Genomic DNA, 72,089 nt, shown 5'->3' with positions numbered 1-72,089 from the left:
AACCTTACTGGCTGGATTTTTCTCCAAGGTCTGGGTTCAGAACCACAGCTGTAGAAGGTTACAGGGAGAATCCATGATTTTGTCCCCCTCTACAAACATCATTCAAGGGAGCTGTATTGGTGAAATCTGGAGGGAGGAGGATGGGAAGGGGAGACTTTGCAGTGATGGTGGGGTTCGGGAGAGGGTTCAAAATTGGGGGGGGGGGGATGACTGACCCCTGCAGGGCCACCGAGAGCCGAAGCCGGGCCTGGGACAAGGCTGCCCCAGGGCCCCCCCCCACCCGAGATCGCCGGGCCCCGCCCACCCGAGGTCGCTGCCCATCTGAGATCGCCGGGCCCCCCCCCCCGCCCACCTACCCGAGGTCGCCGGGCCCCCCTCCACCCGCTATCGGGCCGGGCCCTCGGAACTAACCTTAAGCCTCCTTTCACTTCGCAGCAAGCAGGGCAGACCTCTCCTCCTTCCTTCCGTGCCCCGCCCTCGCGGACGTTACGTCAGGTGAGGGTGGGACATGGAAGGAAGGAGTGGCCTGACCTGCTGCTGCTTGCTATGAAGTGAAAGGAGGCTTAAGGTTAGTTCTGGGAGTGACGGAGGGCGGCGACAGAGGGCGGGACAGGCGGCGGCGCCGGGCCCATCTGGAGGCCCAGGCCCCGGGACTTTTGTCCCCCCATCCCCCCCTCTCGGCGGCCCTGGACCCCTGAATATGGGTCCTGGTGGATATTCAGCCAAGACCCTACATATTTATCTTATGGAGGTCCCAGCTGAATATCCACCAGGACCCCCAAAATCTAGGTGGCAAACTCTTGGCAGGTCAGCCTTGAATATTGAATGCTGATGCCCAGACATGACCTGGCATTGCATATTGGAGCCTAATTCTGCCCGCAACAGTCAGTGTTTAAAAAATTGCTGACCACAACCAGCCTAGCATTGACGGTTGGTTTCTTTTATGTCTCACTCATGACTCGATTCTAAGCTTCAAGGGACAGGGAACATGTGAAGCAGTGGGTTCACCTTGTAGTTTAATAATAATTATGATAATAGCCGCTCTGGGGCGGTGTGAAATGTTCTATTTGGTTTTATATTGCTCGCAGTTCAGGGGTTTAATTAATGTCCACGTGGCATCATTCAGAGCCGAACTAATCAGATCCAGCTCCGTATGAAGAAACCTATGACCCTGGTAAGTCCCAGAATCCCATGTGAAGAATGATGGAGAAATTCATAAAGAAAAGCAGCTTAAAATGTTTCTTTTATACAGGGCGACTGTAGGAACTGTCTCTCTGATTTTGAAAGAATGGGTTCACTCAGAACATTCACTTTGTATTTTTATCTTGTATTTTATGTTTTACAAGGAAAACAATACTTTGCAAGTTGTTGTTTTGTACTGTGTGCTATAGGGTACAAGGCACAGACAGTGTTTTTGGGGAGGGGAGGGAGTGGACAAGCAGGGGACTTGGCTGAGGCTCTGATGCCACCAGCAGCCCCCTTGGTGAAGCTGGGTAAGGACACTGAATTCAGTTGGGCCGCCTCATAGTGCAACGTGATGCATGTAGGAAAGAGGAACCCAAACTCTAGCTAAGTGATGCAAGGTTCCACATTAGGGGTCACCGCCCAGGAAAAGGATCTAGGTGTCATCGTTGAAACCTTACGCTCTGTGTGCATCGTTGGCTAAGAAAGCAAATAGAATGTTAGGAATTATTAGGAAAGGAATGGGAAAACAAAAATGAGGATGTTATAATGCCTTTGTATCGGTCCATGGTGCAAGCACACCTTGAATACTGTGTGCAATTCTGGTCACCGCATCTCAAAAAAAGATATAGTGGAATTAGAAAAGGTACAGAGCAGGGCGACAAAAATGATAACGTGGACAGGATGAATTCCCTATGAGGAAAGGCTAAAGCTGCTAGGGCTCTTCAGCTTGGAGAAAAGACGACTGAGGGGAGATATGATAGAGGTTTATAAAATAATGAATGGGGTGGACCAGGTAGATGTGAATCACTTGTTTACTCTTTCCAAAAATACTAGGACTAGGGGGCATGCAATGAAGCTACAAAGTAGTAAATTTAAAGCAAATCGGAGAAAATATTTCTTCACTCGATGTGTATTAAACTCTGGAATTCGTTGCCAGATAATGTGGTAAAAGCAGTTAGTTTAGCAGGGTTTAAAAAAGGGTTGGGTAATTTCCTAAATGAAAATTCCATAAAACATTTTTAGGATGGACTTGGGCAAAATCCACTGCTTATTTCTAGGATAAGCAACATAAAATCAGTTTTACTCTTTTGGGATCTAGCCAGGTACTTGTGACCCAGATTGTCCACTGTTGGAAACATGATACTGAACTTGATAGACCTTCGGTCTTTCCCAGTATGGCAACACTTACAGTTTCTGCCCTAGATCGTAATATACATAAGATGGGTCCCAGTATGGGAAGATTAAGTGACCCATCCAATATCACACAGAGTCAGTGACAAAGCTGCAGATTAGAGCTGAGGCATAGGAAGATAAAGTGATTCCCCCAGGGTCACACAGAGAGTCAGTTGTTACAGAGCCAGGGATTACAACTGAGGCACAAAGGAGATAAAATGACTTCCTCAGGGTCAGACACAGAGATATATTCATAAGCCATTCTCCATTAAATTGAATTTCAGGGCTTGATTTTGGATTTGGCAGAACATAGTGGAAGTTAAGGATAGGTGATGTTGTCAAGGAAATGAACAGCAACCCTTCCCTTCCCCAGGCTGCCAGAATAAAGAATGATCTTTAACATTTGCAGCTGAAAATACTGCTGCACTTCTATCCATTGATAAGACTAGGGCTCCCTCTGGTGGAGAGGTTATGCTATTAAAATATTGCTTGGCTTTAATTTTTATTGTATAATTTGTGTCTTAGATGTATCACCCATCAGTTCAGTCCCCATTCCCAATTTATTAAAGATAATAATTTATAACCCAGACCTCTTTTTTGTTTTTCTTTCCTTTCTTATCCTTATTTTAATCTTATTTTAGGTACTTTTATTTGCATTGTATTAAATAACATTGAAATGTGATTGCAAGTCTAATGTAGGATCATGTAGTTTGCTTGTGGGGAGGGGGAGTGACTGGTGGAAGGTGCAAAATATAAGGAAGTCATATTGGAAGTGGGGGGGGGGGGGGGGTGGAGGAGTAAGACCAGTTCAGCCTTTGCACCTACAATATTCAATGTGTGTATGTGTGTGTGGGTACTACCCCTTATGCCTGCCCCAAACTATGCTTATGTCTTTAATTACCTTATTAAGAATGAAAATAGACTTGGGCTACTCTGGGGAGGCTTTAGGGTCTCCCTTATGGATATTTCCTGCATTGTGAGGATTTTCCAAGAATTTCCCCACCAGTCCCTTATCTGTAAAACGTTTCTGCAGAATTGAAACCTGTCAAGTGCTCTCATGAAATGGAGAAAATCCCCAGTGGCTATGACACTTGGAAGTGCACAGGATAAACTGAAAGTCCCCTCATGGTGTAAAATCATGCGGAATGGAGTTACCCTTTTACAGTTCACCTTCGTGGTTAAAGCCAAAACATCAATACATTTTGGAAGGTCGGATTTTTTTTTCACAAGGTGCAGCTTAATCCTGGGATCTGTGGGAATTATTATGAAGGTTGGAAAGAAGACACTGGAGGGAATTTGGATGTTTGCTTGTTGCGTAACCTACTACTACTACTTATCATTTCTAAAGCGCTACTAGACGTACGCAGCGCTGTACACTTGAACATGAAGAGACAGTCCCTGCTCGACAGAGCTTACAATCTAATTAGGCCAGACAAACAGGACAAACAAGAGATAAGGGAATATTAAAGTGAGGATGATAAAATAAGGGTTCTGAACAAGTGAGTAAGGGGTTAGGAGTTAAAAGCAGCATCAAAAGGTGGGCTTTTAGCTTAGATTTGAAGACGGCCAGAGATGGAGCTTGACGTACCGGTTCAGGAAGTCTATTCCAGGCATATGGTGCAGCAAGATAAAAGGAACGGAGTCTGGAGTTAGCAGTGGAGGAGAAGGGTGCAGATAAGAGAGATTTACCCAGTGAACGGAGTTCCCGGGGAGGAATGTAGGGAGAGATGAGAGTGGAGAGGTACTGAGGAGCTGCAGAGTGAATGCACTTGTAAGTCAATAAGAGGAGTTTGAACTGTATGTGGAAACGGATAGGAAGCCAGTGAAGTGACTTGAGGAGAGGGCTAATAGTGGTGCTAAGCTGAATAGGCAAGACCTGAAATGGCCTATTTGCAGAAATATTAGATGTCATCAGCGGGACAGGTTATGGGCATGCCTGGGGAGGATATGGAGGGCAGTGGTGGGAAAAGGGTTCAGTAAATGAGGTGGGGGAGGGGATGTTGCTGAATTGCATATGTGCACGTTCCCAAAGTGGAGGAATACAAACAGAGTAGGCTAGATTTTGGTCTTTGTTTCACATCATTTATTATCTTACAGTTGCTGACGTATTACATCTTAAGGGATTTATTGATGAACGATTTGGTTTTTTTTTTTTTGGTTTCCCCAAACTTGTGTCATTTCTTCCCCTGTCAACAGTTCCACATCTTGGGGGATAGAGGGCGCTGGTGTGTAAGAAATATCCCTCTCAGCCCTGTAACCATAACTCCACTGCTTCCTCTCTGGGGGATGACCCTGAGCTCTGCTTAATAATGATAGACGAATTTAACCACAAAACCTCTTTGATTATGGGATGGACAATTTTAAAAACCATTTTCATGAATGAAACTGCTTTAAGCATAGGGGAAAAAAAACCTTTTATAAACTGTCCTTCCAATATGCAGGAAAGCTGATGCTCTTACAGCCTGTAATGGGAACAAGGACTGGCGAAGGGTTAGCTTTTACCTGTGCATTTTATAAAATATTCATACATGCATGCAAATTAACTCAGTAAATCTGCGCCTGCCAAAATGAGGATGTCCATGTAACAGCGGAAATTCCCTGGGTGAATTTTATTTTCCCAACAGAGGTTTGTCCATAGAATTACATTTTGAAAATTCGTTGGTACCCATCAAATTGAGGTTCCAAAGAGCCTGGCAGGCACCATCTGCAAATCTGTAGTTTCTTGGCTACCAAAATCTCAGTATTTGCTTTCCGTGTGAGAAGCTCGAGCCAAAGTTTAAATGGATACTTGAGAAAACCTAGCTAACAGTTGAAGGGTCTGGACAGATTCCTGAAGGAAAAGTCCATTGATCGTTATTAAATTTTGGGATTTTGCCAGGTTCTTGGGGCCTGGATTGGCCGCTGTCAGAGACGGAGTGCTGGGCTTGATGGACCTTTGGTCTTTTCCCAGCGTGGCAGTGCTTATGTACTTATGTACTTAACAGCCCTAGCCATGGAGTCACCCTGATATATTGTCAAAACACACAGTGATGCCTCACTTTTGCATGTCCAGATTATAGAGCCTTGACGTAAAGTGTACCAAGAGCATGGGCATAGTTTGCCGATTATTTTGTGGGGGCAAAGATTAAGGAAGCCTATTGGCAGTGGAAGCAAGGGGAACATTAGCACCCACAGCATTGGGGGGGTGCTGTCCCCTACACCCACCCCAAACTATGCCTACGGACATGAAACTTAGTTCAGCCTAGAGGTACTACAACATCCTAAAACATTCCTGGGCCTAATCTCACATGGACTCATGGATATTGCTCCGGAGATGCTCTGGTCTGAAATCAGCCACCAGAATCCCTTTCTCCTTCCCTGAGTTTTGCTTCTCCCACTCCTTTCGACGATGGGTAAAGATATTCTAAATGGATACCTCAGGCAGTGGGAGATGTTGTTGTAAGCTCTTTGGGGAAGGGACTTTTTTGCACCTACATAAGTACATAAGTACATAAGTAGTGCCATACTGGGAAAGACCAAAGGTCCATCTAGCCCAGCATCCTGTCACCGACAGTGGCCAATCCAGGTCAAGGGCACCTGGCACGCTCCCCAAACGTAAAAACATTCCAGACAAGTTATACCTAAAAATGAGGAATTTTTCCAGTCCATTTAATAGCGGTCTATGGACTTGTCCTTTAGGAATCTATCTAACCCCTTTTTAAACTCCGTCAAGCTAACCGCCTGTACCACGTTCTCCGGCAATGAATTCCAGAGTCTAATTACACGTTGGGTGAAGAAAAATTTTCTCCGATTCGTTTTAAATTTACCACACTGTAGCTTCAACTCATGCCCTCTAGTCCTAGTATTTTTGGATAGCGTGAACAGTCGCTTCACATCCACCCGATCCATTCCACTCATTATTTTATACACTTCTATCATATCTCCCCTCAGCCGTCTCTTCTCCAAGCTGAAAAGCCCTAGCCTTCTCAGCCTCTCTTCAAAGGAAAGTCGTCCCATCCCCACTATCATTTTCGTCGCCCTTCGCTGTACCTTTTCCAATTCTACTATATCTTTTTTGAGATACGGAGACCAGTACTGAACACAATACTCCAGGTGCGGTAGTGCTTTAAACTACCTTGAACAACAGCTGGAAAGATGTGCCCCCCCCCCCAAAAAAAACCCCATGAATTCTAAAATTATGAAGTGTGGGTCCGAACCTGTGAAATTCTTGGTCCTCGCACGTTATTAAATTATTCAGGGCTGATACTATTTTTGTTTCTAAAAACTGTTACAACATGTTCTCCGTGTTTAAACTCCGCAAGCAGCGCAAGGTGAGAGTTTTGTGATCCCTGCCAGTAAAGGCCTTATCTTTGGCCAGCACCTCCTAGGCGTGACCCTCGCTACCAGGCAGGGAAGGGTTAATGATCATACTAAATGCACCCTTGACTGCAATGAACATGTTATGCTCTCTCTTTGCACTGAACCTCCTTTTGATCTTGCAGTAGCATCGGCTGCACGGCAATTGCGGTTGGAAGGTTGAGCTAGGCCTGCACAGCTGTCACATGAAAGCCTCGGTGACGCGTTTCCCCCTGCCCGCGAGGAGACCAGCTCTGCATTTCTTGTTCTATTTCTAGTTCTTGTTTCCAAAGGAAGTGGAGAGTCAAGACCAGGGAGGGGGGGATGAGGCTTCAAAGGAGACCTAGATTTTTTTTGGTCTCCCTGCGCCGGCTCAGCGTGGAAACACTTGCAGGTCATTTCCTGCTTTGCACCTGTGCAGCGTTATTTCCACTGTACCCCTCCCTTCTTCCTGTTCTAGATTTTATTTTTAAACCCACCGCAGAAAGTGAAAAATGTGACGCTGGAGTTCCTCCACCTGGGAACTGGGAGTTTGGGGGGGGGGGGGGGGGGGGTTGTGGCTATAGTGTATATTAATAGGTTTTATACTCTGTTTGGCTTAGTGTGGGGGAAGGGTAAAATATCTATGCAACAAATGATGAGACTGGAGAAGCCTTCAGATGGGAGTTCTATTCCCCGGCTCTGTCACTGATTAGCAATTGCACGCTATCTCAATTTGTGGAATAAAGACAAAGGGCAGCTCTGTATCAATTATTACTAGTTATTGGTTGTCAAAGCCAATTAGCAGCTAATTAAACAATTACATTACTCAGGTAACAGTCACTGTTCTAGAACTCGCATGTACAATTTTGCCTGCTAAGCAAATCTTTATAGTATTAGTAGATTTATCTCCTTCAGCCTCAGTTCTAATTCCCGGCTCTGTCACTGACTGTGTGTGATCCTGGGAGAGTCACTTGATCTCCCTGTGTCTCAGCTCTAATCCCCGGCTCCATCACTGGCTCTGTGTGTGACCCCAGAGGAGTCACTTTATCTCCCTGTTCCTCAGTTCTAATCCCCGGCTCTGTCATTTATCTCCCTGTTCTTCAGTTCTAATCCCCGGCTCTGTCACTGTGTGTGATCCTGGGAGAGTCACTTGATCTCCCTGTGTCTCAGCTCTAATCCCCGGCTCCATCACTGGCTCTGTGTGTGACCCCAGAGGAGTCACTTTATCTCACTGTTCCTCAGTTCTAATCCCCGGCTCGGTCACTGACTGTGTGTGATACTGGGAGGGGGTCACTTTATTTCCCTGTTCCTCAGTTCTAATCCCCGGCTCCATCATTGACTCTGTGTCTGACCCCAGAGGAGTCACTTCATCTCCCTGTTCCTCAGTTCTAATCCCCGGCTCTGTCACTGACTGTGTGTCTGTATCTGATACTGGGAAGAGGTAACTTTATTTCCTTGTTCCTCAGTTCTAATCCCCGACTCTGTCATTTATCTCTCTGTGCCTCAGCTCTAAACCCTAGCTCTGTCACTGACTCTATCTCTCTGTGATCCTGGGGCGGGGGGGGGGGGGGTCATTTTCTTTTCTCTCATGCTTCAGTTCTAATCCTCAAATTTACCACTGACTCTGCGTGTGACCCTGGGAGAATCATCTTATGTCTGTGTCTCAGTTCTAATCTCCAGCTCTGTCACACTCTATCTCTGAATCATTCCCCCTCCCCCCCCCCCCCCCCCCCCCCCCCTTATGCTTCAGATCTGTTCCATGGCTCTTTCACTAATTTTCTCTGTGTTACTTTTTGGGAGTCCATTAAGTAGATCACATATCCTAGACTGAGCAAGTTCTAGGGTGCCTGCGGACATACAGCTCGAAACTTTCTAAGGCAGAACAGATTGAAGGCCCACGGAGATGGTTCAGCTCCATCATAAGACTGGACCCACTGAAGTTCCTTTATCGAGAAGACCCTGCCCAATCACCCTTTATCTCCGTTGAAAATATTAAGTAAACAGGAGGGGAAGGGAAAGGAGGAAGACTCTCATTTTTCTTGTGTGTGCAACGTTTAACCACATGTTAGGTAATAATATTGAAGAACCGTTTAGTCAGAGGGGACAGTTTTCAAACAAAACATGTATGTGTAAAGTCTTCAGTTGTGCTAGATTTCTAAGAGATAATGTAAAATTTCCCTTTTAATTAATGCAAGAAAAGTGTCTGCACAGATTTGCACTGGCCTAACGAGTGGGTACATATAAGGTTTTGGAAATACAGAAGCATGCTTGTAAAATCTCCATTTCTGTGCATAAACCTTGATTTTATGCATAGAAATGTTTTTCAACATGACTTTCGTAGGCATGTTTAACGTTATTCGGGTACAGGAATGTCAGGCACCTTCCCCTAATGCAGGGATTCTCAACCCAGCCCTTTGGGACACACCTAGCCAGCCAGGTTTTCAGGATACCAGCAATGACTATACCTGAGATCAATTTGCGTGCTTTACCTCCATTGTATGCAAATCTATCTCATGCATATTCATTGTGGGTACCTGAAAACCTGGCTGGCCAATTGAGTCCTGAGGACTGGGTTGTGAACCCAAGGCCTAAACTGATGGGCTCATTCCAGCCATACTAGAACTGGCTATCAGTTGGTGTTTGAAGTGTTAAATTATACAACTCCTTGGGATTCTATAAAATCAAAGAATATCAGTGATATTTATGATGGATAATTGGGCTTCTGTGTACCAGTGAGTACAGGATCTGTTGGGTGATAGAGGTCAGCTAGGCAATGACCAGTAAATATGAGTATGTTACACTCTTACTTAAACTGCCCGCTGGCAGAATCACCTACAAGTTACTAATATTATCTTTTGGCAAACCACCTATCTATCTCAACTTTCTAATCCATTATCCTCCCTCTTATCTCCTTTGGTCCCTTGGCCAAAATCGGCTCATTGTAGCTACATATAAAGAAACGATTCATGAACATACCAGAACGTCTATTTGACAGGCCAAGGCCTGCAGCTATGGAAATCATTAGCAACCTATGTACGATTGCAATCATCTCTGACCCCAGTTCAAAACTGATCTAAAAACATTCCTATGTAATTTATTTATTTAAACGTTTCTATTCTGCCTACAACTAAGTGGAACGCACAAGGAAAATACATTAATAAAATCACAGATAGACAGAAAACATCTGTTAGCAAGTCCATGGCAAAAGTATCAACCCCATGCCTTCACAAATAATGCATGTGGCTAATTCTCCCCCCCCCCCCCCCAATGTGCCGGACTTTCCCCTGGAAGATATTAGAATTTATCTACTGTGCATACCCCCCCCCCCCCCACTCACTTTCCTATCTATAATGGAGTTCTTCCTCCTTCCCCCACTCATTTCTCAGTCTTGTTGTTTTGTTTTTCTGATCCCACTTTAAGAAGATTGTAAGCCACCGAGATGATTCCCCTGTAAGGCGGGATGGTAAATATTAATAAAACGTGAAACTTGAATGGAAATCCCATTAATGGCTTTTGGGACAGCACTTGGCTCTTACAGGCAGACTTTGGATCATGAGCTCATTCAGGACTATCGATTGATTTTTTTTTTTTAATGTTGTTTGTGGTTTGAAATTGTAATGAGTGTGTTTTGTTATGCATGTTATTTTGTACTCCACCATGGATAAAGGAGGCTTGTAAAGTGGAATAAATGAAATGAAACAATAGCAAGGGTTACCTGCTACGGATCCGCCGGACTCTCCAGGATTGTGTGTCTCAGAGTGAGGCAGTAGGAATGTATTTACCCGCTGAAAACTTTTGTCTGTACCAAAGTGCCTCTAACTTCCATCCCTGGGTGGTGAGAGGAAGACCTGCCAGGCAGATCTTCTACCTCTTGACCAAGGGAAGGCACTGATGTTTTTGGATGCTTGGTGACCTGGTTACAGTCAGCTCTGGCATTCTTCCGGATGCTTCTTTTGTCTGCAATTAGCCCAGTCATTCTCGGCTTTCATCCTTGTAGTTCCAGTCAGTTCTGGTTTTCAGGATATCCATGGTAAATGATACAAAAAAACCAGATTAATTGGCATACTGTGGTTAACCTGAAAACCAGACCTGTAAACCAGAAAGAGTAGTGTATTAGAAAAACGGCAGGAAGAGCAGGTGCTTAATTTATTTATTTTTTTCACAAAAGGCAATCCAGTCCTATTTTTATACGATTGCAAGTGTCTATGTTTAATACAAGCCCATGCCTGCAGGAAAAGACATAAGAACATAAGTGTTGCCGAACTGGGACAGACTGAAGGTCCATCAAGCCCAGCATCTTGTTTCCAACAGTGGCTAATCCAGGTCACAAGTACCTGGCAGAAACCCAAAGAGTTGCAACATTCTAGAATTCTAAAGAACAACAAGATTCCATGCAGAATTTCAAAGTGTAGCAACATTCCATGTAGAACCCCCAAAGAGTAGCAACATTCTAGAATTCTAAAGAACAACAAGATTCCATGCAGAATTTGAAAGAGTAGCAACATTCCATACAGAACCCCAAAGAGTAGCAAGATTCCATTCAGAATCCCAAGTACACAAGTGTTGCCATACTGGGATAGACCGAAGGTCCATCAAGCCCAGCATCCTGTTTCCAGCAGTGGCCAATCCAGGTCATAGGTACCCAGCAAGATCCCAAAACAGTACCATACATTTTATGCTGCTTATCCTAGAAATAAGCAGTGGGTTTTCCTCAAGTCCATCATAATAATGGCGTAGGGACTTTTCTTTTAGGAAGTTATCCAAACCTTTTTTTAAACCCCACTAAGCTAACTGCTTTTATCACATTATCTGGCAGTGAATTCCAGAGTTGGGTAGAGAGCAGGACCAGGATTGCAGAGCTGTTAGGGCAGGAAGGCTTGTGTCAGTGTTGAATTTTGGCTGCTTTGTGTGTTTTTCTCAGGTTTGCTTGGTGCCATCCTTCACTCTAAGGGCTTTGGGAATCCCCACTCACATTCCTACTGTGGTGGGTGGGGCATCACATTGCCAATCACAAGGGGCAAGGAGGTTCAGCTGGACTCCCAGGAGATGACTTCCTGCACCTCGTGATTGAAACTGTGATATTGAGTCCCTCTCCTCAAGTGAAGGACTCCCAACATTTCTTTCAGAGAATGTTACTTGATGTATAGTTGTGATTAAGTCTTTCTCTTTGCATCCCTTTACAATTATCCATTTTTTTAATGGTAATCCTGTATTTTATCCAGAGGCCTTTCTCAGGAATAGAACGTAAGAGTAGCCATACTGGGTCAGACCAATGGTCCATCTAACCCAGTATCCTGTTTTCCACCCAGTGGCCAAGCCAGGTCACAAGTACCTGGCAGAAACTTCTATTGCCAGTGTTTGGAAAGAGTGACTGAAAGCATAGCAGAAGTTAACATGTAGAAACAGAGCCTTCCTGTTTCTCATATGTAGGCGCAGATATGAACTGTGTCTGGAAGACCATGATAATGTTGTCCTTCCGTTAAGTGACATCATACCATATGTATTTTATATTAAATAGTTTTAAATATGTATGTTATTTTCATGCGGCATATATAATGGCATCTAAGTTTTTATGTTAAGATGTCAAGACTTTTTAATTTATTTGTTTTTCTAATTAATGCATATGTTTGCTTTATATTTATTTGCTATTCTTCGCTCAATTCTATGTGCATTTTTGCATGTTTTTTTGCTTTTTTAACACATCTATCACATCACTATCCCATATATAGTACGTTTTTATGCTTGTATATTTGTGTGCATTTTTGAAAAGACCTCTATATATATAAATTTTATAATTCATAAATTTATTTAATTTACAAATCTATTGTTTTATATATATATATATTTTTTTTGCGTGTATTATATTTTGTTGTTTCCATTTCTTTATATAAATGTATGTTTTTATAGACTCCTGATGCAGGCCTGATGGCCGAAACACGATGTTGTGTCAAGTCTTCAAATTTATCAATAAAATTGTTTATCATTTAACATCCTCCAGTTTCTGGCATCCTTGGTCGCTCTCCCACTTTTTCTGTAACATTGTCTTTACCGTGGGGTGTTTGAGTTCTCCGCTTTTCTGGCGGATCTTCTCCCGTCCTTCCGTTACCAGCATCAAAAGAATCCTAGAAAGGTCAACCTGGAAGGAACATCGATAAGCCTTCTCCCCATTTCCCTGTACCATCATTCAGTACTAGATCATCCCAGAGATATGTTTATCTAATTTGCATAAGTGCATAAGTATTGCCACCACTGGGACAGACCAAAGGTCCATCAAGCCCAGCATCCTGTTTCCAACAGTGGTCAATCCAGGTGACAAATACCTGGCAAGGTCCAGAAAAAGTTCAATACAATTTAATAATGTTCTATGGAATTTTCCTTTTGGAAGCCGTCCAGACCTTTTTTTTAAACCCTGCTAAGCTAACCGCCTTCACCAGATAGAAACCTACAGTGATGCATATTCTCCCTAGGAAGGTTGTTCCGTCACTTGGTTACCATTCCAGTGAGAGGTTTTCCCTACTCAGGTTAAGGCCATCACTCCTTGTCTCTGTCCCCAGTCAAGATGTTGAGAGAATTAAAAACAACACTGGGGGGATTTTTTTGTTCAATTTCTTTATTAAAGCTTTGAATATAACAAAACAAAGTAATTTTTTATTAATAATACAAATCTGTTGTTCTAGTGGCACACTTAGATATAAAATTCTTCAAAGTACAGCAGTCTTAAAACAACCAAAACAGAACGCAATGAAACTATTTACATTTGTCCTAAAAACCTCTCATTGAAAATCGAGCCTAGGTACACTGCTATTTATAAAATATACTTATTTTACATTTTCCATAGAGTTTTATGAAAGAGGAAGAAAAGGACGTAGCATAGAACAGTTCAGCAAGATGTGGCCGAGGGGAGGGGCCTGTTATCCAAAATCAGGATTAAAGGTGGTCCCTCCCATAGGAGGTACATTCAGTCGATAAGCCACAGATTTAACAGAAAATGGTGAAGGGAAAAAAAACCCCATTTCATGCTGCTTATGGGTTTTTTTTAATGCCAAAACCAACTACAGTACAGACAAACAAAAGATGACAAATATTTGAACAATGGTAGAATTTGGAGGGAGGGGAAGACTAAAGGAGCTTTTGATTTTACAGGGACACACATAACGAGAGCACAGATGATTTAATGGAAGTATAACTAGTTTTAAGAAAATAAAATAATAAAAAAATCAGAACATTCGTGCAGATTCTAAAGCAGTTCTTTGCTGGATGCAATCCTTTGCAGTGCAGTCCTGAAAAGAAGAAAAAGATTTGTTAGCTGACTGCCGGGGGCAGATGGTTATCCTCTAGTGGTAAAATGGTAAGCAGAATGCCTATACTGTGATTGGCTGCCCGAAGGTTTCACCCCATGCTATCTCCCAGCAGAAGACTGCAGGAGTACAATAATTTTGTCCTAGCAGTAATGCAGTCTGGGAAAGACAGACCGAACTATTTGCTTTGTTTGCAAATTTTTTTTAAAAATTTGTCCTTTATTGTCACGTCAGAATTTACAAAAAAAACCGTAAGATTGCATAATTCAGTGTGCAAACAGTTGAATCCTCTGTGAATTCATAAGTGTACATTTACCCCCAAATTCTGTTTATGGTTACACATGAGTTACACATGCGAAATGTAATTGAGTAACTAACGAAGCAGCACTGATAATTGGGTGATAGCAACCAATTATCAGCACTAATTGACCCGAATTAAGATTTACGTGCACATTGAGATGTACGACAATCTGCACCTAAATCCTAATACGTGTAACACTTTGGGGGGCACAGCTAGGGGCATTCCCAAATTTTATACCTGTAGAATTGCACCTAACTGTCGGCGTCTACAACTAGGCCTGTGCAGGCGTTGACAGTTAGACGCAGTTAAGTGCTAAATGTGATTCTATAAAGGACGCATACCCCTTATAGAATCGCACTGTGTGTGTAGGGGAGGGGTTAAGGCGTATTTACAGATGCCATATATAAATTCCCGCCTTGGTTCATTATAGTGCTCTTCAAAATTTACCAGGTAATATTCGACACACGGCGGTCAGTGTTTTAATAAATGCTGACTGCCGCAGGCTGATTGTGCCCTGATATTCAGTGCCGTCCTCTAGCCAGATACCAACACTGAATATTTGGGCGCTCAGTGGCTCCCAGAAGGTATCGGTGTACTTGGACTATTCTGTGCCGTTACCCGAATAGCTCTCCGGGAAGTTAAGCCTGATATTTATGCGATGTTACTTCCCCTGGTACTTATCCGGGCACTGGTGCTAAATATTACTGGTGCCTGGATAAATTCAGGGACCCACACAGACTCCGCCCCGGACCACCCCAATGCTAAGGGGAGAATTCTATGAAAGGCACCCAAAGTTAGACACTGGTAAGGTCCACACTAGAGAGCTGCACGGGAACGGGGTTTGCGGGAATCCCGCGGAACCCGCAGGATTCCCGCGGGGACGGAAGCAGTTCTGCGGGGTTCCCTTGGAAGTGTAAGCTACACCTGCACCAGCCTCTCATCTACCGAGTGGATTCCACACTAAACTGGTATTCTGTGCGGAGCTTCCTACCTAGAAGACGTATTATATAATACTGCCCTCAGTGGGTTTCCTGTTTAACATCAGGCAGAGCCGTTCTAAATAGTATTTCTCTCACCTTAGCTTCTGCACAGCCGCATCGTCATTAACACATTAATTAAAATGGTCTTTGCGAAAATGATTCTCAGCCCCAAGACTGTAACGGAAAGGAAGTTGAGTTTCTCATCTGTGTTTAGGAAGAAGAGGGTGCTGATATTAGTAGATTGATTCGTTGATTTATAAAATGTTATAGTCTGCATTATCATATCATTCTAAGAGGATCGCAAATATATATATATATTTTTTTTTGTTACATTTGTACCCCGCACTTTCCCACTCATGGCAGGCTCAATGCGGCTTACATGGGGCAATGGAGGGTTAAGTGACTTGCCCAGAGTCACAAGGAGCTGCCTGTGCCTGAAGTGGGAATCGAACTCAGTTCCCCAGGACCAAAGTCCACCACCCTAACCACTAGGCCACTCCTCCGCTGTTGCTACTATTTAAGATTCTACATGGAATGTTGCTATTCCACTAGCAACATTCCATGTAGAAGTCGGCCCTTGCAGATCACCAATGTGACTGCGCAGGCTTCTGCTTCTGTGAGTCTGACGTCCTGCACATACGTGCAGGACGTCAGACTCACAGAAACAGAAGCCTGCGCAGCCTTCTACATGGAATGTTGCTAGTGGAATAGCAACATTCCATATAGAATCTCCAATAGTAGCAACATTCCATGTAGAATCTCCAATAGTAGCAACATTCCACGTAGAATCTCCAGTAGTAGCAACATTCCATGTAGAATCTCCAATAGTAGCAACATTCCATGTAGAACCTCCAATAGTATCTATTTTATTTTTGTTACATTTGTACCCTGCGCTTTCCCACTCATGGCAGGCTCAATGCGGCTTACATGGGGCAATGGAGGGTTAAGTGACTTGCCCAGAGTCACAAGGAGCTGCCTGTGCCTGAAGTGGGAATCGAACTCAGTCCACCACCCTAACCACTAGGCCACTCCTCCACTATTCTGCATTATCACATTATTCTAAGAGGATCGCAAGTATTAGAACCATAGCATTCCCCTGTCTCGTCTTTGCAGTACAATGAAACACTAGCTTAAAAATCCCACTGCTGGGAAGAAAGACAATATGGCCTTGAATGACACTGGGACTTCCACAATTTTGCTGTTAAAAATGTTTACATTGCTTCAGTGGCGTACCAAGGTGGGGGCGGTCTGCCCCGGGTGCACGCCGCTGGGGGCGGTCTGCTCCAGGTGCACGCCGCTGGGGGGTGCCGCGGCGCGCGCCTGTCGGCTGCGACTTTGAATTGCTACGCTGAATTCTCTCGTTCGCTGCAGCTCCCTCCCTCTGCCCCGGAACAGGTTACTTCCTGTTCCGGGGCAGAGGGAGGGAGCTGCAGCGAACGAGAGAATTTAGCGTAGCGATTCGAACTTGCAGCCGACAGGCGCGCGCCGCGGCACCCCCCTAGCGCCGTGCACCCGGGGGGGTGTCATTTCGCCGGGGGGGGGGGCGCATCGGCGATCCGCCCCGGGTGTCGTCAACGCTAGGAACGCCACTGCATTGCTTGCAACCTCCTTTTCCAAAAATTAAAATCGCACTCTGATCCCTTGATTTGCTTTCACTGTTGACACCTCTTTTCCCCCTTTGAAATAAAAGGGAGAGAATGTGTATCTTAAGTATGGAGATTGAGGGAAATTTTCTATGGAGACCGAGTATGAGGAAGGAAGCAGGAGATTAGTATTTGGAAACAGGTCGACACTTAGCTTCGGCATGAGAAAGCCAACTGTATAATCTAGGCATGCACATTTTACATATGTGTTGCAGGCATAAATGTTTAGAATGCCAGCAGGGTGTCTAAGTGATATTCATGTTATTACATAGAAACCCTTTTACTGAACTGCGGTAAAACGTGGCTTTAGTGCATCCTTACGCAGGACACTGCTTGTCTCTGGGATTGGTAGCATGGAATGTTGTTACTCTTTGGAGGTTCCGGAATCTTGTTTTTCTTTGGGGTTCCGGAATCTTGTTACTCTTTGAGGTTCTGGAATGTTGCTACTAATTGGGATTCTGCCAGGTACTTGTTACCTGGATTGACCACTGTTGGAAGCAGGATACTGGGATACATGGACCATTGGTCTGACCTAATAGGGGGCTTCTTATGTTCTTAAGTAATTAGATACAACATTTCTGGCTGTAAAATAGCGTCTTACACATAGAAATTGGTGGATTTATAAAACTGCCAGGGATTCCTATCTCTAAACGTCATTTAATTTAATTTAGAGGCGAATTTTCAAATTACTTAGACTTACAAAGTTACATGGAGGTGTATTTTCAAAGCGCTTAGAGTTACAAAGTTCCATAGTAACCTATTACCGTGTTTCCCCGAAAATAAGACACTGTCATATTAATTTTTGCCCCCAAAAATGCGCTAGGTCTTATTTTCAGGGGCTGTCTTATTTTTCGGGAAAACATCGGGGTTGGATCGGGGTTGGCCCGCCCACCCTCCATCGCTCCTGGAACTAACCTTAAATGCCTCCTTTCACCTTCGCAGCAACGTCCGCAAGGGCAGGGCACGGAAGGAAGGAAGGAGAGGTCTGCCCTGCTGCTGCTTGCTGCGAAGGTGAAAGGAGGCGTTTAAGGTTAGTTCCGGGAGCGACGGAGGGTGGTTGGAGGGGGGGCCAGGCGACCAAGGGTGGGGAGGGGGCGGCCCGGGGGCGGCCCTGCTTTCAAACAAAAATTTGCTAGGTCTTACTTTCGGGGGAGGCCTTATATCTACCAATTCAGGAAAACCTCTACTAGGTCTTATTTTCGGGGGATGTCTTACTTTCAGGGAAACAGGGTAGTAAGTCTAAGTGCTTTGAAAATGAGCCCCATAATTTAATACAAAGTCTTATAACTTGCTTTTTCAGCTGAAGGCAGTAGAACACGGAGCACAAATATATATATATATATATATAAAAATTGCAAGATAAAATGCAATATCATTCAACCTTATGAGCATACACCCTATAGAGGTATAAGTTTCTCTGATTTGAGAGGAGGGGTTCTCAGGGGCAGGGTTTATCTCAAAATATGCATATAACTGAGTAAACTAGATCAATCAAGTTGTGCCTGAATTTCAGGAGGTAGAACTATATGTGCGTAAATTCCCTTTAGAAAATGCTTTTAACTTACGCACATATCTGGAAAGTAGTTAGGTTATGTAACCTATTACAGTATAAAAATGACTGGACCGAGGCGGTATTTACCTGTTTCAAAATATTCGTTGATACTCATGGAAGAGCAGGTGTCCTGAGCACCATCTGAGATTAAACATAAAAACAGAATATTGTTAGTCATAACTGGCCCATTAATAATACACTTAGCTCTTTCTCTTTCCTCGTCTCTCGCTTCTTCATCTTTTATATAAGTCCTTCACGCGCAGGTTTACACAAGGCTTTAACCCATTTTCCCCAGGATTCAATATATCGCGTTGAGATTTCCGTGCAAAAATTGAAGCGTATTTTATAACAATGCACATAACGTAATTAGTTAAGAAGCTAACCAGCACTGCTAATTGGATGTTAACAAGCAGTTATCAGCACTAATTGGCATTAATTAGAATTTACGCGCACTACTTGCTAAAGGGCCCTTTTACAGAGTGACGGTAAGAGTTCTCTTAGCGCAGGGCCTTTTTTCCGACAGCTTGGTAAAAGGACCCCTGGATATTCTGTAACATGGTGCGTGTAAAATCTAAGTTGCACAGTTGGAAAGTGGGAGTGGATATGGGCGTGGAATGGGCGGGGCATGTTGTTATAGAATACACCCAATCCGCACCTAATTTAGGCGTTGGGATTGACACCAGATTTTAGTTGGTGTAATTGACTGCAACTGAATTTAGTCAGATGGACCGGCGCTCAATGTATTCTATAACCACATGGAAATTTAGGATTATTCTATAAAGTACGCCTAAATTAAAGCATACTTTATAGAACACGCCTAAGCGAATTTCATTTAAGTGTCAAATGTTTAGGAATGATGTATAGAATCTAGGGCCAGATGCACTAAGGTCCTCGGAAGAGTCCTTCTCTTACCGATTTCATAGCGAATCGGTAGGTAATGGCCATGCATCAAGGGAAATGGAATGCAAATGAGCTGCTCATTGTAGCTCACTTGCATTCTCTTCCCTCGGAAGCCAGTCGGCTGGTCGAGCATGCGCAGAGCAGCCAAGCGTTATGCTGGCTGCTCTGCGCATGCCAAATACGTCCAAAAAGGACGTCTCTGATGACGTCTGCCTTTTCCGCTTTGCCTGTGGCAGTCCCTGCGATTCCCTGTGCCGCCCGGGAGAGGAAGACGCCACGCCGCTCACCCCCTCCATGGCCTGCTGCAGGAAGGCTCCGATGCGGCTCAGGTTCCTCCCTTCCGTGATCCTAGCAGGAGAACGCAGTTGAGGACGTCCATCGTCCACGTCTTCGACACCCATCCATCTTCCGCCCCTAGGTCTCTCTCAGCCAATCACAGCGCGTTTAGCTCAGCTAAATGCGCTGTGATTGGCTGAGAGACCTCCAGGTCTCTCTCAGCTGAGCTAAACGGGATCACGCAGTGAAGGATGTCCAAAAAGAACGTCTTTTTTGGAGTGGGGTGGGGTTTTTTTTTTGTTACAGGTGAAGGACATCCAAAAAGGATGTCTTTTTAGAGGGGTTTTTTTTTTTGAGTGAAGGACGTCCAGAAAGGACGTTCCTGACGACATTTTTTTTCTTCCGATTCTTTCCTTTGCCCCAGCGAGAGGTGTAGACCTCCCATTAGGTTTTCCACGGTAAGGGATCGGAAAATGGTAGTGCATCTCATTATAATAGCCTTTGGATCATTTGCATTCCATTTTCGTTAGCTGCTACCGTGACAGGAAAATGCTTTTTTGTGCATGTCCCCGGTTTACTACTTGTGCGCTAAACTGGCTAGAACCAGTTTAAAACCCACGTTGCTGGCTCATTAGGTTTAGTGTATCTGGCCCCTAGTCCGTTGTGTCTAGGTAAAATGCTTTAGTGCATCCAGCTCAAACTCGTGCTTTATTTTTTTGAGAAAACAAGGTGTAATCTTTCCAAAATGCAGTGGGAGAATTTTTGTTTTTAATTCAGAAACTGTTTTGTAGTGAATAAGTTTCAGATCTATTTTTCTCACCTTTAGGCATGCCCGAACTGTACATTTTGCCTCCGTACTCTGCTTTACACTCAGACTCCTCAGTAGAACTCCATGCCACAATGCCGTAACTCCATTCCTTGTCGGTTTTCACCAGCATAGCCGAATTATTCAGTGTTATATTGTTGACAACTGCCCTGGTCTCGTTGGCCGGAGAGAAGTCAGTCAGCAGACAGATAGGGCTCACATTTGACTCTGCGCTCATGGGGGGCTGAAGGACGTAGACCGAAGGTTCAGAATCACGAATGTCTGTGGAAGCAATGAACAGCAGAGAAAAAGCTGCAATAAGTTGTCTGTCCTTCCAGATGAGATTCAACACCATTGACTTCCCTAGTTGTAACGAAAATAACAATGTTCTGCATTTTTATACCATCATTATTGCATATAATACAGTGATAGAGATTCAAATGAAGGGCCTTCCCAATTCAATGTCATGAAGAGTCCCAAGAGCAGGAGTTGGTCTACTTCAGAAGATACTGGAACACTTATAAATCAGGCCCCATCTTCCCTGGGCCTCCCTGCAACGCAGGTGCTTCTTGGGTGGAATTTGCATTACTACCAGAATATAATCAAGGTGCACAGAAATCAATATTTGGGGGCCCCTTTACTAAGCCACGCTAAAAATTGGCCTCAGTAGTTTTAGCACATGGCTTTGCCGTGTGCTAAGGCCTCTTTTAGCGTGGCCTTGTTCTCTGCTAATGGCCACGCTCTAATTTCTCAACTAGTGTGTGGCCATTACTGCGAGAAGCCCTTACCACCACCTACTTACTAGGTGGTAAGGACTTCTGCGCTAATCCCCTGCTAATCAGGCAGTGATTGGCAATGTACCCCCCCCCCCCCAATTAGCGGAGGGCACGCCTACTTTCCGACCATAGACACACCTTTTTTAGTGCAGGCTTAGTGTGCACTGATAGGTACGTTACTATGGGACGCCTCAGTGCATCCCACGGCAGTACCTTTTCCTGTGCGGTTGGCGCGCTCTAGTCCCCTGCGTGAAGAAAAGTGAGAACAAAGCCCACGGGTTCCAGAATGTCGTTTTTGATTTTCAATAAACCTCGTTTTAGTTCATTATGTTGTGGGCTCCAGTCTCTGGAACCCGTGGTCTTTGTTCCCACTTTTCTTCTCGCTGTGAGTTACTCCGTGGGACCTTTTCAGTTCTCCACATACGTGGATTCTCTTTGGACGCTATAGTCCCTACCATGGCTTAGTAAAAGGACCCCCTTAATTTATTTATTTTGCCACAGTTATAGTCCATCAGGTCCAGGAGAATACATAAAGCAGTTCTATAATCTGGTGCACACCTTTGTAAAAGGATCCCTAGATTAATTAAAGAAAAAAAATGCATTCCCCTACCCCAGGCACAACCAAGTCTACCTCAACAGAAAGCTAACTAATGCGGCTTTGATCATAACTCAGTGTGGTCCTAGTTCCAGTTTATGCCATGTGGTGAAAGATCCCTGCTGAAGAGGGAAAGCATGCATCAGGGTTAATATTCTCCCACCATCTTTCATTTACTATTGGAGAATACTGACAAATTTAAATCTCTAGGGTACAGCAAACTGATCCCTAGCTCACCAGCAGTTTGAAAGGGCCAGTGTTGAATGTGGATGATTATTTCTCATGGACAGGAAAACCTTCTTGCATGTATGTTCCCCTGGGGCTTTTTAAAGGACTTGAGACACCAACCTAAATCAGAAGTATGTAGAGTGTTAGATATTGAACGTGCCATTCTTGTGTGGGGAAAAAAAAGTTGATTTGCTTGTTCTGTGGCTCAGCATGAAAATTATCCATGTGATGGTTGTATGGGAGCTTTTCAGACTAGACCGGCCTCTTCTTCATATGTATTAGGATAACATTTCTCCTGAATCTATAGGTCCTATCACCATTGTACCCTAGGGACGGATTAACCGTGCTCCATGGCCAAGGGTACTAGATAAGAATGCTGGGGGATAATAATTTCAGTGGGTCAGAACCGGGACTGGCTCTGCTTGGTCTCTGAACCTGAAGCTCTATGGTCACCCTATCTTGACAGCCTACTTGCAACACCATTTTTAAATCAAGCTTAGGTTGACTCAATAAAAGAAAACATAACCCTCAAGAGTTATAGGCTTGGACTTTATAATCCAACCTGAGTAAATGATGGACAAAGAACCCATTATTTGCTTATTCTTCCTTCCTACTGCAAGATTATGAACACTACTTGACCACTTAATTTACGTTCTTGCTCCCTTGCCGCTCCCACAGTATAGAGAAATTACATGAGGAATTCAAGCATACAGAAGAGATTGTTAGACATGTAATTAAAATTCACCGGAATTCACCTGACTGAAAAACAGAACAAAATCTTAAAATTCACCAAATGCTGTGGAATTAAAATAACCATCCAAGACATGGAAAATATGCATCGTGAATCAAAAGGTCTCCTCAAAGGTTCTCAAGAATCTGCCACCCATGTACCTACCATCAGGGTGGTGCAGCAATATCACGGTTTCAATTGAAAGGGACAGGCAAGTTCTTCAGGACTCCTTGAGGATCTGGCTTCTCCTCACAATTGAAACTGTAATATTGGTTCACCACCCCTTATGGCTGGAGCACCAACAGTGGATTGGTAAGACATTGAGACTAACTGCTGGGAGAAATCCCTGTACAGATTAACTTGGAATCTCTCTTAAAACCAGTTTTATTTTTAATCACCAGTTGGTGATTATTGAAGACGAGTAAAAAAGGCCCATTTCTGACACAAATGAAACGGGCACTAGCAAGGTTTTCCTTCGCTCCCATACAGCCACCCATGTCCAGCAACCCTCCTCTCTCCCCTGCCCCCCCACCAGTCACCCATGTCCAGCGACCCTCCTCTGGACATGGATCAGCTGTGAGGCATGTTTCCCCCCCCACCCCCGGGCTCTGAAGTTGACATTATAATGGCTACGGTGATGCCAGCCTGAACTACAGAGCCTAGCAGACCAACTCGGAATGAGCCATGGTCCCAGGCAGCAAGTCAGAACGTTGGAGGTGAGAATTATTATATAGGATAGTTCTATCAGTATAAAAACATACTTGTTACATTATATTTCACTTACATACATTTTCCTGGAACAAAACCTAAACCCACTGAGCAAGAAATTTAAACCTGCATTCCTTTTAGGGTTTGTGGGAATCTGCTAATGGATTACATAGTTACTTACTGGGTTCTATTGTCAGTTTGGTCCCAGTTCCAAAAATCAGCTTCCAGTTGCCATCACTCACACAGTAAGACACCCTCATACATTAAAAAAAACTCCTGCGACCTCCGAAACAGCCGTTATCCCTTATACAACCTTTCATCTCCCTATCATGGCATGACATTAAGGAGAAATCACTGTTCCTCATCATGCAGAACCCCTGTTTGTAAGAAAGTAAACTCACCCCTTGTCTCACCACCACATCCCTTTCCCAAAATAATCTGATACAGGAGTTCAATGCACCAGTCTCAAGGAGTCCGATTCCTGAAGGGTAGATTTTAGTTCATTCTCGGCTTTTAGATAACTGTCCTAACTCTTTATCCTCCTTCTCATCATTCCATCTTTCAGTGCCTTCTGGGACCTCTGTTTCTGACTTCAAAGGGAATAAGCAGGGACCGCAATACACTGGTGTGGAACTATAGGACTAGACCTTCACCCTCCATGGCTTGGGTCACTGGGACAACTCTGCACAAAGCTGATGATGAAACCCTATTGAACACACTGAGCATCTTCCACTATGTTCCACTAGAGAAAGTACTTAATTGAGCAACGTTAAATTAGGACTGACTCACCCTCCTATCCTATAGTCTTAATCTAATCTTGGTGATTGTCTAAGAAAGGTCATGGCCAAGGTCATCTTAGCTATTAAAGGGGAGATGGGCAAAATTCATTCTTTGATGTTACTTTGTCACACTATAGTACCGTAAACCAAGATGGTTTACAACAAATTACAACGCAATTGGGCTCATTTTCAAAGCACTTAGACTTACAAAGTTCCATAGGTTACTATGAAACTTTGTAAGTCTAAGTGCTTTGAAAATACACCTCAATGTGACCTAGTCCAATTCCATAAAACAACATTTGGCTGTATTGCTCCAACATTATGGAACTCCCTTCCAACAACTCTTCAACTTGAATCTTGTTATCAGAAGTTTAAGATTGGCTTGAAAACTTGGTTATTCCAACAAGTATATAACGTAGCATGAATAAAAAATTTTTAAACTAAATATATATGGAAATTATACAATGGGTTTTATTAGATAAACATTTTTATTCAGGGAAACTGAAAGTTAGGTTTTATTACCCTTGTGTGTACTGCTATCATTTGGATAATAATTGTTGTGCTATTTATTCCTCTACCTTTTTAGTCTGTCATTTTTGTGAACTGTCTTTGTTAATTCTGTTTCAGCACACTAAACTTTTTCTGTAAACCATTTGGTTGTGAAGTTGAAGAGAGGTATAGCAAAGGAACCGGTGTAAAATAAATAAGTAAATCACGCTCTGCAACAAGCCTGAGGTATCGGGGCATATTTATTAATTGAGGGGTCCTTTTACAAAGGTGCGATAGCGTTTTTAGCACACGCTAAAAATATGCATACGCTAAACATTAGAGATGCCAATATATTCCTCTGGGCATCTCTAGCATTTAGCGACCCCCTGATTGATCTGTCCTTTAGGCACATTCCTTATTTTCCTTTTATAAATTGTCATATGAACAGAATGATTCGGTGGCTTTTCTGTTGTGAGTTTGATGCTCACCATGTTTAGTCATTGCAAATTTAAATTTAATGTAATTTTCAAGGACTTATAATCCGCTTCTACAGAATAAATCGATCAAAGCAGATTATGATTTTAAAAATGTCAATATACATCAAAATAATCGTTATTGAACATTAACTGTTATAAATGAATTACTACTGCTGATTTTTGTGTGTTTACTTACCAGGGAGGATCTGCAATATGGTACCAGACCCAAAGATAAATTCATAGTTGTTCCTATTCTCACAGTAGTGGATTCCATTACATAAAATGCTTTCAGACTAATCCTTGGTCAGGGGTACGAGATAATGTGAGCTTCAGTGGGTCAGAACTGGGACTGGCTCAGCTTGATCTCTGGACCCTACGCTGACAGCCTAAGTGCAACACCATTTTTTGATCAAGCTTAGGTTGCTTTAATAAAAGGAAACATAACCCTCAAGAGTTATAGGCTTGGACTTTATATAGTCTATGCTGAATAAATGATGGACATCAAAACAGATCCATTCTTTGCCTTTTCTTCCTTCCTACTGCAAGATGATCTCTGAAATTTACCTTCTTGCTCCCTTGCTGCTCCCCCCACTATATGGGAATTACACGAGGAGTACAGGCATATGGAAAAGAATATTGGACATGCAACCAAAATTCACCTGACTAAAAAAAAAACAGAACAAAATCCAGATATGGAAAAATTGAATCTTGAATCAAAAGGTTCCCTCAAAGGTGCTCTGGAGTCTGCCACCCGTGTTCCTACCATCAGTAATATATGTTTGAATTGTAAAAGGCAGGGAAGTTCTTCAGAACTCCCAGGGGATCTGGCTGCCTCTCAGAATTGAAACCACAGTATTGATTCAACACGCCTCATAGAAGGAACATCGATAGTGGCCTCCTGCACCTTAGTCCTTTGAGCTGCATGGCAGAGAGAAATCTCCGTACAGCTTAACTTGCTTGGAATCTCTCTTAAAACTAGTTTTAGATGTGTTTGGTAATAATTCAATATATTTCTCCTATTAGTTTAAACCTACACTTACATATCATCTCCCTGGAACAAAACTTTGACCCTCTGAGCAGGAAAATTAAACCAGCATGAGCAGTGTTCCCTCTAAGGTGTATGGGAATCCACTACTGGATTACATGGTTACTTACTGGGTTGTAGTGTCAATCTTGTCCCAGTTCCAAATATCAGCTTCCAGGTACCATCATTCACACTGTAAGACACCCCCATACATAAACAACTCCCATGACCTCCCAGAACAGCCACCATCGCCTACACATCCTTCCATTTCCCTATCTATAGAGAAATCATTGTTCCTCATATACAGTACTCTTACTCATCCTTCCTAAATAAGGTACAGGAGTTTCAGTGCACCAGTGTCGAAGGATCTGATTCCTGAAGGGTAGATTTTATCTCATTCTCAGCTTTTGATCATCTCTCCTGTCCTTCTCCTCCTCATTCCATCTTACAAGGATCCTTTTACTAAGCTGTAGGAAAAAAGGCCCTGAGGTAGCAGTGTGGGCTGTTTTTCCAACATACCAGGGCCCTCTTTGCCACAGTGGGTAAAAATCCCCCCCCAATCTTACTGTGTGGTCATTCAGCGGGGAGCTCTTACCACCACCCATTGAGGTGGCAGTAAAGGCTCTCGCAGAAACCCAGCGGTAACCAGGCAGTGTGCGGCGATGTCCAATTACTACCTGGTTAGTACTGTGCTATAAAAAAAGGTTTTTCCAGCATGACTGAAATGGCGCATGCTCAAGCCAGAGCTACCGCCAGCGGCCACGTTGGGCAGGCAGTCATCCTGAGTTAGCATGCAGTAAACCCGCATTGGCCTTACCGATGCTTTGTAAACGGGCCCCTCAGTGACTTCTGAGACATCTGCTTCTGATTTCAAAGGGAATAAGAGGGGACTCCAATATACCATAGTACGGTGGGATGGAACTGTAAGACTAGACCTTCCCCCTCCAAGACCGGGTCAATGGGCCAACCTTATTGAGAGGAACAAATGAATCTTACACCGTATTCCACTAGAGAATGTTTGAGTTAATTGAGTATTCTTAATTCGCTCTTGGTGACTGTCTAAGAAAGGTCATGGCCAAGAGCATCTTAGCTATTAAAATGGGGTCAGCAAAATTCATTCTTTGGTATTATTTTGTCGCTCTATAATGTCTTAAACCAAGACACCTTATAGCAAATTACACATAGAGGCAATGATTGCTGCACCAGACCCAGTCCAACTCTGTAATCTGCACTCTACAATCAATTGATCTCTTCTTTAGGCTCAATAATTATTTCCCATGTTTAAATTGTTATCTGAACCGAATGATCCAGTGGCCTTCTGTTGTCAATTGATGTCCACCACATTTGGTCATTACAAATTTGAATGTAATATAATTTCAAAGACATATTCCACCTTTACAGAATAAATTGATCAAAATGTCTACCAGGGCTTAGTAAAAGGGATCCTAAATGTTGTACAACAAATGCCTCTCCCTGTCTAAAAAATGATTTAATGATGACGCTATTGACCCGTTAAAGAGATAGATGAGAAAAAAACACTTACTTGGACAAACTGCTAACCTTGTGCCACTTCCAAATATGAGCTTTGCCAAAGCACCTGACCCCAAATCCCCACAGCCTTACAGAGCCTTACAGATATTGTCAGCTAGAGGGATACCACCACACCATGACTGGAGAGAAAGAACCTTGGTGTATCTTGCCAAAGATACATTCCAAGGGGAATCCTTCTTAAATCAGACCATTATTTATGTGATTTTCATTACATTGAATCAAATTCTCCTGCATACTTTAGTGAGAACACTGTTTAAGTTTCCCCAAAACATATTTATCACAACCACTACCTAATAGCGATGCCAATAGCATTCAAGAATTTGCTGCTAATGTTAATCATTCCTTATATTTGTACAAGTTTGCTTGATTAATTTGTTTCTTTATTGCAAACTTCTGATATCGTTAAGTTTCCGGAGATAAAAACTTCTATTTCCTTTAACCAAAAATATAATTTATTAATTTGTTTCCATTTTCTCTACTCTTGCCCTCCTTGAATATTCATGGAATCATTTGACTTTAACTGGAAGATATGTGTTGTTCCGTGGCAAAAGTTGATGTGCCCAAATTTGACGTGCAATTCCGTTATATTAGACACTGTATGGAAAACTGTGTCACAAATATCTAATTATCAAAACATTTATTACGTACCAGGTACTACTCTTAGTCTGGATCCTTTGCCAAATACCAGCTTAGAATTAGCTCCATAATTCTCACTCTGAAACAAGCCACTACAAAAATTACAGACCTCCTGTTCCATCCTCACTATGATCCTCCCTTCATTCAACGCAAATCTTCTTCAACCCAAAGGAGTGCAATAGTTTGCAAATTAATCTTTTTCTTTTTTTTTTCCATAACTTGATTAACCCATTCAAGGCAAAATAATCAATAACTACCATCCTATCTATGGATTCTTAAAGTTTGGCTCTGGGACCAACACGTGGTCTATTTTTCACCCAATCTTTTCCCAATGATGAGCCAGTTGGATTTGGTCGTTTTTGAAATGGGCGTCCTCAGTTTCCATTATCGCCGAAAACCGGGGACGACTATCTCTAAGGTCGACCTAAATGTTGAGATTTGGGCGTCCCCGACCGTATTATCGAAACGAAAGATGACGACCCGTTTGATTATGCCCCTCCAAGTCATCAAGGTTTTCCATGCATGGAGATAAAACGGAGAAAAATGTTAGTGAATCAGACCCTCAGTTTATACCCACCCATGCAAGTTTTCTTTATATTTCGGACAAAAGTATAGCTACATTAGAATATATAAAACCTTAACATTGCTCCAACCTATTTTTGTTTTCATGGAAAAATATGTGTTGATTGTACAGACTTACTTGGTTCTATGAAAAGTTGCGTCCCACTTCCAAAAATCAGCTTCCCATAGGCTGAGCCTCCATAATTCACACAGTACTAGGTGTTATTACATAAACTCTCTGCCTCCTTCATTCCCTCTTTTCAGTCATTTCTCCCTCTGTCACTCTCTCTCCATCTCGCTTTGCGTTTTCAATGTTTCCCAAATTCCCTAATTATATCTACTAGGAACTGAACAATCAGCTTCCAATATAGAGATTTTAACAATATGAAACAACCACTTCTCATTATTGTAATTATCTTCTCTCCCCTCCATCCCTCCCACCACCACCACCAATATTTCCTAGATGGAAAATCTTTTCTTTTCCTCATTTTATGTCCTACTTACTTGGCCTTATAATCACTCTTGTCCCTTTCCCGAAAATGAGTTTATCTGAACCTCCTCCATACATCACACAGTGTTTGAAAGCATAGCAGAAAGCCTTCCCATAGGAGACTTCACTCAGCCAGACCTATTTGGACTTCTGGACTGCATCGTTTGCGGCACAAACAGAACTTAACCTTATGAACCAACCTTCTGAACAAACCGGGAGACATCTGATGAAGGATCCATAAGGTTAACGTGCAATAATATTTGTGGAGCTAGATTATTTACATACCACACTTCCAAAATACCCAATGGTTTACTAACTACCACGCCAACATAGGTTTTAGCTATTCATGAAGAAGACACCTTATTTGAATTCTTTACCAACAGAGTTTTTCCCACATATTTGCAGGCTCAATGTGTCTTACATAGTACTGTAACTTAGTTGGTAGTAAGGGCTCCCGCAGTAACCGGTCAGCACACAGTGATGCCTGATTACCGCCGGGTTACCACTGCACTAGAACATTTTTTTAACGGCGCGCTGGAAAAGGCGTTAAAAATAATGAGTGGAGTTGAACGGGTAGATGTGAAGCATCTGTTCATGCTTTCCAAAAATACTAGGACTAGGGGGCATATGATGAAGCTACAATGTAGCAAATTTAAAATGAATCGGAGAAATTATTTCTTCACGCAACGTGTAATTAAACTCTGGAATTCGTTGCCAGAGAATGTGGTAAAGGTGGTTAGCTTAGCGGAGTTTTAAAAAGGTTTGGACGGCTTCCTAAAGGAAAAGTCCATAGACCATTTATTAAATGGACTTGGGGAAAATCCACTATGGATAAGCAGTATAAAATGTTTTGTACATTTTTGGGATCTTGCCAGGTATTTGTGACCTGGATTGGCCACTGTTGGAAACAGGATGCTGGGCTCGATGGACCTATGGTCTTTCCCAGTATGGCAATACTTATGTACTTATGTACCGCTGGTGGGCCACATTGGGCTACTGGTAGTTCTGATTTAGGCTTACCAATGCTTTGTAAAAGGGCCCCTCAGGATCCTAAAGGAGTACAGGTGAAGGGCAATTCTATAACTAGGTGGTTGAGGTTAGACACCCTTTATCTGCAAATATGTGGCCAATTTTTAGAATAGTATAAGTTATGTGCACCCTTGCTTCATGTAGGCACACTCAGTTACGCAAACTCTATGGCTGGTGTAACCGTGAACATCTAAATTTTAGGTGCACCAATGCTGTTTTTCATTAATATTTTATAATAAGTACATAAGTAATGCCACACTGGGAAAAGACCAAGGGTCCATCGAGCCCAGCATCCTGTCCATGACAGCGGCCAATCCAGGCCAAGGGCACCTGGCAAGCTTTCCAAACGTACAAACATTCTATACATGTTATTCCCGGAATTGTGGATTTTTCCCAAGTCCATTTAGTAGTGGTTTATGGACTTGTCCTTTAGGAAACCATCTAACCCCTGATGTCATTATGGAATGGTCAACAAAACGTTCACTGTATTTTTCACTTTAACCCTGGTTTATGGAAAGATGGGGGGGGGGGGGGGGGGGGGGGGAAGTCTCATTGATCACCAGGTCATGTGGAGACCTTCATGGTGACAAGTCTAATCATCGACAACCCCCCCCCCCCCCCTCCACCCAATTTACACTGACTTAAGTGATTCCAAATGCGTGGAAGTTTTTTTTACAATATCAACATTTCAATAACTTTAATGATAGCATAACACAGTCTAGCAGGGCTGCACTGATCTTTGTCTTGAAGTGTACTGACGGACATCCATTTCGCCGTCTGCTTTTTCAAGGGACCAAGCCGTATAGCAGCTTTTCTCTTGACCTGCGCAATCCCCCGCTAAAACCATAATCGCCAAAACCAACTGTCACCACAGTTCCCAAAGAACAGTCTATCAATCATTTAACAGGATCTACCTAAAAAAATTCTTAATATTATGCTTAGAGAGAGGAACGAATTGAACATAGCACAGACGACAGTAAGAGGGATTCAAGTGATGAAACTTACTTGGATTGATCGATAATTTAGTTCCAGATCCAAATATCACCTTCGTATACCCTGCTCCACCAGTCCCACAGCAATTGATGCCTTTACGAAATGATGCATCGGACAGAGACAGACTTGAATAACTCACTCACCACATGAAATACCCTTAGGAGTAATATTGAATTAGAAAAGAAGCATTTATTTACTTCCAATCAACTTTTTTTTTAGTGGGAAGGAACAATTCCTACTGGAACACTGTGCAAAGTTAAATCTTTGGAAGATACCTACTAGGTGCTACTTCCAAATATTAACTTTCCAGTTGATACTATATAAGGGGCACAAAGGTAGCTACCTTTATAACAACCTCTCTCTCCAATACATATCGTAGCATGCTGGAAACAGAATGGTGAACTTTTCAACTCTGGGATATAGATGACTAGGTTACTGATAGATGAACAATCCACGTTATTTTCCTATCCAGTTATCACCAATGAAACTTTTTATAATTCTTCCTTGACGCTCTCTCTACAAATCACCAAACACTCAGTCTTTCCCATCCATGTGTCCTTTGTCTTACAGATCCACATGCTGTTTCATTCACCATCATAATAAATCCATCCATAATATCTATCATTTCTATGAGCATCTCTGGTCATCTATCAATCAATCAATCAATCAATCAATCAAAGGGTTGGAAAGAGGCAAGGACTGGATTGCTGAAGGATATGTGGGTAGCTGAGTGTCAGTCCAACGACCTGTTAGTTCTGGACAGATTAATATGTAATTCAGAATCTGTTGCAAATAAAGGTGGGATGAGCACCGAGATTCCAAGGGTGGAAACCCGGTTTGTTTGTTTGTTTGTATTTAAGGATATTCATCATCTGAAATCCCCAAAAAATGAGGGTGCAAAAAATAGTGACTCAGTCTCAGACTATACTAAGAAACTATCATAAGTGCATAGGTACATATTGCCATACTGGGGCAGACCAAAGGTCCATCAAGCCCAGCCTCCTGTTTCCAACAGTGGCCAATCCAGGTCACAAGTACATGGTAGAAAAACATGCAGAGGCAAACATTTAGAGTCTAAAAAGCAGAAGCATTTTTAGAATGTTCTCTGAAAGGTATTAATCCACAAATGAACCTTTTCCGGAGACGGGAAGGCAGTAGAACTAGAGGACATGAATTGAGGTTGAAGGGGGGCAGACTCAGGAGTAGTCAGGAAATATTTTTTTCACAGAGAGGGTGGTGGATACGTGGAATGCCCTCCCGCGGGAGGTGGTGGAGATGAAAACGGTAATGGAATTCAAACATGCATGAGATAAACACAAAGGAATCCTATTTAGAAGGAATGGATCCACGGAATCTTAGCGGAGATTGCGTGGTGACGCCAGTAATTGGGAAGCAAAACCAGTGCTGGGCAGACTTCTACGATTTATGACCTGATCGTGAATGAATAGATATGGATGGGCTTGAGTGTAAATTTTAAGGGGCTTCGACGTTAGCTTCAGAACTTTTAGCACAAGAACAGTGCTGGGCAAACTTTTACTGTCTGTGCCCTGAGAATGGCAAGGACAAATCAAACTCAGGTATAAAGTATCACATCCCATATAAAATGAGTTTATCTTGTTGGGCAGACTGGATGGACCGTTCAGGTCTTTATCTGCCGTCATTTACTTTGTTACTCTTTGGGGTTCTACACGGAATGTTGCTACTAGTTGGGATTCTGGAATCTTGTAACTCTTTAGGATTCCAGAATCTTCAGAACCTTTAGTACAAGAACAGTACTGGGCAGACTTCTACGGTCTACGCCCTGAGAATGGCAAGGACAAATCAAACTCAGGTATACATATAAAGTATCACATCCCTTGTAAAATGAGTTTATCTTGTTGGGCAGACTGGATGGACCGTTCAGGTCTTTATCTGCCGTCATTTACTATGTTACTCTGAATCTCATTTACTTGAAGAGAAAATTGCTTCTTTGAAGTACTGTTATTCTAAGTACCTGCACTGGAGATGTACCAAATGCTTCACTATCCCTACAAGACATTTACGTGACAAATAAGAAATCACACAGTTGAACACTTGCTTACACAGTTATGATCGACACCAAATACATTTGCATGCGGACTGGATGTAAGTGTTGCATAAATGTTACAGAAAGTCTACAATGGAGCCAAAAAGTGACATAAGTGAGCTACAGTATTGTTATATGTTTACTTCTTAGGAAAACTTACCGGGCTGCACTGTCACAAGTGTTCCCTTTCCAAAGATAAGTTTCCGGGCGTCAGTTGTCACACAGTGCTATGCATCTCTATAATAAAGTCTCATTTTAAACCTTATCTATCTTCACATTCATTTACTCTTTTTTTAAATCATTTTGTTTCATTCTCTTTTATAACTTCTTTCTTTCCTCCATTGTCTCCCACTTTCCACTCATTGCTATAATGATTGTATCGATAATAATAATATAGTACAATCATTATCTTCAGGCAAGTGTGGTGGTGAGGATTGGGGAAGTGTGTTGGACCAACACTGGAGGTTCATCACACCAAGGATGGTAGAAAACCAAAGAGAAAGACATTAAAATTTGACTTGGAGAATTTACTGGTTTCTTGGATATATCTTTGAAGTGTAGATAAGAATAACTGTGCGGGATTGATGGGTTAATTGGTCATATTCTTCCATGACTGACTATGTTACTAGAGCTCTGGTGAACATATTAGAGCTCTGGTGAACATCATTAATATGAAGTGATATCATTAAAGAACCTAAATAAAATAAGAAGCAGACATATGTTTCTTCTAAGATGTTAAAGATCCTTCCAACGTTCCATTTAAAGTATGCAGGAGTGGACGTGAAGAAACATAGAATCTTTGTAGAATGTGATACCTTTATTGGATTCAGAAGAAAGATACAACATTTCCTGTAAAAAGTGTGGGAGTCTTCCACTTGTGTTCTTACTATTGAGGTGGTGCATCAATAATGCAATTTCAATCATGAGAGCCCTGCAGGCCCCCTGGGAATCCAAAAGAATTATGCTTGACCCAAACCACAATATTGATGAACCATCCAAGATAGTAGGAACATGGGTGAAGACTCCTGCATACTTTAGATGGAAGGTTGGAAGGATCTTTAACATCTTCGAAGAAACATACGTCTGCTCCTTATTTTATGTAGGCTCTTCAATGATATCACTTCATATTAATGATCATAATAACAGTAGGACAGAAGAACATTAGAACTTACTTAATATTTAACCATGTCTCTGACATCATGTGCGACTTTCTTTAAATCACTCACCTTACTTTCTAACTCTTCCTACTTTCTTACCTATCCATATGTTACATCTTTGCTTTACCCTCTACTACCAATTATAATGTTCTATTACGTATTGTGTTGACATTGTAAGTAGTGTACTATGCCATACTTTGTATTGTTATTTGAATATTTTTTACTGCTGTAACTGCCTATTGCTCATGTACACTGCCTTGAGTGAATTCCGTAAAAAAAGGCGTTACATAACTCCTACTAAATCAATAAAATAAATCAACTTACTGGGATGCACTGATACCAAAGTCCCACTTCCAAAAATGAACTTCCGTCCAGCAACATTCACACAGTGTTACCCCTTCCTACAATATATCACCCCCCTTTTCTTCAGTTCTTTTTCTTTTGTTTTCTCTCATTTCTTCCTTGATTCTTTTTCTTTTCCTTTCAGTTTTCCCTCCTTCTTGCATTCTTTTTCATTTCCTCATCTCTGTTTTTCTCACTGTTTCTTATTTTTGTCCTTTTGCTCATTTACTATCATTGTCACTTTCATTAATTCTTCCTTTCTCTTTAATGTTTTCCCTTTCTGCTGTTTAATCTTCTGCTATCCTTTTTCATTGAAAACACTACTTCGGAAATAATAATTTCAATATAGTATTGTTGTTAGTCTTCATACAGATACAACTTGCTATTATTAAGAGGAGAAACTTTTCTTTTTCCTTTGTCAGATGTCTCATCTCTCATATTTCATAAGTCAGAACGTTGGTATCAGATCCTGCTTCTCTACAATTCATGCAATGAGACATTTATTAGGTGTTAAGGTGATGAAACTTACTTGGCGTGATCCAAAGCTTAGTTCCAGCACCAAAAATGAGCTTCCCATATGACCCTCCATGATTCACACAGTGTTCAGTGCCTTTACAAAATGGCACACCAGACAGACCCTCACCACATACCATTCTGAGAAAACACTCCGGCGTTACAAACTATTATTCGCTTCTAAGGAAACATTTCTTTTTTAGGGGAGGGGGGATTCTAAACCAACTTTTTATATGACATTATGCAAAGATAAATCTTCAGAATGTACCTACTGGTGCCCCTCTGAGCCATGTTACCTGGATTGGCTGCTGTTGGAAACAAGATACTGGTCTTCATAGTCTGTCCCATTATGGCGATACTTACGACTTAAATACTTGTTCAACTTCCAAATATTGTCTTTCCAGTTAATATTTCATATAAAGCACAGAGATAAATTATCCTAAGGGGGGAGTGATGTCCCCTAAATGAATGTTGAAGGTAGACTTTTAATTTAATTTAACAGTGAACTTTCAGCTCTGACATATGAATCATTGTATTAATTTGTGAGACCTACAATAATTAGATTATTGGTAAGAACATAAGAGTAGCCATACTGGGTCAGACCAATGGTCCTTCTAGCCCGGTATCCTGTTTCCAACAGTGGTCAAACCAGGTCACAAGTACCTGGCAGAAACCCCCAAACCATGGCAACATTCTATGCTACGAATCCCAGGGCAAGTAGCTGTTTAATGCATGTTGCCACTACCCTTATCAGTTACCATCAGTCAAAGTTATTTATCAATCTCTTTTGCCATCCATATACAGACCATCAAATGCTCATGTGCTTGCATCCCTCCTATAGCTAGACATTCATTCATTCATTCATTCATTCATATACCTCTCTTTCGTTATATTTTCAGCTAGTAGACTGTTTCATTCATCCTTCTTCATCTGAAGTACTTCTCTTACTTCATGCAATCCACCACTGAATATTTCGGATCATCTGTCTGTCTGTCTATTCAGGTCAAAGGGTTAGAAAGACATAAGATCTGAGAACATTTGGCCATCTGAGTGACAGTTTGATGACAAGTAAGTTCTGGATGAAAAGACTGATAAACCACACACCTTTAAATCTATAAATTGTAAGAGATGGACAATCTTCTAGAACATGTGTGTATTTTATGGGGGAGACTTTTTTTAATTATTTAAATCATAATCCAAAATTAGATTTTAAGTAGACTGATTAAACTATATTAGGGACTTCTACTGAAAAACAAATGTCTACTACCTTCAGAAAATTTCCAAATTATCCACCACTTTTTGAGGAGACATTAGCCCAACTTAAATAATAACACAGTTAGAATTAAATTGATTACACTTGTATGAAATATTATTTACGTTATATCAATTTCATGAGCAATGTTCCCTCTACCCCCAACATTCTTACTGTTGGGGATGCCTCAACAATATTGCAATTTTTAATAAAAGGAGCAAGAAAGCTCTTTGGGACGCCCAGGGGACCTGCCTACTCCTCAAGATTGAAAATGAAATATTGTGCGCCATCCCCAATAATAGGAACGTGGATGGCAAACTCCCACGCACCCTAGAGGGAATGCTGGCTTCTCGCGTGAGGCTTTGGTGACCAATAATCATTTGAGTTAGTTTCCAATTTTGAAGTAGAAAACCAGTTTGTAAAGTAATAATCATTACCAGTAAATCTTTCTGGTACAAAGGAGATAAGTATTGCACAATTCATAAGAAAATTTTCAGTGGACTCCAAAAGTACCATAACCTGATGCCCTGTGTATAAAAATGTACTAAATGTAACAGAGTTTATTTCTTTAAACAAAACTTACTGGGGTTCACTGACACGCGGGTTCCCTTTCCGAAGATCAACTTCCATCCATCAGTAGTCACACAATGAGGCATATTTTCAAAGCACTTTGGGAGGCTAAGTTCCATAGGTTTCTATGGAACTTTGGGAGGCTAAGTGCTTTGAAAATGAGCCTCAATGTGACACAGCCCTACAATATATCACCCGTGCAAACCCCTTTCTTCATTCCTTTCTTTCTCCCCTGTTTTCTAATTTCTCTATTGTCTCTTTATTTATTTTTTTCTTTTTCCCATTCTCCATTTTACTTTCCTTTTTCTCCATTTTTTACTTTCCTTCAGTATCTTTCTTTGCCTTTGATTATTATAGAACCAAAGCAAAACAAAACTTACTGGGGTTCACTGACACGCGGGTTCCCTTTCCGAAGATCAACTTCCATCCATCAGTACTCACACAATGTGACACAGCCCTACAATATATCACCCGTGCAAAGCCCTTTCTTCATTCCTTTCTTTCTCCCCTGTTTTCTAATTTCTCTATTGTCTCTTTATTTATTTTTTTCTTTTTCCCATTCTCCATTTTACTTTCCTTTTTCTCCATTTTTTACTTTCCTTCAGTATCTTTCTTTGCCTTTGATTATTATAGAACCAAAGCAAAACAAAACTTACTGGGATTCACCGATAAGAGGGTTCCTGCTCCAAATATTAACTTCCGTCCAGAACCATCCACACAGTGTTACACTTCCTTACACTTTCTCACTGGTACCGTTCTTCTCTTTCTGCTCGTCTTTCTTTTCTCCTCTATGATTATCTGTCTTTTTATTCCTTTCCTTTCATGCCTTTTTGGTTTTTTTTTTCCTTTTTCTATCTGTTTCTTTCCTTTTCCCTTCTCTTCCTTGTTACTTCATAGAATTAGAGACTAAAATAGCAGATAAGGACCACAACATCTAGTTAAATTTGCCCAATTTGGACATTTGCTTATTTCCGATCTGAGGAAGAAGGGCAACCTTCGAAAGCTAATCAAGAAATGTATTAAGTTATGTCCAATAAAAAAGGTATCATCTTATTTTCTTTTCCATGTTTTATTTTGTTTGATTTCTATTGATAACCTTTAAGAGTGGACTAACACGGCTACCACACCTCTCTACATGTAGAACCCCAAAGAATAGCAAGATTCCAGAATGCTAAAGAGTGACAAGATTCCACGCAGAATCTCAAAGAGTAGCAACGTTCCATGTAGAACCCCAAAGAACAGCAAGATTCCGGAATGCTAAAGAGTGACAAGATTCCACGCAAAATCTAAAAGAGTAGCAACATTCCATGTAGAACCCCAAAGAACAGCAAGATTCCGGAATGCTAAAGAGTGACAAGATTCCACGCAGAATCTCAAAGAGTAGCAACATTCCATGTAGAACCCGATCTGGAAGAAGGGCAACCTTCGAAAGCTAATCAAGAAATGTATTAAGTTATGTCCAATAAAAAAGGTATCATCTTATTTTCTTTTCCTTGTTTTATTTTGTTTGATTTCTATAGATTCTACATGGAATGTTGCTATTCCACTAGCAACATTCCATGTAGAAGTCGGCCCTTGTAGATCACCAATGTGGCCGCGCAGGCTTCTGCTTCTGTGAGTCTGACGTCCTGCACGTACGTGCAGGACGTCAGACTCACAGAAACAGAAGCCTGCGCAGCCTTCTACATGGAATGTTGCTAGTGGAATAGCAACATTCCATGTAGAATCTCCAATAGTAGCAACATTCCATGTAGAATCTCCAATAGTATCTATTTTACTGTCATAGTAATGCTTGAATGTTTTCACTTATATACACTGTCAGCCAGCACATTTGCTTATTTCCGATCTGAGGAAGAAGGGCAACCTTCGAAAGCTAATCAAGAAATGTATTAAGTTATGTCCAATAAAAAAGGTATCATCTTATTTTCTTTTCCATGTTTTATTTTGTTTGATTTCTATTGATAACCCAATTTGGACTAAATTCTATATTTCATGCCTACAAATTCGGCAAAATACGCCTAAGAATATTCTATAAATAATGGCTAAATTTAGGCAAACTTTATATAATAAGTCTAAATTTCCATGCCAAGTGTCCATATGTACATAAGTACGTAAGTATTGCTATACTGGGAAAGACCAAAGGTCCATCGAGCCCAGCATCCTGTTTCCAACAGTGGCCAATCCAGGTCACAAATACCCGGCAAGATCCCAAAAATGTACAAAACATTTTATACTGCTTACTCCAAAAATAGTGGATTTTCCCCAAGTCCATTTAATAACGGTCTATGGACTTTTCCTTTAGGAAGCCGTCCAAACCTTTTTTAAACTCCGCTAAGCTAACCACCTTTACCACATTCTCTGGCAACGAACTCCAGAGTTTAATTACACGTTGAGTGAAGAAAACTTTTCTCCAATTTGTTTTAAATTTACTACATTGTAGCTTCATCGCATGCCCCCTAGTCCCAGTATTTTTGGAAAGCATGAACAGACGCTTCACATCTACCCGTTCAACTCCACTCATTATTTTATAGACCTACATGCACGACTAAATTTAGTTTTGGGCAGTTACGCCAAGTAAACCTCGGTGTAAATGCTGACGCCTAAATTACGTGCGAACTGGGTGTATTCTATAACAACGCACAGAGATTCTAGAAATGCCCACAACCCACCCATTCCACACCCATGGTCATAGCACCTTTTCAACTATGCAACTTAGAATTTACGCACATCACATTATAGAATATGCTTAGATAGTTGTGCCTGCAAATTCTAATTAATGCCAATTAGTGTCAATAATTGCTTGTTAAGTGGCAATTATCAGTAATGATTGGTCTGCTAACTAATTAAGTTGCACATGCAAATATAGAATACAAGTGGATTTGTGTGAGCAAATTATGTCATAGTAGATAGAATCTGGGGGCTAATGTCTGCTTTAGACCCCAGTTAACTCCAGCTTTACCAAGGTCCATCAAGCCCAGTATCCTGTTTCCAACAGTGGCTAGTCTAGGTCACAAGCACCCGGCAAGATCCCAGAACAGCGAAACAGATTTTATGCTGCTTATCATAGACTATGCAGTGGATTTTCCCAAGTCCATCTTAATAATGCCTTATGGACTTTTCTTTTAGAAAATTATCCAAACCTTTTTTAAACCCTGCTAAGTTAACTGCTTTTACTACAGTCTCTGGCAAAGAATTCCAGAGTTTAATTACTCGTCGAGCAAAGAAATATTTTCCCTGATTCATTTTAAATTTACTACTTAGTAGCTCCTTTGCATGCCCTCCAGTCCTAGTGTGCTTGGAAAGAGTAAACAAGTGATTTTGATTAGGTTATCAATAAAAATATTCCCCCTAAACTCAAAACTGGTGATTAAAGTCCTTGGATAAACATTTTTCCCAAGAGAATAAATAGATTATCACACCCATCAATATTGCAATTCTTCCAGGCTGGCAACAGTGGAATACTGAATACATCTCACGAATTCTCCATCCACAAAGAAGTTTCCAATGGAACATCTTTGTGGATGGAGAATACCTTACATAACCTTGATTCAAATATCTTTCAGAGCAGAGGTCAACCACTTACCAAGTGCCACAGTCAATGCAGTCCCCATTCCAAATATCAGTTTTCTTGCTGAGCTTCCATAACCCACACAGCTGTAACTCCCTTTACACAAACAGGTTCTACCTTTGCAGACCTAAGTTACACATGTACAGACGTTCAAAAATTTGAAAGGTATTAATCCGCAAATGAACCTTTTCCGGAGACGGGAAGGCAGTAGAACTAGAGGACATGCATTGAGGTTGAAGAGGGGGCAGACTCAGGACTAATGTCAGGAAGTATTTTTTCACAGAGAGAGTGGTGGACACTTGGAATGCCCTCCCACGGGAGGTGGTGGAGATGAAAACGATATTGGAATTCAAACATGCGTGGGATGAACACAAAGGAATCCTGTTTAGAAGGAATGGTTCAGTGGAATCTTAGCGGAGATTGGAAACAAAACGGGAGCTGGGCAAACTTCTACGGTCTACGCCCTGATCGTGACTGAATAGATAGGGATGGGCTGGAGTGTAAATTTTAAGGGGCTTCGATGTTAGCTTCAGAACTTAGTATAAGAACAGTACAGGGCAGACTTCTACGGTCTATGCCCTGAGATAGGTAAGGACAAATTAATCTCAGGTATACATATAAAGTATCACATACCATGTAAAATGAGTTTATCTTTTTGGGCAGACTGGATGTACAGTACAGGTCTTTATCTGCCGTCATTTACTGTGTTACCTTCTGCCTAATCTAACATTGGAGCATAGGATCGGTCATTCAATTCACTGGTAATCAGATAATGCGTGCGAAAGAGTAGTTTCAGACTATATCTGCTCCATGAACCCATTAAAATCTCCGACAATGCATACAAACTGTGGAAACATCGGCAAAGAGATGTGAAAACCCCATAGTTCCAAAGTGCTTCTGCATTTCAGCATTGCCACATTTGCAAAGGTTTTACAACATTCGCCATTCGAAATAGCTCATTTTCAGGTTTAATTTGGCATATGCATAACTTTATTTAAATTCAGAGTTAAGAAACTGCCATGGCGCAGAAGTATGGAAAACAGCTTAACTCTGAATTTGATAAAAACCAGCAAGTGCAAATGTCCACACACACTGATTTTCACATTTTTTGCTACAGGAAACCAGGCTGCTAATCCCCAGAAAATCTGCCAATTTGAAATCAGAAAGAGTCTTCGTTGCTGACACCCTCTGTGTTTCACAATTCACTAGAACTTATTGTGAGGTGTAATTGACTTACATTAAAGTGCAAACAAGCCAAAAAAAATCCTTCAAAAATGTTTGAATAAAGACTATTTAAAAACCCTATTGAGGCCAGATAAAATGGCTTTTATAATAAAAAGTTGGCAAGAGAAATGGAAGAATAGATGGAGCTGTTTAATACTGCTCTGTATAATCAAGAGAGTCAAGAATACATAAGAACATAAGAGTAGGCATACTGGGCAAGACCAATGCTCCATCTAGCCCAGTATCCTGTTCTCCAAACAGTGGCCAAGCCAGGTCACAAGTACCTGGCAGAAACCCAAATTGTGGCAACACTCTTTACTACAAATCCCATGGTAAGCAGTTGCTTCCCATGTCTGTCTCAATAGTAGACTATGGACTTTTCCTCCAGGAATTTGTCCAAACCTTTTTAAAATCCAGATATGCTAACCGCTGTTACTACATCCTCTGGCAAAGAGTTCCAGAGCTTAACTATTTGTTGAGTGAAAAAATATTTCCTCCTATTTGTTTTAAAAGTATTCATGTAACTGTTAGCCCAGCAAAAAATGGAAACGACCAAAGGCGACCAGGAAGCTACTAATTGCTAATAATCAGGTAAAGAAGCAAGCTTTCATGACTAGTGAGGTTTGTAATTATGTTGCTTGATGGACTGACTTTATCAGTCATTAAAGCTTGACTTATGAAACATTCTTTCACCTTACGGAGGTATGCTTTATGAATTTCCTTATAAATAATGTTCTTTTGTTTTTGATTAATACGTTTCCGTCTATAACCTGGTAAGGGTTACTTACCGGGATGTACTGTGAGTTTTGTTCCCATTCCAAATATAAGCTTTCTGGTGCCATCATTCACACAGTGGTGTGGGTTCTTACAAATACTTTGACTCCCCTGGCAGACCCTAGCCTTAACTTATATTACGACAGTATGAAGTTGACTTCCTCAAGTCAACTATCGTTACACATCTATTTGTGCACATCATCAATTTTGCGTACATGCAATTGACTGAATAATGGGGCTTATCCACTGCCGTGTTCACGCTCTTTTGAGTGACCCAGGCTCTCATTATTTACATTGACATAGGGTGCCCAGTGATGATATCATCCATCTGTCAAAATAATTGTTAGATCTCTCAATGGTCTTCGAATATAAAAATGTTCCTCCTTATTTTACAATATGATCTCTTTGATCAGTTACAACTTTTGACCCCTAGTGCTATCACTTATAACAGGACAATCTAGGTGGGTGCTTATTTTAAGCCTATTCTATAAAGAAAAGTTGATGTCTACTTTTCTTTATAGTCTTACTAGCAAACGTGACAGATAACGCACCTAGGTGTAAAGCAATATCACTTACCCTAGCCCTGTAGCTGTTATAAATTCTTGTGCCCAGACGTTAGGCAGAAAACACTTAAAAAGTGTTGTTCTATAAATGGCACCAAACTTTGAGCACGGTTTAACGAATTTAGTCCTTAGTGTAGAAAGGAATCATTTTCATTAACAATGACCAATTCCTTTTTGTCTGGAGTTGGGTTGACCATGACTCATGTACAGTTGACTTACTTGGCAGGACTTTTAGTCTGGTTCCAGCCCCAAATGTGAGCTTGGTTCCTGCTCCTCCATAATTCACACAGTGTTTGAAGGCATTACCTAAACCTCCTTCACACCATCCAGTTCTATTATCTGCATGTGTTGGAAAATACGACTCCAGCACGTGAGGTCAGATGAACTTCCTGATTCATTGCCTTCCAAGGAAAATCCAATCTACTGGAAACAAGGATCTGGAATTAGATGTAATTTCATTATGTGGAGGAATCTTGGGATTTGGGGAGACACCCAGAGGAATATATGGGCATCTCTAGTGTTGAGCGCGTGCATATTTGTAACGTGTGCTAAAAATGCTAGCGTGCCTTTGTAAAAGGACCCCTTAGTTGGGAAAGGACTGCAAAATGACTCCGGACTTACCACATTTTAGACTACATTCAGTAAACGGTGCCCAAATTTGGGTCTGAAAAAATTTCACGTAGAACACTACTCTATAAACGGAGCTCCGAGTTGCACACCTTGTATGGAATAATGCTTAGAGCCGATTTCCATGCCAAATTTTGGGTGTGAGGATTTACACTAACTGAAACCTGGTGTGAATTCTGGCGCATAAGTTAGGTGCAGATCCCCCAAATTCTATAATACTGCGTGCATCTTTAATGACCTGCCCCTCCCATGGTCATGTCCCCTTTTGAGTTGTGTACTAAAAGATTTGTGTGCATATCTTTATAGAATAGCACTTAGCAAGATGCACGTGCAAATTTATTTATTTATTTGTTGCATTTGTATCCCACATTTTCCCACCTATTTGCAGGCTCAATGTGGCTTACATTGTTCCGTCATGGCGATCGCAATTTCCGGAGAGATACAAGTGGTATTACATTAGAGATCATGATTGGCATAGTACATTAGAGATCATGATTGGCATAGTACATTAAACAGTCAAGTATAAAGAGTTCATATTTGGAATTAGAGATAGAGTGGTATTGTGTTAAAGTTCGTTCATGGTAGAGTAGACTTTGGTAGTCAAGTATAGAGAGTTGGGTTTTATCTAGTGCAAATCCTAAGTGCACCCAATTATCTGCAATAATTCATTGTTAGCACACGATTATTGCTAGTTAATGGCTCGTTGCTCAACTAAGATGCGTGTGTAACTTGGGCACACACCCAAACGCGGGCGCACAATTTGGGGTGCCATATATAGATTCCAGGGGTTAATACAGATTTATCGGACAAAGACATTAATGTAGAGGGTTACGATACATTTAGGGCTTCTTTTACAAAGTCGTGGTAGTGATTCCCGTGTGACAAATGTGACGAAGCCCATAGGAATTGAATGGGCTTCATCGCATTTGCCAAGTCGGGAATTACTACCATGGCTATGCAAAAGGAACCCTTAGTTTTTGGGGGGTTTTTCCCTAGGATGTCTGAATTCAGACCTGGATTTACCTTATTGCATGTGGACTTTTCTTAGGAAAGCCAAAATTAGAAATCATGTGCCTTGAGGGTTCGAATTGCTAAAGTACATGATTGCACCGATGCCATTAGTGCTTGTCGTGTAAAGCACATATTAATGTGTTAGTGTCTTTAGCAAATCTAATTTTGAACGAGGTCCGCCCTGATCAAAAACAAACAAAAAAACAACAACAGTCACTTCATAACCCACACAGTAGTGATTGGTCTGGTACATGCTGGTAGGAATGGACCCGAGAAAAAGAAACGGGAAATAGAGAACTCTGAGGAGACTTGCTCCGGGTTCAGATGGTACCCTGAAATCTAGAAGGGGGTCTCTAATCTCCATTGCAATTCTAGGATCCTGGAACTCATACAGAAAAATCTCAAACCACCAGAATTTGACATTCTGAAACTATATTGGTTTGATGGAATGTGCTACATATACGCACAGCGGCATTCCGACTCCGTCAAAGTTAGAAGACTCATTTCAGTTCACTTTTTGGCATTTAAAATACAGGAAAGCCAGCTCCAATATTTGCTACAGTAATCATACATTAGTATACTTACTGGGAGTCACTGACAGTGAGGTTCCCTTTCCAAAGATAATCTTGTAGCCTGTATCATACCACAGTGAAATATATCCTAACAAATATCCCTACACCTCACCCTTCTGTCGGCCATGTTCCCTGTATCATTCAATTCAAAAAACGCAGCTTTAAATTCCAGATGTCAATTTCAAGCTCCAATTTTTAACTGAATTTTAAATATTCTAAAATAATATTTATTTAAGTCTCTCATTCTTTTTCTCTCACTTTTACTCTTTCCTTTGTTTTTATCTCCTTGATCCCCCCTCCCCCTAAACGGTCGCATGGCAAGTGGTTCACTTACTGCACGTCTATAATCAAACAAATGGCCATCTTTCACCAGATGGTGCATCAGAGGCATGAAAAAACAGTCTCGTTCCACCAAAACTGATAAAGAAAGTTTCTTAGCCTGGGTTTGTTTCCTGACTCTTCCAAATGAACCCAGGCTGAGGAACTGTTTTTATCAATTTTGGTGGAACCTGAGACTTTACACTTTTTTCTTGCCCTGACTCAGTCACCTGGCAAAACATGAGTATGTTGGGCACCACTGTTTGAAACCTGGGTGTTTTAAAGGGTTAATAAAGACTATTTTCTTATAAGGTCTGCTTCTTTTCTGTTGCGAAATTTGTGGTGCCCCCACCCCAATGTATCTATGTGGAACTACCTTGAGAATGAGCTCATAATTTGCATCAGAAGGGACTGAAATACCGTCAATACTTTTCCATGTGATTAGGTGATACAAAACATAACGTTAATTCATATGGTGGACAGAATGTGCCAGGGATGTAAGGAATAAAGCTTTTCTGCTCTTATGGATAAAGTTACGTATCAATATATCTAAGATGACTAACACAGCAGCCACACAACTTCATTCAAGATGGAAACACTACGTGAAGCTGTATAACAAAGAACATGACCAAAATATCACAAAATGACTCATTCTTCACGGACCTGAGAAAAGGGACAGAGCTGTGCCTACCTAGTCATAAGTATTTTACTCCGATAAAAAGATCTCACCAAGAATTCACCCTCATGGATGACTGTCCATGGTGTAGATGGAGCCACCAGTAAAATGATCTAATAATGTAGCAGATCAACAGCCCTTCAATATTATTTCAAAATCTGCATTTGATTTAAGTGCACATTAGCTTACTTGGTTTCACTACGAGCTTTGTCCCATCTCCAAATATTAGCTTTTCAAATCTTGTTCCATAATTCACACTGCTCAACATAACTTTACAAAAACATGTCTCTTCATATGCAACCTCATCTCTCCATATTTCTCTTTCTCAGGGTCTTTCTTCAAATACCCCTCTTTTCTCTCTCTGTCTTCCCATTCTTCTGTTTCTCTGATTCTCTCTTTCTGTCTTCTCTGTATTGCATTTTCTGTCTCTGTCTTTCGCTATTTCTCTGTCCTGCTCTCTCTCTCGTCTTCTTCCTCCCTCTCTCATTTTTCTGTCTGGTTCTTTATCCCTCTATTTGGTGTCATTGAGCTGGAATGACGTCAACAGTGGGAATAATGAAATAATTCCAAGGCAATAAAAGATATATGATGCGTCAGGAATCACATGACTTCTAGCAGAAGACAAACTTGTTTGGCAATCAATATTTTTTTAAGTCATAAATACTTACTTGGCTGTACTTTCAGCTGTGTCCCCTGTCCAAATATAAGCTTATAATTCCCAGTAGACACACACTGCTCTCTGCCCTGACAAAAACATCTCTACACATACAGCAGGCTTTGAGTACAGGAACTTTGGGCTCCTCTACTGTAAGGCTGCTCAGCCATTAGAAGACTTTCAAATAAACTGGGAATGGACCTGACAATTAATAATTGGTCACTGGTTTGTTATTAATAATTACAGTTGGGTCCATTATTCTGTTTGAATTAAGGTTTTCAAATTTCACCATTCTTTTCTCTTTTTCTGTCTTTGTTTTGATTTCTTTTTGTCTCCTCAATCTTTACCTTGTCTCTTTTCCTTTCACTTTCTTCTTTTCCTTCATCTTTCCATCTTAACTTCCATTTCCTTTAATTTCGCATTAAATTAAGTGGTGTAACTCCAAGTTATGTTACTGACGTATTTGGTACTTACTGGGGATCACAGATGAGCTTATTGCCGGCATCATAACCACTCTGGAATACCTCTCATCACCACGAACTGCCCTGGCACATTATTCACACTTCATCACTGTCTAAATTGTCCACCCTTACACTCCAATCAAAGGTTCATCGAGGCAGACTTGGGAATGGGGAGCACAGTCAAGTGACTTGGGAGCCAAATACTAAAGCCACATAGGCTGTAAAGGAGCCTTTCCTCACTTTAGGTCTGTCCACCAGTGCCCCTTCAAGGAGGCTCAACCAGAGAACTCTAGCCCAACTCCCCCACCCCTGTTTTCCAGTTTCCAGGGACCCTCACTCCCCTCCGCCACAGCTCCCCAAGCTCTCAAGACAGGATCTCTATACTCACCCTTTAGTTCTGCTCAAGGGTGTCCTAATCTTATATCTGGACCTACCAAATTCAAAGTCTCTCTCTCTCTCTCTTTGCCCTGTCATCCTTTCTGTTCATGTATCCCTATTCTGTCTCTTTCGCTGATATTCTTTCATCTCTCTTAGATGTCTTCCTTGTCTCTCAGCCTGACTTCTTTTTCTGTCTCTCCCCCAGTTTGTCTTCTTCTTCCTCGTTCCCTGATCTGCGTTCTCTCTGCATGTCTGTTCCTTCCTCTGGTCCTATCTCCATTTCTTCCTAGCTCTTCCAGAAACAAGTGAAATATTAATCATTAATCCTGCTAAAAATACACCAGAAGCTGATTGACACATTGTGTATTTAGAATGTTCTTCCCCCCCCCCCCCCCCCCCCCCCCAGAATTTGACCCATTCAGCCTTCTACAAAGGCTCAATTCAGTTTATTCTGCAGATAATAGACTTTGTAGTTAAAAAGTTAAATATGTAGCCTACCTGGCTCTACAATCAACTTAGTTCCAGTGCCGAAGATCAGCTTCCCCCAGCCAGATCCAGAAAGAGCACAATGGTATCTTTCTTTACAGAAACCTAGGTCTACTTGTGTCCCTCTTTGGGGTTTTCTCACTCTATTTGCTTTCCTTAATGCATGTTCCTAAGTTAACACAATATCTGTATTATATTCTCCTCAAACACTGGTAATGTGTGTTTATTTTTAATTTAGTAATATTATAATTAACTTGTAAATTTGAATATAATCGTAGTTGTAATTTTCCTTTTGTCTTTCTCTGATCTTTGTATTTTTGGTTATTTCCCCCCCTTTTTTGTTGAAACCGTAAACTACTTAGATGTACTAATGACTACGATATATTAAATAAAGTTGATAATGATGATGATTTCCTTGTCTCTAGAATCGAACAAAGCCTAACCCAACAAACTGACAGAATAAGAATTGTGGGGTCTTTTTCTATTTTTATCTATGTTTGTCTCTCTTGATCCCCTGTTCCTATATCACAAATGTATCTACTGTAAGTTACAATAATAAAAATATGTCCAAGCATCCACTTGTATGTAGAGTTTTATTGTCTTAGTATATTGATTTGACGTTCTCCACTTAGACATCTTTCTCTAAACTAGTCCCTTATTTTCTAACTCCTCTTACTCTCTTACCAACCTGTATGTTCCATCTTTGCTTATATCCTACTCTGCCTATTAAAATGTTCTATTACGTATTGTGTTGACAGTGTAAGTAGTAACTATGCCATACTTTGTATTGTTATTTGAATATTTTTACTGCTGTAATTGTCTATTGCTTATGTTTGATGTATTCTCACTGTACATCGCCTTGAGTGAATTCCTTCAAAAAGGTGGTAAATAAATCCTAATAAATAAATAATCAAACATCAAATAAACCTATAGTTAAACTATTTATCCTTGTCCATCAACTAGTTTATCTGTAGTCATCCATCCATCCATCCATCCAGTCTAAGATTAATAGCTTATTAAATCGAAGAACTTGTATTTGCCCTGTAAAGGTGTAATGCAGTTTGACAAATGGGTTGAGTACTTACTCAGCTCTACTAGTAGTTTTGTTCCCTTCCCAAAAATCAGCTTGTTACCACCATAATTCACACTGTGCTTCATCTCTGAGCAAAAACACCCTATCCATAGCAGATACTCACTTACACACGCTGATGCCAGTGCAGGCCCCCTTTTTGCCACTGCTTGGTAAAAGGGGCCCTTAGTGTGGATCTTGTGTCTGATTTTGGACACTGCTAAAACCTCAAATATTGTGTTCAATTCTGGTCACCGTATCTCAAAAAAAGATATAGTGGAATTAGAAAAGGTGCAGAGAAGGGTGACGAAAATGGTAAAGGCTTCCCTATGAGGAAAGGCTAAAGCGGCTAGGGCTCTTCAGCTTGGAGAAAAGGCGGCTGAGGGGAGATATGATAGAGGTCTATAAAATAATGAGTGGAGTTGAACGGGTAGATGCGAAGCGTCTGTTCACGCTTTCCAAAAATACTAGGACTAGGGGGCATGCGATGAAGCTACAATGTAGTAAATTTAAAACAAATCGGAGAAAATGTTTCTTCACTCAATGTGTAATTAAACTCTGGAATTTGTTGCCAGAGAATGTGGTAAAGGCGGTTAGCTTAACGGAGTTTTAAAAAGGTTTGGACGGCTTCCTAAAGGAAAAGTCCATAGACCGTTATTAAATGGATTTGGGGAAAATCCACTATTTCTGGGATAAACAGTATAAAATGTTTGTACATTTTTGGGATCTTGCCAGGTATTTGTGACCTGGATTGGCCACTGTTGGAAACAGGATGCGGGGCTTGATGGACCTGGTCTTTCCCAGTATGGCAATACTTATGTACTTATGTACTAACCACAGAGATTAAGAAAACGTTGGGAGAGCATGGAGTATCCTTTGTCGTGCGGTAGTGAGGCTGTAAAACCTGGAGTAAACATGGTGGATCTTTAGGTGAAGGGTAAGGGGGTAAGTTTTAAGATAGGGGACGCTCTGAGTTATTCCATCTGTTACGGGTAGACTTGTGGAGGGGCATTTTCAATACGACGTCTAAATCCAACTTTTGACGTTCTGCTCAAAATGTCCAAAATTCAAGTGGGGGATATAGCTAATTTTGAAACCGAAAAATGTCTCTCTTTTTTGGGGGGCGGGGGGGGGGGGGGGGGGAATGGCTATTTGCTAGATGTTTTTGTGCTCTGTGAGTTTATCTTTTTGGTCTATTAAAAAAAACATCCAAGTGAAAGACACACAAAATCAAGCCATTGGGATTAGACGGAGCCAGCATTCTTAGTAAACTGGTTGCACAGACATACTACTACTACTTACTATTTCTAAAGTGCTACTAGACGTACGCAGCACTGTACACTTGAACATGAAGAGACATTCCCTGCTAGAAAGAGCTCAAATTATAATCAGGACAAACAGGACAATTAAGGGATAAGGACAAAGAGTAGCAAGATTCCGGAATCCCAAAGATTACTACTACTACTTATCATTTCTATAGCGTTACTAGACGTATGGAATGCTGTACACTTGAACATGAAGAGACAGTCCCTGCTCGAAAGAGCTTAAATTATAATCAAGACAAACAGGACAATTAAGGGATAAGGACAAAGAGTAGCAAGATTCCGGAATCCCAAAGACTACTACTACCACTTATCATTTCTATAGCGTTACTAGACGTATGGAACACTGTACACTTGAACATGAAGAGACAGTCCCTGCTCGACAGAGCTACATCCTAGCAAAGCAGTGGGACTCCCTAGGGGGCACTGCAGTGGACATCACATAAAAGGTTCCAGGTACACTTCTTACCATTGCTCGCTCGTTACAGCTATCTCCCACCTCTACTGCTACTGCTAAACCATGACCTCCAGCCAAATCACCTAAAGCCACTTCAAGTTAAAATAAAAATCACCAGATTTTAACCCAGAAGAGCCATGTTTTCAGCATCCAACCAAAAAGATATGTAGTTCAACTCTAACCTGAATTCTCTAAGGGCCCCTTTTACGAAGGTGGGCTAGCGTTTTTAACGTGTGCTAACCGTGTAGACGCCCATAGGAATATTATCGGCATCTATATTTTTAGCGCACGCTAAAAAACGCTAGCCCACCTTTGTTAAAGACCCCTTAAGGGCACAACATGAATTAACCTTCCCTGTTTAAATGTCCGGCACCCTCCCATATCCATTCATTTCGCCACTTTCTAAGAAATCTCAACAGTAGCCATTTATCATCTATCAAATTTATCCAGCTATAATGTCTATCTGCCCATCTGTCTTTCTAGTTATCCGTGGCTTATTCAAATGTTTAGTCCCAAAGGTACAATGAAATCTGGAGACTACTTACTTGGTATCACCATCAATTTTGTTCCTTTCCCAAAATGAAGTTTGTTTGCATAACTCACACTGTGCTATACACTGTACCAAAAACATTACTTATATTCACTGCTGCCAAACCTGGAAGGACTCTGATTTTGGAGTCTGGATAAAGCTCTCATGTTGTTTCATGCAATGTTTTTTGTGGCATTTTATGTCATTATATTATTAATTGTATATGTGTAAACCACTATGAACAGTGGAATGCGCGGACTATGATTTAAAAAAAAAAAAAAAACCCATCTCTACAGGTCGCACACTGGCTTTTCCGGTGCATTCCTTCAGTGTCTGATAAAAATATACAGTAGTAAAATGTACAGCAGAGAGCTGAATGAGGCCCTTCTATGCTTCTTACATTCCCTTCTCTAACTTCCCTACTCACTCCCCTCCCAATCACTACACATTACTAACTGATCCTGATTTGTGATCCAAATGGACAATGTTATTAACCTATGCAAGCCACATTGAGCCTGCAAATAGGTGGGGAAATGTGGGATACAAATGCAATAAATAAATAAATAAATAAATAGAAAAACCCATAATTTCTGATAAAACAGAAACTTGATTTGGAAGTTAGGAGGGTTTTTAAGAATACTTTTTAAACTCACAAGTACTTACTAGGGAGCACATCCAGTAGCGTCCCCTGTCCAAATATAAGCTTGTCTGTGCCTGTATACACACACTGCTCTGTACCCTATCAAAAACCACTGGGTACAGGCGTCGTGAAGTTTTCTACCATAAGACTGCTCTGACCTTAGTAGATGTTGGAATCTTCCTAATTAATTTTTACTGAGGACATTATCAACTTTGCTCTTTTCTTTTCTTTGCTCCTAACATAAATAGAACCTCATTTTCCAGGCAGTTTTTGCCTATAGACCAAAACAGTAAAATCTCTTTAGTCTTCCTGGAAAAACATAGTCTAGTTCAGAGTTCTGTCACTTACTGGGGCTCACTGTCATAAGTACATAAGTAATGCCACACTGGGAAAAGACCAAGGGTCCATCGAGCCCAGCATCCTGTCCACGACAGCGGCCAATCCAGGCCAAGGGCACCTGGCAAGCTTCTCAAACGTACAAACATTCTATACATGTTAACCCCGGAATTGTGGATTTTTCCCAAGTCCATTTAGTAGTGATTTATGGACTTGTCCTTTAGGAAACCGTCTAACCTTTCCCAAAATTTGGTGCCTTTCCCAAAATTTGACTCATTTAGGACAAACTTTACAAAAAACGCATCTTTTTTCCTTCAAGTACAAGTTGAGTAGATGAACAGGTCTTATATCACCTACCTGGATTTACAATCAGTTTTGTCCCAGCGCCAAAGACCAGTTTCCCCAGGGCAGATCCGGTAGTAACACAATAGTAACTTCCTTTACAGAAACAGGACCTCCTCATGCAATATACCCTCAACCCTCTCTTGCTCTCTCTCATGCTATTTCCCTGTCTTTAAAAAGAAAACAATACTAATTTAATTATCAATTGACTTGGATAAGGAGTGAATTGGGCACTCCACAGATAGACACATGCAGATGAAGACCTTTGGTCTCTTCAACTGTCCAGGGCAACCTAGAAGCTGAGATCTGTCAAAATGCTATGGAATGGGAGTTTTGAGAGATTTCCTGGTCTTAGCAGAAATAATATGATTTTTCTTTCTCCTAAGAAAGGATCATATTTTTTTTTTGTTACATTTGTACCCCGCACTTTCCCACTCATGGCAGGCTCAATGCGGCGGGCAATGGAGGGTTAAGTGACTTGCCCAGAGTCACAAGGAGCTGCCTGTGCTGGGAATCAAACTCAGTTCCTCAGTTCCCCAGGACCAAAGTCCACCACCCTAACCACTAGGCCACTCCTCCTGTATTAGTCCTTTCCCCTCAACAACAGAAAATGGGTGAAAGGGGAGGTCATTCAGAATTATGTCACTGACCCACATTTTGCACTTACTGGGAATCACTGACAGTAAAGTTCCTTTCCCAAGGATGAACTTATTCCAAACGCCATGCCCACCATGAAACACAACCACACGGATACCTCCTGTACTCCTCTCACCCCCTCTGACCTGTCCTGGCACTTTATCCGTAATATTGTTTCATACATACACGTTAATGAATACATTTATTGAGGACAATTAAAAATCAATTCCATTCAAAATTCAGCAGATGCTTGGGATAGATAGATGTCCTGCTCTCTCTTTCCCATTTTCTTTCTTTTTGGTCTTTCTCACTATTGTGTTTCTCTCTGGGCATTTTATTCTCTATCTCTCATCCCCTCTCTCTTCCTCTTTGTCTTTCTGAGACTCAGATATTTTTCTCTTTCTTTGATGACTCACAGATTATTATGCCGTTAAAGTGTCATCTGTTTCACTATCTCTTTCTCTATATCTTCTCTCTGTTTTTCTTCTCTCCACATCTCTTTCTTTCTGGGGGTTTTTTCTTCACTTTTTACTAGTTGTATATAAAAGTCACTGCTCAGTTCATGGGGGAAATGTCTAATTCAGTTTTTTAGCAACATGGTCTTGATGTCAACGTTTTGATGCTGTGGTTAAAGACTTCGACCCATTTAAATCAAACGAAGTTCATAGAAATGAGTTGACTATATGAATAGTTCTGTAATACTCACAGGGATTTACAATCCCGGTAGTAGGGTCCTCTAAAAAAACTAACATAGCCTTGAATCTGTGACATTAGTGAATGCTCCCCATTTCCTACATCTCTCTTTCTTTCCTTATTTTCTGTTCTTAGTAGAACGAGGTTGGAACAGACATATTAAAATCAATCGTGTTCTTCTGATTGATTCAATTCATTGGGAAGCCAAATTTCAAGCCAGTGTTGAACTGCTTTTCTTAAAATATCAGCTTAAAATGAATCATTTCAGTCTCCTAGCTAAAGAAACACCTAGAACAAGCCACACTGAGCCTGCAAATGGGTGGGAAAATGTAGGATACAAATGCAACAAATAAAAATTACTGTTGGACGTTTTGTAGGAATCAAGGGAGGGATAGAATGGTAGATTTATTTTTTTTTTTTACCTCTGTAGGGTCCTTTTACTAAAGCCTAGTATGGGCTAATGGAGATTAGTGTGCTAAATGCTGGCTGTCCTATAGGAGCCAACTTTTTTAAATTATTGGGGGTGCTAAGTCTAGTGGAAATAACCCCTTCCTGGACACATACAAGGAATTTTCTCAATATTGGGGGTGCTCAAGCACCCACAGCACCCCCAGAGTCGGCTCCTATGGACTCCTATTTATACCTTTGGCCCACGAGGAATTTACAACTCTAATGTCCATTAGCACGTGCTAAGCTTTAGTAAAATTGCCCCTTAGTAACATCCATCAAGACTAAGAACTTGCTTGAGACCTGTCTATTCCTCCTTTTAGTAGCAAGGTTGGGTTGGGTTGGAAAAAGACCAGAGTTTCATGGAGTTTATTTATTTATTTGTTGCATTTGTACCCCACATTTTCCCACCTATTTGCAGGCTCAATGTGGCTTACATAGTACCATCAAAGGCGTTTGCCCAGTCGGTGGATAACAAATACAAAGTTGTATAGTGATCGTATGAGGTAGAAGTGGAGGGTCGGAATGGATGAAGATTGCGTGATGTCCTGTTCGATCATACTCATGCTGTGTTGGTAGGTGAAGAAGGTTACGTGGGGTTTAATGTTCCTCCTTCTGAATACCTTAACAGCTCTTTGCATGAAAATCTAGGGAATTGTAATTGTGCATCTGTAGCCAATATTCAATATAGTGCTGAGCTCAGAACTGCCGAACTAGAACTTTTCTCAAGCATAGTTCATTAATACTTTATTTACCACCGTCTAACGTAACTGGCAGACCTAAGTGGTTTAACAGACTAAAAAAAGAAACAAATATCAAAGCAGGAAAAGGAACTACAATATCAGTTAGGAAAGGGCTCTGCACATACATCCGGAAACATTCATACTTATCTACCGGCGAAAAGTAATGAGGGGAAATAGTGGAAAAAGGAGAAAGCAATGGACCCGGCCACAATACCTCGGTGAACTACCTAAGAAGGAGCTGTGTGATCTGACCTGCCAACACCTAAAGACTTGTTCAACTTACTCTTTAATCTCTTTTCTTCCTCTCTGTGTTGATATCTGATCTGTCTCGCTCCAATATGCTTCAAATATTCTCTTAGGGAAACCCACTGATGCAGGTTGCAACTCCTTGCATGTAGCACAAACCCCCAAACCAACTGGCCAAATGCAAATAGTGTATTATTGCCTCCAACGAATAATTCCAAACTATTGAAGACAGAATCTCTTGGATGAAAAAAAAGACACTTACCCAGCCTAACAGTTAACCTTGTGCCTCCTCCAAAGGTGAGTTTGTAACCCAAGCCACCAGAATTCACACATCATTACTAATCTCTACAAAAACCCACAGAGCTCCCTGCCTGAAATACCCAGGGACATCTGGCCCCTTTCTCATAGACCCTGTCCTTCCACTCTCTACCTATAACAACAGAAATGTCTTTTAGTTCATGCTTTTTTTAAAAATTTCATATGCACAAGCAGTATTTGAAGAATTCATCCCTCTTCTTTCTCTCCAGTACTGTCTGTCACCTCCTCTGCCTCGTAGGATATTAATAATAAACTCAAGATTTCGTTCTACTCTTGTTCTATTCTATTCCGTGAGGTTCCATCGCATCTCGTTCCAGTCTGGTCTAATCTACTCCAGATCACCACCTCATTCTAATTCATGGCCCCATTCCATTGTACACTGTTGCGTTCACCCTGAAAATTCTTTCATTCGTGTGGTTTTCCTTGGACCGATTCCACATTGATTCATTCAGCAAGAAACACGGTCTAACTAATGACCATCAGCTCATAAGACTTACTTGGTTTGACAGTAAGTCTTGTCCCAGCTCCAAACGTGAAACTGTAGCCATCAGTATTCACACAGCCATATCCCTCATAACAAAAACCCACATCTGGTCCAAATACCTGCCAGTTATCAAATGCTCATTCTCTTGCTTATAATAACACAAAGTTTTCCAACAGACAGACAGTAAAAGGAGAGTAATGGTGTGGTCAATCTATATTAAAATTATAAATGTGATCTAATACCTTAATCGTGGTATCGGTAAAATGGGTTAATGGCAATTAGCACATGCTAGTAACACTAGCTGGTAAACAGTAATATTCATCCTCTGTTGTCTGAAAGAGTTAAAAGACAATAAATTAAAGAAATGCTTTGAACCCATGATGGGATGGGGATTATTACTCTCACAAGCTCCACAACATTATAAAAAAAGGGGGAGGGAGGGAAAAAAAATATATTTTTTTTTTTGGGGGGGGGGGGGTTTGCTGGGTTCTTGAAGCCTGGATTGGCCGCTGTCGGAGACAGGATGCTGGGCTTGATGGACCCTTGGTCTTTTCCCAGTATGGCGGTGCTTATGTGCCATGAAGTAAATAAACAGAAAATTGGGGGTTTTATGACTGTAGTAAAAATGGTCTTAACGTGGGAAGGACCTACACAAGGGTACGCTGAGGCCAATTCTTGCTGCAGCTTGGTAAAAAATTCATATTTAATGAGGTGCACAAAGCAGCTCATTAATTATAAATATTTTTTTAGACTGGCACACAAAAACATAAACAAAAAAAATACATTCATTACGTTTGTGTCATCCCTTTTTCCTTTACTTCTTTCTTCCTCTTCTTCCTTTTACTAAGGACCTCTTTTACCAAACCTTGCTAGCAATTTCTGTGCGGCAATACCGATGAAGCCCATTCAAAGTGAATGGGATTCTCGGCATTGCCGTGCCGGGTTCGCTAGCGCAGTTTGGTAAAAGAGGCCCTTAGTAAAAGGAATCATTGTGGAATAAGAATACACAACACAATCTCTAACTGTAACAAATCTTTTCAAATAAGAAACGAACTAAGACATATCTCCTCAAGAAACCCAATGACTATTCCATATACACTAATAATTATCTTGCCAACCACTAAATCATACAACCTTGTAAATGTAATTGAATCAACGTAATCTCTAACAACTGTTAAATATAAACCACATTGAACCGAAACTCATTTTGGGATAATTGTGGGATAGAAGTATGAATTTATTTATTTGTAGCATTCGTATCCCACATTTTCCCACCAATTTGCAGGCTCAATGTGGCTTACATTTGCCGTAATGGCGGTTGCCATTTCCGGTTAACATGATTACAGATGGTAATGAACAAATTAATAAGAGAGTCCCTAAATGTATTCTGTATTGTACTATAATGTTCAACTGCAAACTCATTTCTCTTCATACAGACAAGTAAACAATTTTGGAAGGATTTTGTGGTAAATGTGGTGTAAGCATGTTCTCCTTATATAAAATTGAAACTAATTATAGCATGTTAAATAAGCATCATACAGTTGTGATTCAGAATATCTGGGAGAAAGGTCTAACTCTAACCATAAGATCAGATAAGTTTGATTGGGAAGTGGAAAGGAATTCTTTCCTTTACAATTGCCTCCTAGTAACATTCTTAGAAGTACATAAGTATTGCCATACTGGGAAAGACCAAAGGTCCATCGAGCCCAGCATCCTGTTTCCAACAGTGGCCAATCCAAGTCACAAATACCTGGCAAGACCCCAAAAAAGTACAAAACATTTTATACTGCTTATCCCAGAAATAGTGGGTTTTCCCCAAGTCCATTTAATAACGGTCTATGGACTTTTCCTTTAGGAAGCCGTCCAAACCCTTTTTAAACTCTGCTAAGCTAACCGTAGTTTAATTACACGTTGAGTGAAGAAAAATTTTCTCCGACTGACTTCTTACCTGGCTTGACAACCAATTTTGTCCCCTCACCAAATATTGTTTTTTCAGCGTTCCTATGCACACAGTGTTCCGTCTCACAACAAAAAGGGTAAATGTGTGTGTGGGGTGAGGGGTGAGGGGTCTGTGTACTGCCCAAAGGTTTAAGCTTTAATTCCACTCTCAGATTCTTGAAAAGTGAGAGAACATTCTCTATAATCACTAATAAAGAAAATAAATTATACAGCCCAATATATGGATTATTAAAGGGTTTCTTTTCTTTATTCTCCTTTCCTTCATTTTATATTTTCTCTTTCATTCTCTCCTTTTTCCTTTTTTCTTTCTATTTTTTCTATTCTTTTTTCTTCTCATTTTTTTTTCAATTTTTTAAAAGTCCCCCCCCCCCCCCCCCCCCCGCCAAATACATTGTGAAATGTACAAGGTAAGCCTAATCTTTTGCTATTCCCTTGATTATTTTTACATCCACGTACCATTTCCTGCACCTCACATTTCGTAAGGGACATATATTTTGAATTATTACGTAGGATTTCCAACCCCTGCTTTCGTACTTACTGGGAATCACAGACAGAAAAGTTCCTTTTCCAAAGATGAGCTTAGTATTGCTTTGATACACACTGCGAAACACACCTCTGCAAATACCCCCCAATGCACAGATCTCTCTTTCCTTTTAACTTTCGATTCTCTCTCTCCCTCTTTCTCTCCAGATAGCTTAGTTTTCTTGATCTAGCACGCTCTCATTAAAATCTGCCAATGTGTATCCCCCCAAAATGGATGTGCGGCAAAATCAAAATTGCCGCCTGCCCATTTTGGGTCTCAGACCTTACCGCCAGCCATAGATCTAGCAGTAAAGAATCTGCGTTGTAATGACCTATGCGTGTCAGATGCCACTTGGCGTGCATCCACTATGTGCATCTGAAAATAAAAATTATTTTCCAGATGCGCATAGTGGACGCACGCCAAAAATGAAATTACCGCACGAGGGACGTGGTAGTCGGGCGGTAAGTCCATTTTGGTGCATGTTGGTCACACATAGACGCTTAAGCAGCTTAGAAAAAAGGGGACCTTAATGCATTCATTAACTCACACTAATTCTATAAAAGTCGCTAAAAATTGTGTTTGGTGTGCGCACAATTTAATTGAATAATGTATTAATTAATGCCAATAATTGACTTGTTATCAACCAATCATTGCCAACTATTTTGCACATGAGTTCAAAAAGGGGACATGGAAATAGGAAGGCCATGGGCGAAACTGGGGCATTCCTAACATTTATGCGCATTGTTATAGAATGAGGGAGGGGAATACGCACCTAATTTTAGACATGTACATTTGCACCATATTTCGACTGATGCAAATGGCCATGTCTAACGTTAGGCGTGATTCCTGGGTGTTCTGTAAACTGCGCCTAACTTTAAGCACATAGAATAACGATTTTTGTTCGGCACTGATTTTTTGGGGCACCACATATAGAATTCACCCCTAACTGGTTAATGTGGGGGTTACCATATGAACCCTTAGCACCTTCAAACTGGGTTGGCAGTAAGTGCTCACATGGTCATTTTTTTAATGGCTGCGATTTAATGGCAACAGTGAAAGGCCATTAATACAAAAAAAATTGAAAATCAGCCATTTTATGGCTACAACAAAAATGGCCTTAGCGCGGGGGGGGGGGGGGGGGAACACCTACATGGGGTGAGCTAAGGTCACTTTTTGCCACAGCTTGGTTAAAGGACCTTTTGGGCTATGTTTACTAAGCTGAGTTATAGGCGTTCTAGCGTTTTTAGTGCACGCTAATGCTAGAGACACCCATAGAAATATATGGGTGTCTCCAGCATTAGCATGTGCTAATTTTTTTTTAGTAAATAGGGTCCTTTATTTTCTATTTGACTATCTTCAAAATTCTAGCAAATGTTCAAATGCAATCTCATTTCTCTTCATGCAGACAAGTAAAGCGTTTTAAAGGCAAATTTGTTATAAAATTGAAATTAATTATAGCATGTTAATGATTGACAATACCTAGCAGGAAGGTCTGAATCTATCCATAGGGTCGGTTCAATGTCATCGGTGCCCGGAAATAAATTCCGTCCTTTAAAATAGCTCCCTAGAAATGATCTCGGAAGGCTAAATTCTTACCTGCCTTGACCACCAGTTTTGTCCCCTTGCCAAAAGTTATCTTGTTTACGTTCGCATCCACACAGTGTTCAGCCTCATAGCAAAAAAGGGTAAAGGTGACGGTGGGGTATTGATTGCTCTTAGACTGAGGCAGCAACTCAGTCCGTGTTCTACCCAAGTGTTGAAACTTTAATTCCACTCATAGGTTTTGGAAAAGTGAGAGAAAACTCCCATCAATCATTAATAAGAAAAGAAGGTGTTATGAGGGCCAGTATTAATTAATGAATCTTCCTCTGTTATCAGTTTCTTTCTTCTCTTTTAATTCCTTTCCCTTCCTTTATTTCTCTTTCTTGCTCCCCTCTTCTTCCCTTTGCTTCCCTTCTTTCTATTTTCTCTCTTTCTTCCATTCTTTTAATTTCTATTCTTTCTCTTAATTTTTGTCTTCTACCAAATACCCCAAGGAACATACAAAATAACCTCTAGGAGTTTAATCTTTTGCTGGTCCCTTGATTACCTTTAATCAAGAAACAATTTCCTGCACCTCACATTTAATAAAGGGCATATCGTACTTGGAATTATTACATAGAAGTTCCAGCACTGTCTTTCATACTTACTGGGAATCACGGACAGCAAAGTTCCTTTCCCAAAGATGAGCTTATAGTTGTTTCCATACACACAGTGAAACGCACTCCTGCAAATATCTCCAATGCTCATTAATGCAAAGTGCTCTCTGTCCTTTTAACTTGCTTTTCTCTCATTCATTCTCTCCAAAAATCAATTGTTTTCTTTATCAAGAATTTTCTCACTAAAACCTGCCTCACGTCTACCAGCTCCTGTTATTATTATTATTTTTAAATCTCTGATCTTACCTAGCTCTCCCTGCAGTATGCTCAAACTTTCTTTTTTGACTTGTTGTCCCAGCCTTTGCCATCAAGTCATTCGTGTTTCACAGCAAGAACTATTTTCAGTCCACAATTTTTTACCCCAACTACTGAGAATTCAAACTTTCCCAAATTTCGTTTGGCTTTCAGAGTTAGCCTCACATTCATCAGGTTAATAGAAGTTTTGCTTACTTGGAATTACAGTCAGTTTTGTCCCGGCACCAAAGATTAACTTCCCCCAGTTAGAGTCAGTATTCACACATCGGTATCTCCCTTTACAGAAACACTTCCCCCTAAGAAATATATCTCCAGAATGACATTTTGCGGCGTTCTGAAATTTAGGTGCCTAGTTAAATATAGACTGTTGTACGCCACATTGAGCCTGCCCATGGGTGGGAATATTGTGGGATATAAATGCTATAAATAAATAAATCAATCTACGTGCTGTTATTTATGCCACATTTTCATTGGTGTAAATCGATGCACGTAGACTAGGCACTGAAATATCAACTAAGTGTATTCTATAATTGGCACCTAAATCTAGACACCAATTTATAGAATATGCTTAGTCAACACTGATTTCAGTGCTGGTTTTTTTAGGTGCCTTATATAGAATCTCTGCCAAAGTGGATGACCCCACATTTCATAGTGTTTGCTGATCTTCTGAGGTCTATTTCAAGACTATCTGTTTAAGATTTCTAAAAGATCACTCAAGCTCTGTCCCAGCCAGCCCCTTCTTTTCTTTATGATTCTATCCAGCTTATTTTCGAACGAGAAGGGCAGCCATCTTCTGACACAAATCGGGAGATGGCCGGCCATCTCCTAAACCTGGCCAAATCCGTATAATCGAAAGCCGATTTTGGCCAGCTTCAACTGCTTTCCGTCGCAGGGCCAGCCAAAGTTAAATGGGGCATTTCGGCAGGGTAGCGAAGGTGGGACGGGGGCGGGACGGAGCATGGTTTTGAGATGGCCAGCTTCGCCTGATAATGGAAAAAAGATGGCCGGCTCTGACGAGCATTTCGCCGGCTTCACTTGGTCCATTTATTTTCAGGACCATGTCTCAAAAAAGTGCCCCCATTGACCAGATGACCACCGGAGGGAATCGGGGATCACCTCCCCTTACTCCCCCAGTGGTCACCAACCCCTTCCCACCCAAAAAAACCCCTTTTTTGCCAGCCTCTATGCCAGCCTGAAATGTCATACCCAGCTCCCTGACAGCAGTATGCAGGTCCCTGGAGCAGTTTTAGTGGGTGCACTGAACTTCAGGCAGGTGGACCCAGGCCCATCCCCCCCTACCTGTTAAACTTGTGTTGATTAATGACATCTTCTCTTGTGGGCATAGAATTTTAAAAAGCAATTTTCCCCAATCATCTCTTTCTCTCTCCCTCTGTCAAAATGAAACAGGATTCTTAATCAACAGAGTCTGTTTTTCTTGCTTTTCTTTCATGTCTCTTTGGTAGACGAAAAATACCCTTTAAAACTAAAGTTAACTGACATTGTCTGATACTCACTTGGCAACACAAGCAACCTTGTGCCAGATCCAAAGAAGATCTTGAGGTTATCATTCACACAGTGGTACAAACTAGTTCAGAAACCTGAGATACCAAAAGCCTCTGAAGAAGGGACCAGTGCGACCTCAAAGCTCACCTTACAACCATATCTTTGACTAATTCTTACATCAGTCCAAAAGGTTTCCAAAAAGAAATTCAGTTTCGTACAAGACCAAAATGGCTTTAAGAACACTGTAGTAAAGAATCATGATGCTATCACCTTAATATTTGGGCAACACACCTGGTCTTATTATCAGTTTTGTCCCTGCTCCAAAGGTGGTCTTTCCTGTGTTCACATTCACACAGTGTTCATGCTCATAACAAAAATGGTAGAGAACTGAAACGTTCTCTGAAGGGAATCGTGAATGATAGTTTGCTGTACCTGCTCTGTGACTCTGAACTCTGCTTGGAGCCATTTCTGATATATTTGAATAAAGGAGGTAAACTTCCAAATATGTATTAATATTTCATTACCAAAATCTCAATCTGCACCAGAATGTTTGTATATAAGTTTTTCATTAAAGTTTTTCTTTCTGTTCTCCTCTAAATTCTTCTCTTTTGCTGAAATCCACCAGGGTGGAGAACTCTGAGACCCCACGGAGAGAAACGGAGAAAAAGGGAAGTGGGAAATGGACCACAGACTCCAGAGATGACGAGGACAATCGGGATGCTTGAGAAGATTTATTGATCAAAAACCCAACACAGTACTGTGTTTCGGCCGAAACAGTACCGTGTTGGGTTTTTGATCAACGGATCTTCTCAAGCATTCAGACTATCCTTGTCATCCCTGGAGTCCGTGGTCCATTTCCCACTTCTCCATTTCTCTGTTTTGAAACGGTGAGTTTTGTCCCTCTTCCAAAGGTGATTCTGTCATTCCCATACACACAATATATTTTACATAAAGCTGGCAAACTCTTCTTCATTCTAAAACAGATTTGGTTACATGTGCCTGAAGCTAAGTAATATTTAATTAATTGCACATTTCAATGTAAATCTAACTTATTTCTTAATTTTTTCTCATCTTTGTTTTTGTTTTGTTTTGAAGGTTTTTTTTTTTAATTTGATTTTTAGATTTCATTATCTGTTTTTTTTTTTTTTTAATTTGAGCTCGAGGCAATTTACATTCAGGTATACTTGTTAATTCTTTTTCTCATCGCAACGTTTCTCTTCCCTCGTTTCTTCTCATTTGACTTTTATTTAGTTTTCTATTCGTCTGGCTTTCTTGTCTTCACTCTTACCATTCAGGGGATTAAATAAATACCCAATATCCTATTAAAAAACAGATATCGTATTCTCAAATTAAAAGACTGGAATGGAAAACTTACTTGGTTTCACTATTAATTGTGTTCCATGGCCCAAAATGAGCCGATAGCTACCAGAACTAGAACTCACAGTGTTTTTAGCCATTGCACAAACTCTAAAGCAACAACGCCCAAATTTATGCTCACAACTTTTGGCAACTTTCAATAAGGTCAGTGCTAGGCAGACATCTATGGTCTATGCCCTGAAAATTATGATCAAGTATATTTTATACAATAAATTTATCTTGTTACTAGTCAATTCTTATCTTCTAACTCCTAATATAGGCTGTGGAATAGGAAAGAGCTACATTTTATCTCTTAAATACACTAAAATGACACCCAAACCAGAGCCAGAACATGTGTAGAACCGAACAGCTGATGAAAACCCAATTTGCCGTTTTAAAAAAGTTTATCAGGAACTGAATCCTTTCACGTTTTCTCCTTAAAATATGAATAATATCTTGCAAAGATAATTTAAAATTAATAGTAATTCATCCATTCAAGAGACAATCTGAGTTCTAATACAAGGGTTTTGTCCTGCATCCTTTATAGGCTGGGACACTAGCATTACAATTGAGCAAGATATTGTGGTATAATTTTCATGTTTGGGTTTACAAAGGTCATAAGAGTAGCCATACTGGGACAGATTGAAGGTCCATCAAGCCCTTCAGTGGCCAATCCAGGTCGCAAATACCTGGCAAGATCCCAGAACAGTAAAACAGACTTTTTGCTGCTTATCCTAGAAATAAGCAGTGGATTTTCCCCAAGTCCATCTTAATAATGACTTAAGGACTTTTAGGAAAGTATCCAACCCTTTTTTAAAACCCTGCATAGCTAACTGCTTTTACCACATTCTCTTGCAACAAATTCCAGAGTTGAATTACACATTGAATGAAGAAATATTTTCTCTGGTTTGTTTTAAATGCACTTCTTAGTTGTCTGCTCCATAGTCCTACGATTTTTGGAAACCGTAAACAAGCGATTCACGTCTACCTGCTCTACTCCACTCAGTATTTTATAGACCTCTATCATATCTCCCCTCAGCCATCTCTTCTCCAAGCTGAAAAGACCTAACCTCTTTAGCCTTTCCTCATAGGGAAGTCGTCGAATCCCCTTTATCATTTTCATCGCCCTTCTCTGTACCTTTTCTAATTCCGCTGTATATTTTTTGAGATGTAGTGGCCAGAATTGCACACGGTATTAGAGGTGCAGTCGCACCATGGAGTGCTACAAAGGCATTCTAACATTCTCATATTTATTTTCCATTCCTTTCCTAACAATACCTAACATTCTATTTGCTTTCTTAGCCAATGCTACACACTGAGCAGAAGCAGAATTGTCTCCCAGAACAATGCAGTTACTAGATGGATGCATTATATGTTCTAAATACAGTGATATCTTATTTTTCTTAACTGCTCTAACTTTGCTTTCCTTTACCAGAAAAAAAATCAGTCCTATAAATATAACTGTTCTTCCCTTGTTATCCATCAAATGCCAGATAAAAGTGGAAGGGTATCATATCTTTGACCGGACGTTTAAAAACAGTGTGATACTTACTTGGTACCACTTTCAATCTGGTGCCTGTTCCAAAAGTGAGCTTTGTGCTGCTTCCAGCATACACACAATGATTCTTGCTCTATCAAAAACGTGCTGAGGTCATTGTGTTGTTAAATCACTTCTAATAGGCTTCTGCACTCTCAGAATTTGGAGGGGTGCAAGAAATTACAGACAAGAAAAAAAAATCTCAGAGTGAAAGATTTTGAAATCTTCTGAGGCAGGTGAAATCCCATTTTCAGCTTGGAGAAGAGATGGCTGAGGGGAGACATGATAGAGGTATATAAAATAATGAGTGGAGTGGAACAGGTGGATGTGAAGCGTCTGTTCACGCTTTCCAAAAATACTAGGACTAGGGGCATGCGATGAAACTACGGTGTAGTAAATTTAAAACAAATCGGAGAAAACTTTTTCTTCACCCAACGCGTAATTAAACTCTGGAATTCGTTGCCGGAGAACGTAGTGATGGCGGTTAGCTTGGCAGAGTTTAAAAAGGGGTTAGACGGTTTCCTAAAGGACAAGTCCATAAACCGCTACTAAATGGACTAGGGAAAAATTCACAATTCCTGGAATAACATGTATAGAATGTTTGTACGTTTGGGAAGCTGCCAGGTGCCCTTGGCCTGGATTGGACAGGATGCTGGGCTCGATGGACCCTTGGTCTTTTGCCAGTGTGGCATTACTTATGTACTTATGTATTTTTCCTGCTGCTGTTACTATCCCCAGATTATCGGTCATTGATATAATCAGGAACATTAGGGAACAGAAGCCCTTAGTGGTCATAGGGAAGATCTGAGGTGGAACATCTGAGTGTTTTCAGTAGCATTTCAGTCCTATATGGCCTCCAATCATTAAATTATAAAAGAAATCCAAAACTCAATAAGAAGAAATGACTAAGGGACCCTTTTGCTAACGCTTAGCACACACTAAATCATGATATAAAAAGGGAAAACATGTTTAATAAAATCCAAATCAGAATTTCCCCCACCCAGTTCCTGATCTCAAATTTATCCCCCCTCTGCTAAATAGCTACTCATTATATTTTGAAATAAATCTTCCAGTACTATTTAAAGTATGAAGACCAAAACTCCAGACATGTTTCTAAAATGAGTATTTCAATCATAAAGAAATGCATACTTAATTTCACAGAAAGTTGGGTTCCTCTTCCAAACGTCATCTTATAGCCAGCTCCCTGATTCACACAGTAGCTAACAGCCTTACAAAAAACCTACCCTGGACAATAAGGGCAGTTATGTGCATAATTTAGTGAACTAATGATTCACCAATTGGCCTTAACAACCAATTAGTGTGTATAACGGTGGTAATTGGATCTAATTGGCAGATATGGAGGAGATTCTATATATATAGCGCCTAAAAAAGTGGTGCTGAAATCAGTGCCAAGTGTATTCTATAATCGGCACCTAGATTTAGGCGCTGATTATAGAATATGCTTAGTTGATATTTCAGCGCCAATATCTGCGTGCGTCCATTTATGCCAATGAAAATCTGGTGTAAATCTCAGCGTGTAGATTTAGCTACAGTGGGCCATATTCTTTAACTAGGCACCTAAATTTTGGAACGCCCATGGAACACCTATTTCGCCACCCATAACCATGCCCCTTTTTGTCTCCGCACGTTAGAAGTTCGGCACACGTCGTTATAGAATCTGCTCAGCGAGTTGTGCGCCTAAATTCTATTCAGTGCCAATTAGTGCTCATTATTGTTAAGTGCTGTTATCAGCGCTCATTAGCTTGTTAAGCCAATTAAGTTACGTGTGGTGTTATAGAATCCACGCTGATTTGGGCACCTAAATCTAAGCGCACTATATAGAATCCTGGGGAATATGCATAACTGCCCATAGTCAATATTCTATAAGTTGAGCGCTCAAGTCTCAGAGCGTGCAACTCCCAGTGAGACCTGGACCTGGGAGGGGCATGGGCAGGCCAGGGGTGTTTCAGGCAGTTAGGTAAACAGGTTATAGATTCCTATCACTTACATACTTAACTGCCTACAGTGATGCATGAACAATTATGCCGGCCATTAAGTAGGCGCTTGGACTTAAAATTAGATGCATAAATGCAGACTCTAGTGTTCCATCTTGGCAGTTGTGCACATAAATGTCATAACAGAGTGTGTTTAGTGCACGTTATCCTGGCACCTAACCTTAGATGATCTGTATAGATTTAGCTCCTAAGACCACTCAAGCTGTCTCTGAGCCCCATCTTTCTATGAATCTCTATGATCTCTTGAATTCTCTTTAAGTTTCTAGAGTTCTATGATTATTAACATCTTCTCTGGGGGCATATAATTTTAAAAAGTCATTTTCGCCAATCATATAGCTCTTTCTCGATCAAAAGGAAATGAGATCCTTAAACAATAGACCCTATTTTTCTTTCACACCTCTTGGGTGGTTGAAAAGTATCTTTATAAAGCTAAATTTTAATCAACGTTGCTCGATACTCACTTGGCAACACAAGCAACCTTGTGCCAGATCCAAAGAAGATCTTGTAGTTCTCATTCACACAGTGGTATAAACTAGTTCAGAAACCTGAGATACCAAGAGCCTCTGAAGAAGGAATCACTGTGACCTGAAAATGCACCTTATAACTATATCTGACTAATTCTTAACGTCAGTCCAAAAGCTTTCCCAACCTGCCAGTAATCCAGTTTTGTACAAGGCTATTACTGCCGTAAGAACGTCATACCCTTAAGAGTCATTCTGTTATCACCTTAATATTTGACGATCCAACAACATACCTGGTCTTATCATCAATTTTGTTCCTGCTCCAAAGGTGATCTTGTATGTGTTTGTATCCACACAGTGTTCACGCTCATAACAAAAACGTAGAGAACTGAGAAGTTCCCCGAAGGGAATCATATACCAAAATTTGGGGCTCTTGCACTCTGTGTCTCTGAACTCTGCTTAAAGCCATTTCTGATATATTGGAACATAGAAGGTACATTTCCAAATATTTATTGGTATTTCATTATCAGAATTTCAATCTGCGCCAGTTGGGAAGAATGTTTGTATAAAAGTATTTTTTTTATTATAGTTTTTCTGTCTGCCCTCTCCATTTTTTCTGCCTGTTGATCTCTCGTCATCACTTTCTCTTTATCTCTCTGTTTCATTTTCCTCCTGTCATATTCTCTCTATCCCTCATTTTCTGCTATTCTCTGTTTCTCTCTTTTTCTAGCCAACAACATTTCCTTGCTTATTTTCTTGTCTTTTTAGTTTTGCATATTATATGACATGTAAATATTTCCATATAAGTTATATTCAGACTATCCAAAGCAAAAGTTGCATCTGAAGACTGAAATATTTGAGTTGCAAATAATATTTGCAAATAATATTTGAGTTGCAAATAACATTCCTCGATCTCCTCCATTTCACCTACTTGAGCACACAGTTATGGAACGCACTGCCGTGCAACTTGAAATCGATCTATGAAAGAACAAACTTCCGCATATTACTGAAGACCCATCTCTTTGAAAGAGCATACCAAAAAGACCAACCCAAGTGAATATACACTACACAACTCGCCTATTTAATTTCAGAACTGTTTCTTAAAATCTGCTTGTATACTACCACTTTGTTTCTATCATCATACTAACCAAGATCATGCAATACTAAATGTTTATATTACTAACACTCTTCCACTACTCATGATGTATTGTAAGCCACTTTGAGCCTGCAAAGAGGTGGGATTAGGTGGGATACAAATGCAACAAATAATAATAATAATAATATTAAGGCAGTTATAAAATATTGTTAAGAATTACTTAATATAGATAATCACTTTTGAAGGGGAAGAAACCCCATTACTTGGTAATTAGTATTAAAACAAGAGAACTTACTCGGTTTAACATTAAGCTTGGTCCCCCTGCCAAAGGTTACGGTATAACCAGAGCCAAAAACACAACATTTCCCACCATAGCAAACGCCTACGCAGAATATTATGGGCCAGAGAGAGAAAAAAAAGGTTTCCCCGCAACTTATAGGGTGAAACCATGAGCTTTGTCCCTCTTCCAATGGCGATTCTGTTGCTACCATACACATAATGGTTTTTTTTTACCCTAACAAAAAAAAACCTGCAAAAATTCTTCCCCATTCCAAAACAGATTTGGTTATATGTGTCTGCACCTAAGTAATATTTCATTTCTGGCATTATTTTAGTGCAAATATAACTTATTTCTTATATTTTCTCATCTCTGTTGTCCCTTTCATTTTTTTTTCCTTTTTTGGAATTTCAATTTTAGATTGAATTATCTGCCTTTTCAAAATTCACGCTCAAGGTTCGTTACATTCAGGTACAATCTTATTTCTTTTCCCATTTCATCTTATTCCTCCTCTCTTTTCTTTTCTTCCCTTTGTCTTTTTTTTTTCTCTTTCTGTCTCCCTTGTTTTTGCACTTAACGACTGGTTAATTAATTCAATTAATACCCAATAGCTTATCAGAAATTAAAAGTCTGGAATGAAAACTTACTCGGTTTCACTATTAACTGTGTTCCTTCACCAAACATGAGCTTATAGTTCCCAAAGCCAGACCTCACAGTGGTTTTAGCCATTGCACAAACTCTAAAACATAAAGTCTTAGGAAAGGTTCTCAAAAACTCTATCCACTCGCTTTACTGAAAAATAGTTTGTAATGAGAATCTCCTATTTTCAAACACTAAGAATATACTAGTGAATAGCAACTCAACACTGATTTCTATATTATTTAAGATTCTTATTTATTGTAAGCTTTAGGTACATTATATAAGTCAAGACAACATGGCTCATTCACCTTTGTGAATTATTGGCTATTATTGTTTTGGTAGAATTTGTATTTCATATATTTAGGTCACTTTTGGGCTCATTTTCGAAAGAGAAGGGCGCCCATCTCTCGACACAAATCGGGAGATGGGCGTCCTTCTCACAGGGTCGCCCAAATTGGCATAATCAAAAGCCGATTTTGGGCGCCCTCAACTGCTTTCCGTCGCGGGGACGACCAAAGTTCCTGGGGGCATGTTGGAAGCGTAGCAAAGGCGAGACTGGGGCGTGCTTAATACATGGGCGTCCTCAGCCGATAATGGAAAAAAGAAGGGCGTCCCTGACGAACACTTGGCTGACTTTACTTGGTCCTTTTTTTATGACCAAGCCACAAAAATGTGCCCTAAATGACCAGATGACCACCGGAGGGAATCGGGGATGACCTCCCCCTACTCCCCCAATGGTCACTAACCCCTTCCCACCCTAAATAAAATTTTAAAATATTTTTCCAGCCTCTATGCCAGCCTCAAATATCATACCCAGCTCCATGACCCAATACACTCATGACCCTCCCATTCGTATGCCCCCTTTTTCAGATCACATGTAAATTTTAAGGTGCAGATTCCTTGCCTGAATTTATGCATGCAAATGCCAATTAAATCTAGTTAGTGCCAATAATTGCTTGTTTAAAAGCCAATTCTTGGAACTAATGAGCTCAGTATTCAATTAAATTGTGCAGACAAACTGGGCAAGTGCGCGTACACATTTTGGCGACTTTTATGGGCGATTATCTCCATAACAACACTGCTAATTATATGGATGATTAAGAATGGTTATGATCTGGTTTTGATCAGATCTTTCACTCCCACTCTTAGATCATTGCATTTACTGACCTGTGTTTGCCCCAAACCCCTAACCCATTCTTTTGTAATAAACAGCAATACACGTTCTTTCTGAAAAGGCAATGCATCTGTCTTTCCTGCTGAAAACAGTTGACTTGCAGTCTGCAGTCTACTCACAATGTCAT

At 40.8% G+C, this 72,089-nt stretch overlaps 1 gene segment (V, D, J or C); it reads right to left on the bottom strand.

Moving 5' to 3' along the window:
• Positions 1–13,619: 13,619 nt before the first annotated feature.
• Positions 13,620–70,878, bottom strand: LOC115457309. The segment is given in 7 exon segments: positions 13,620–13,955; positions 15,351–15,458; positions 18,537–18,590; positions 20,446–20,712; positions 40,978–41,089; positions 51,568–51,647; positions 70,797–70,878. Coding segments are annotated over 6 exon segments (702 nt in total).
• Between the last annotated feature and the right edge of the window lie 1,211 nt (positions 70,879–72,089).

This window comes from Microcaecilia unicolor, chromosome 14 (assembly GCF_901765095.1).
Source record: "Microcaecilia unicolor chromosome 14, aMicUni1.1, whole genome shotgun sequence".
NCBI classification, from domain to species: domain Eukaryota; kingdom Metazoa; phylum Chordata; class Amphibia; order Gymnophiona; family Siphonopidae; genus Microcaecilia; species Microcaecilia unicolor.
The sequence above is the reverse complement of the archived record's forward strand: the minus strand, read 5'-3'. Positions and strand labels throughout refer to the sequence as shown.